The 72,089-nt window shown below is 36.5% G+C and overlaps 1 pseudogene; it reads right to left on the minus strand.

The window, feature by feature from the left end:
- Positions 1 to 16,336: 16,336 nt before the first annotated feature.
- LOC123825058 lies at positions 16,337 to 16,516 on the minus strand (annotated as a pseudogene).
- Positions 16,517 to 72,089: the final 55,573 nt, after the last annotated feature.

Raw genomic sequence — 72,089 nt, forward strand, 5'->3', positions numbered from 1 at the left:
GAAACAAACAGAAAAACAGAAGGGGTGTCAGATGCAAGGAACAAAAAGAAAAAATAGGATAAAAATACACTGAGACAATTTTTTGTTTTTTAAAGGAAGTTTCTTGAGCTGTCTAATATAGTAGACACTTGCTGTATATAGCTATTGAAGTTTAATTATAGTGAAATTTAAAAGTCACTGTCTGTGTTATACTAGCTACATTTTAAGTATTCAGAAGCCACATATGGATACTGGTTATTGAATTGGTGGACAGTGACAATGCAGAACATTTCCATCATTTCAGAAAGTTCTATGAGACAGCACTAGTAATAGTTTAGGGAACCCTGGAAAGCTATGTAATTTATACTCCTAAGTATCTAGAAAGAGTATAAATAGATGATATATCTAATGACTTCAAGGACATCAGCCTTGATCTTTTATAAAATTCTGTTTAATGAAGAGTTTAATAAGTATATGATCTTCTCAACTCTATTTTGTGTGTCAATCAGTATATAGAATAAATCAGTTTTCCAGTCTCACATATAAGCCATGTCATACTGGGTAAGATTAGCAAATCAGTCTCAGTTATAACTGAGACTGTTACACCTCTTTGAAGGTGTACATTAAAAAGAGTAAGTTTTGAAAGTTATATCTTTATTTGTTTACATTAAAGGCAGTTATAATCATTTGGACTACATAAAACCAAACAAAAGAAAACACAACATCACAGAAAAACAACAGCAATAACGACAAATCCTCCTATTGATTTCCTATTCATTTATGCTTTATTTCTCAATAATAAAAGAAAGTTGCATAAGACAGAAGTATTAGTTTGCAACCTATACATAGCTTCTATCATAAATTATGTTATAGCCTTGGATAAGCAGAGATGGAGCTAATTGGATATTTTGAAGTAGATTAATTAGGCTTTACTTTTTTTCACAATGTCTATGACACTCTCTGCTGGTTCATTCACTTATTTACTCAGTTATTTTATTTATTCACTTACATAAAAATTACATTGAATGCCTGCTATATTTCAGGCAGTGTGGTAAGCCCTGGGGATTTATTAGTGATTAAAACAAAATCCTTGCCTTCAGGGAGTTTATAATTTGCTGGAAGAAATAAACTTCAGACTGAATCATATGAAATACCTGTATTGGTTGTTGAAAAATGATTGAATATTGGCAATTTTATATGTTTAATATAATGCATAGGTGATATTAGTTGAGAATAAAAAGTCTGTAATAAGTAGAAGTATATGCTGCTACTATGAAGTCATATATGTGATCCTAGGTTGTCCGGGAGGGCTCCTTGGAAGAAATGAGGCCTGGGCTCAGATCTGTTTGGAGAGTAAGAGCCATACCAAGAGTAAATAGTGTTCTGGGTAGAGAAGTCAATTCGTTGATGAAAGTCAGTTACAAGTTATTTTGCTGTGACCTGCATGTGAAGTTTGGAGATTCACCTATTACTAATGATTAAGCACTTATAGAACAATGGTGAAAGAGTTTGCTTTCTGTAAAGTTTCCATTTATTAGCTATATAAAATAAGGGCTAATAACTGGAAGAATGGAGGGAAGAAGGAAGGAGGAAATAATATTTGGTGTCAGACCAAGTTTTGAATTTCAGGTCCACCACTTTTGGGCTTGTAATTTTGAGCAAATTACTTAACCTATTGGAATCTTAGCTTTTTACTTTTTTTTTAAGATTTTATTTATTTATTTTTTTAGAGAGGGAAGGGAGGGAGAAAGAGAGAGAGAGAGAAACATCAATGTGTGGTTGCTGGAGGTCATGGCCTGCAACCCAGGCATGTGCCCTGACTGGAAATCGAACCTGAGACACTTTGGTTCGCAGCCCACGCTCGATCCACTGAGCTATGCCAGCCAGGGCAACTTTTCATTTTTAAAAAAGCAAAAATAATTGGAACCCTGTACATTGTTGGTGGGAATATAAAATTGTGAACCTGCTATGAATCTAGAGATTCTACTTCTGGAAATTTATCTAAAAAAGTTGAAATCAAGATTGAACAAATATGTGCATCGCTATGTTCATTGCAATATTATTCACACTATTCAAGATGTGGAAATAACATAAATGTCATCAAAGGATGAATGGATAAAGAAAGTACGGTATATATACATGGTCAAATATCAGTCATCCTTTGAAAAGAAAGGAATCCTGCCTCTGTGACCACATAGGTGAACCTGGAGGACTTTATGCTAAGTAAAATTAAGCCAATCACAGAAGAATAAATACTGTGTTTTCTTCACTTATATGAGGCAGATTAGACAGCCAAGCTCATAGAGCCAAGAGTAAAATGGTGGTTTCCAGGGTCTAAGAGGAGTGGGAAATAGTGAGTTTCTGTTCAACTTGTATACAGTTTTATTTATGGAATGTGAATAAATTCTAGAGATCTACTGTACAATGCTGTGCCTATAGTTAACAATATTGTATACTTTGAAATGTGTTAGAACAGTAGATCTCACATTAAATGTTTTTAGTACAATAAAAAGACAATGATGATAGATACCATATTATTGGGACGACTAAAAACAGATGATCCATGCAAAGCAAACCTTGACTTAACATAGTTCAATAAATTCTCACCCTGCCTGGCGTAGCTCAGTGGATTGAGCGTGGGCTGCGAACCAAAGCATAGCAGGTTTGATTCCCAGTCAGTGCAGGCCACAGCCCCCAGCAACGGCACACTGATGTTTCTCTCTCTTTCTCACTCCCTTCCCTCTCTAAAAATAAATAAATAAAATCTTAAAGAAAAAGATGAGCAAATTAATCTCTTTCATATAAAGGCAAGTATTTAAAAAAATTCTCAATACACAATAGCCACTTAATAATATTATAATGGTGTTTACTTTTAAGACAAAGAGACAGATCAATAAACAATATGATATTTGTCTTACCACTTTTACAAAGTAAAGGTAACACGAACAAAAACATAAATAAAATATATCCAGGTTAATCTGAAATTATATATAAAGTTGGAAGCATACATCTATTAAAAAAATTTTTTTTAGTTATTACTTTGACTTCCAGTTCCCTATCTACTCAGTCTAACCCCTCCTACCTCCCCCAAAGCAGGTACCCATTGTTAACCCCTTTTATTCTTTATCTTTTCATGGAAGTTTTAAGCAATAAAATAAACATTTTAAAAATGAATATTGTATTTCTTGTGTTTTGCATAAATGGTGGTGTGCTGTACACAGAGTTATACATTTCTTTTAGTGAATATACACTAGATATTTTTATAGATTGTATATAGTCTCCTCATTCTTATTATATACCTGAGTAACATTCCCAATATATAGACTTAGTATAATTTAACAGCTTGAACAATATGAAATTGCTGATTCTGTTTTAGATCTATGAAAACAAAAACTTCATATTATTTGTCATATTATTTTTCATGTATTTAATTTCTTATGGAAGAACATTTTATATTTTATAACTAAAGGTATAAACCTCAGCCACATCCATTCATTTCATGTTATGATGTTTTTGTGCAGCACAGTTTAATTATTGCAACATGAACCATAAGGTCTAGAAAGTTGAAAATATTTACTATCTGAATAAAAACTTTAAATCCTTATTGTAAATAACTTCATTGTTTCCATTTGAAAAACCTGATGAAACCTCATAGAATCGACTCATGTAACTATGGAGTTCATATTATGTTCATGGAGACAATTGTTAAAAGCTCTAAGTTTACTATTTATATATTCACATAAAATGTGGGATTAGAATGGGAAATTAAGTTGGAACAAGACATTGATATCAGTATTTGTCAATGTTTGTCTGTGGGATCTGTCTTCTTAAATGGCTAGCTACTCTGAAATGCACGGTACTCAGTGGATTCGTGTTTCTGTTCTCTTGTAGTCGGCAACGTTACTGCTGTGACCGTGGTAGATGGTAAATGTCAAAAATGTTTTGTGCACATTCAATTTTCTTCATCAACTTTTGCAAAATAAAAACTGAGTACTTCATTTTTTTAAATCCTGACCTGAAGACATGTTTTATTGATTTGAGAGAGAGAGAAACATCCATGTGAGAGAGAAACATTGATTTATTGCCTCCTGTACATGCTCTGACTGGGGATTGAACCTGCAACCTAGGTATGTGCCTGATCAGGAATAGAGCCTGTGACATTTTGGTGTATGGGTCGACACTTCAACTAACTGAGCCATGTGACCAGGGTGAGTACTTAACTTTTTATTTAACATACATGTTTTTTCCTATAGTTTATTGTTACTTAAAGAGTTTATTTGAAAAATTTAGTAAGTATTAATCTCATCATATAATAAAACAAAAGCATTCAGATTCTTTTCTTTGTTTCTTTATGGCATAACTGTTTAGCTTCCATTTCATATGCATATTTCACTTATACTCACTCTTTAGTTTTCCTTGCTTCACGTATAACCTGTTATTAGGCAGCCTCACAACTTCTGCATCTCACAGGCTTGTGCACAGGAATCAGAAAAAATGGTTAGATCCCAAGATGCAGGCAGAGGCAGCAGTGTCCAATACTTTCTCTAAGACTGAGACCTGAAGAAGTCAGTTGCACCTCGCTGCTACTGTCTTAATGTTTTATTTAAAACAAAAATTATGTTCACTGCATAGCTGATCATATTTGGAGTCTCCCCTAACTATATCATAAGGATGGACCTTACAGAGCTGCCATGCGGATTTTAGGCATTTCTTGGGGACTTTTACTGACTGCTCTAGTGCTGAAGGAGTACAGCTCTATCTGCTCCAGCTAACAATGCAGGCTCCAGGAGGCAGCAAGCTAGTGCCAGGTGTGCAACAGCTCAGAGCTCCACCACTCTGCTTCACCGCCTGCAGCCTGAGTATGTGCGTAGCTCTGGGAGAGTCAGCTCAAATGGGGAATCCCTTTATTCACTCCTCAAATTTATCCTGGCAATTGAGGAAGGCGCAGTAAAGAAAACATAGGTGGCATTTCAGAGGAGAATGAAGAAGCCTTTGCTCCTTCCCATGCTGGGTAATGTACATGCAATATTAGCAAACTCAAAGGAGTATTAAAAATATCATTCCTATTCACATTTCTTTGAAAGACTGAGCTAACAAATGAAATATCTATATTGGCCAAATTCTACTTAGGGGCCATAAGTCAGTGACCATAAATCTGAATTCAATCCTTTATTCTACAAATGAAGAAATAGATGCCAATAAAATTTAACTGACATGTCCAAGGGATATGACTAATCAGTGGCCGCACTAGGATCAGAAGTGTATATTCTTTCTATAATTGACTGCAAATGTAATGCTAACTTCTTTTAACAGTCATGTGTAGCCCTGGCACTCATAAATACTTTCAAATGTGTTTTAATGCATTTATACTTCCCAAATGGAACCTCTCTTTGAGTGATATTCAACAAATTAATCCCTCTCTTTGTAAAATACTGCATTAATCCCAAATTGGCAAGAAACTGCAGCCCCTCCTGAATAGTATACCTTGCCAAGGCTTAAAAAGAAAGGGTATATGGGTTTTTTCAAAAGCATCTTGGTGAAAGTGGCCCTTCTAAATAAATACTTATCCACAATGACAGTACACTGATTATGCAAATGAATTCACTGTTTTTTCTAGGTCACAGCAGGGCTACTTCTACACAGAGTTTGCCAACAGGAATATGGGGTGGCAGAGGGTGGCAGGAGATTCCTGCTGCCAAAATGTAAAAGGTAAAACTGATCAGAGAAGAAAGATGTTTTGTAACTCTTATCTTCCCGCTCACTTAAGAGCTATGGTCTGAGACAATATTCTGTCACTCAAGAAATAATAACTATGTTGCCTTCCAGACTAAATTAGTTAGAAAGTTCCTGCCTTAAGTTTATTCCTGCTATTCTGTCATTAACTCTGCACAGTCTTACAAACTGTTCAGGTCTCAGATTCCTCATCTGAATAACTCTGCTTATTTTTAAAAGGGGATAAGGAGCAGTTGTTTAATTATGTGGCAGCTAGCTGTTTGGTCGCCTCAGATGCAAAACAAGCACTGGCATTGCTAATATTTCATTTAAGATCTATTGGAGGGTTGATCATATGTTATAAAATATTAAGAAAGTTCATTAAAAGTCTAATATAAAATACTCCATTATTCCATAATTTCTCTTTCACAGTGGGTAAAAATATATCCCCAGTATATATGGATTTCCACATACACTGAATTTCTCACCATGACAGGAATCCACACAGACAGTAGTTACCTTTGTCAACTGGAAAGGAACACACAGTTTCACCCTGTGCAATAAACCCTGGGTGTAAACGAGGAACAATTAGTGCAGGTCCTGCTACTTACACCTGTGGGACCCTGGACCTGCTCTCAACCTCAATGAACTTCAGTTATCTCCATTAAGAAAAAGGTAAAGTAAGCATACTTCCATAAAAATAACTTTGTGAACCAAAAGTTTCTTTGTGAAAAACAAACACATAAACAAAGTTTAATAACATGTATACCTCTTATATAGTTGGGAGACCCAGTAAAACTGAGTAATTCCCCAAAATGGCCCAAGCCACCACCTTAAATACCATGTCCAGCTAGAGACAAAAGAATATGTGAGGTGTGGGGGAGGCCAGGTCTGGGAGGTCACCAGGAAAAGCACAGTAACCAAGGGTAAGGTGGTTATGTATATTTATGTCCTTGCTTTCTCCCTTGATTAAAGTTTCAGGAGTTTTAGTTATCTTTTTTAAAAAATTTTATGTGTATATAAAAATATACATGTATAATATATAATTTATATATATATGCACACACACACACACACACACACACACACATATATATATATAAAATTATATATATATGTGTGTGTGTATATATATATATACACACACACATATATATATATATATACACACATATATATATATATATATATATATATATATATATATATATATATATATATATATATATATATATAAAATTAGTTGTTCAATTACAGTTGTCCCAAACAATGTGGAAAAAAAATTGGGACCAAAAGCTTCTGTAGCAAAAAATAGAAAGAAAGAAAGAAAGAAAGAAAGAAAGAAAGAAAGAAAGAAAGAAAGAAAGAGAAAGAAAATAGCCAAGACATTGTTGTTACAGTGTTGGTTGCTTAGTGGTTTAAGACAACTGAAGTTAACATTGACACATTTTGTTCCTTTTCTTTCTGGCCTTTTGTCTCTTATCTTCCTTTTGGAAAAATTTAGAAGAAAAAAATTGGCTCCCATTTTGGAGAAACTTGCATTTAAAGCATAACCAAGATATACATGCTATTTCTAGGAGGCAGCATTGCCTCTCATTCTGCATGGTACTTTAACAATTTACCCTGTCCTTTCACAGATATTACATTTGATATTTACTTCATGCTCGGAGAAAGTGCTGCTTATGATATTGTTACGCTCCCGTGTGTGGCTGGACAGCTGTGACTGATAGACTTCCATAAACACTTTTCCATGGAGGTTACACCTCTGGGCTCTCTGTTGGTCATGCTTTGGTACACCTAATGTCTTTGAATGAACATCTACAGAATTTCCTCCAGATGTTTACTGATATGTTCTTTGACCTTTCAGGTTCTATGATTTATGTTTAGCATTATAAATACAGATTTGGGACATAGACTGATTTCAGAACTCAGTTCTGCAAAGCTGTGTGACCCTAGGCAAGACACTTTGCTTCTTGCTACCTCGGTTTCCTAACTGTACAGGGTGGTCATTTAATCTACTGCCTATTGCTATTATGGGGATGAAATGAGATCCTGCTGTGAAATTGAGCTCTTCACTCAATGACTAGCATGAAGTAGGAATTCAATAACTGTTTACTCCCTTTTTCCTTTGTCTTTCTCTTTTCCTTTCTTAGCTGACTCAATATTTTCCTGATTGTCCTCATGCTATTGCTTCCAGAAATGATTGTTTTCTGAGAAGCATTTTTGTTCTCATTTTGCCTTAGATGTCTTCTACATTTACCCAGTGGGAGGATTTAGGATGCAACTAAGATGAGAAAGTACAGTGAAAGAGCTGTGGACTAAGACTCAGGAGAACTTTGCCCAACAACTGGCTCTGTGGGAAGTTACATGGTCTTGGGCAAGTAACTTCTGTGTCCCCTCCCTTCTAAAATAATGATGCTAGTATTATTCCTATTAGTTCAGAGGCAGTTTGTTACTTCAGATAACCAAATTATTTGAAAACACTTTGAAAAGTTTCCAATAAAACTAAAATGGAAATATATAATTGTGATCACAGCTTTATTAAACTTAGAAACATGTTCTAGATAATTATAGGGGCGCTCCCCTGTAAATTCCATAACAAGGTATGAAGGTAGCTCTATGGCCTGCTTTCCAGTCCAACAATCTGGAGATTTTTCTTCTTCAGTGTCACAGAAGCCTCTGAAGTCCCTAGCGTGGTAACCTTTGGTAGGGGTGATGAGGGTATAATCCAGGATGCTTCAGGATTCCTGTGGAAGGGGCATTCATGGTTGGATTCAGGAATTTACTGTCAGTCCAGGTTTGTTACTGCTGTAGTAGATTGTAAAAAAAAATTTGTATTTTGCCATGTATAATGTGCACTTTTTTGCCCATATTTTTGAGGGAAAAGTAAGGATGCACATTATAGACAGATAGTACTAATTCTGTATCTATATAAAAGTTTTTAATTGTTTTATTTATGCTTGTGTGTTAAAAGTATAACTCTACAAAGCAAGATTTTTTTCCTGAAAATTTGGGCCCAAAATGGTGCATGTTATACATGGCAAAATACAGGGTATGTGCTTTTTATCTTTAAAGCAGTTTGCAAATAAATGAAGCTCTGTCAAGGAAGTTTCATTTCTACCTACAGTGGCAGTGCATTTCCTCTGAAACAAAGTACTGGAATCAAAAGTAAAACCAAAGAATTCACACGTCAAATTCTGAAAAGCAGACCTCAGGCCCACCTCACACAGGGGTAAGTAATAACATCAAGACTCTCCCTTGTTAATGACAATAACAGATCTTTGCCCTGTGCTTGAAATACATGAAGTTTGACATCAGTAGCGGATAATAAGGAAAACAACAGACCCTTGTTCAGATAGGATGTAACAATTTTCCATTCAAGGTGAATCACTGACAAATCTCTACAGAAGAGAAATTGGGCAAAGTATTGTTTGAGGCTGAGCCCATCACCATTCAATAAAGATTGAACTTTTGTTTATTTTTCATTTCGAAGTGTGCGTGTTTGTGTGTTGTTTTTCTCTTCAACCCACTCATTCCCTTGTCTGTGAACTCCTTTTTACCAGAAGGCTTTTTGGCAGAACAAAGGTGTTGAAAGGAATTCAGGCAGGCAGACACAATGCTAGCTGAACACATAATGGGAGATAGCAGCATGAGTCAGGAAAAGAGATTTTAGTTATTAAATACCAGAAACTTTCTCTGACTGAGAAAAATAAGGATGTAATAAAGTAAAAGAATTAAAACAGGACTGCAAGGTTAATAAACTACAGGATTCCTTAAATTTCTTCAAGAGACACTTTTAACTGTCACTTGGAAGTTGAGTGAATTAAAAATGTTTATACTCACAAATGATTTCTAAGCCAAAGGACATGGAATAAGAGTACAGCAGGTACCTTTGTCTCTTAAGGCCTCATGATGCCATTATATATTTTTTTTTCTTTTACTCATTCAGCAGATATTAAGTACATATTGTGTGTCAGGTACCCCTAAAGAAGAGACTGCACTAAAGACTGGTAGAAAAAATACGTTCATATTTCCATTGGATTCAGTTCTTTTGAGGTAGGGTTACATTTCCAGAGAGTTCTATTCCATCTGTCTCTAATAACCCTGATTTTTTGCCATCTCCAGAAAAAAATCAGGAATTGGACAGAAGAGATGGGCAGGAGCTATTTGCTGCTGGACTGATGGAGGGAGCCTTCAGAATGTGACTCAAGGTGGATTTGAGGTGGGGGGAAATGGACAGGGAGATGCACTTATATATAGCATGATCACATCAAAGACAGGTTAAGAGGGAGAATGCAAATCTTTTTTGTAACCCTGGTTAAGTTTTTTGGCAGGTTATTTAATCCTCACAGTGTTATTTTTTTTGTTTATTTGTTTAATTTTTATTTGTTTTCTTTATATTTGGAAAAACCAATAGTAAAAATTAGGAAATTTGCAACATGATTTTTTTCTCTCCCCACAAAGCCAAGAACCACCCTCCCTTTAGCCAGTAGCAGAGATTGGGCTACACAATTTAAACATTGTATGGACTTTGGTAGAAAACAACTTCTAAGGGTGGAGAGCTGTGATTTTACAGAAGTATAGTGCTGTGGAGGAAGGAAACATGGCAGACATGGATATTGAGAGAAGCAAAGTTTGTATTCAAGAGATGGACTTTGGGGGAAAAATAAGATGTAGAATTAGGAAAGGAGGCAGCATTTGTGTGAGATGCTCTAGAGGTCGAGGAGTGCCTGGTCAACCCTAATGATCTTGGCAGTGAGGTTCCTTTGTGCAGAGTACAAAGGTATGAATTAGCTAGCCATAAAGAATAATTTGTAAAAAGATAAAATAATGAGTTTTCTGCAAATATAAAATGAATATGCACTAAGATTGTAACTAGTTCATAAATGAGGAAAACAATAATGTTCTATAGAAAATGAGGAAAACAATAATGTTCTATAGAAAATTTGTAGAAAATAACATATATTATATATATACAATATAGATATATTATGTATATATCACATAGATATACTATGTATATATAGAGAGAGAGACAGAGAGAGAGAGAAGAGAGAGAGTCAGGAATGATACAACTAGAACAGGAACAGAATCACAGAAGTGGAGATTACATGGAGGGTTATCAGCAGGGAAGAAGAGAAGAGGAATGGGGGAAAAGGTAAAGGGAATAAGCAGCATAAATGGTATGTAAAAAATAGACAGAGGGAGGTTAAGAATAGAATAGAAAATGGAGAAGCCAAAGAACTTATATGTATGACCCATAGACATGAACTAATGGGGGGGGATACAGGTGGGAGGGGGTGTGTGGGGCAGGGGGGAGTAAAGAGGGGGAATGGGACAACTGTAATAGCATAATCAATAAAATATATTTTAAAAAAGAAAAAAATAATTTTTTTGGAAGAAGCAAAACTGTCTAATATCTTAGTGGTCAATAATTTGTAATACTTCTGTTACTATTTCAACCAGGAGGAATTCAATTTTACCTCTACTGGATAAAATTTATTTATATAGTTATACATAGAAATCATTTGCATTGCCATTAAGAATAACCACAGCAATTTACTTCTATGATATAACACTAGACCTATAGAACATACTATAGACCAGTCAATAGAAAATTAATCAAAATTGAACTTTCCTAGAGAATTTTTGGAGGGTCCACAGGACAACAGCCAGCATGCTACTGAAAGGCAATTTAGTGCTATTACTTGCCCATTTCCAAGCTCACACTTTTTAAAATCTTATACTAAGGGACAACTGTTAATTCAGTCTCCTGTGTCTGCATAGTTTTGACATTAATTATAAAAAATTACTTAGATCTTAATGAAGGTTTAGAATATGTGTTTTTTTTTTCAGAAAAGCAATATTGAGTTATCCAGAATAAGGAAAGAAATGACCCCAATTCTCCAGTCACTAGCAAGCATCTGAAAAAAATTATTTCCTTAACTTCCCCTCACTCTAGAGAGCAATTATCAACATATCCCATGGGGCAAAATAAAATACCCTTTTGCACAGTACTGTGATGCAAGCAACAGATTTTTCTATATGATCTAATAGAGCATTAACTGAAGGCACCATCCACTGTTTGAACACTCTGACTAGTCTATTCAGTATGTTCTTTATATTTAACTATCCTTACTACTTTTTAAAACAAGACATTTGGGTCTTATGGATTTACAACTCTCTGTGAATTTTCCATCTTCCCACCTGAAGACAGAGTGTTTCTATAGTTTTGGGTATGGTATAGCATGAACAGTTCCCAGACTAGAAGTCAGCCTGGGTGGGCACAAGGACCCTGGGCAATATTATAGAGGCACAAGGGAGTACACCATGGGAGATAGCTAGGCCAGACTTAGAGAAAGGTGATTCAGTATAGCAGCTAATGACAGACAGTGAATTAGGCAGTCCAAAACTATATGAAAAAAATAGGTACATCTATGAAGAAATTTAGAAAATAATCGGTATTAAGAGGTATAGTTCAACAAGCAGCAACTATTCGAAAAGGCTCCATTCATAAATCAGCCAATAGTGGTCAGAAATCTGTGGATCTAGGAGCAGAACCCAGTTTACTTATTTTAGGGAAAGCACTAAGCACAGTCACTAAGGCTAAAGCCACAGAAGAGTAACGTGGTGTAAGTCTAGATTTAAAGCAGAGCAGCTTTTTGGAAAACATGGTTTATACTTGGCACAATCTATCAATGTATCATTGATTTAAGACCAATTTGGTGAGATGCACTCAGGGGATTAAGAAGGGATTTCTTAATATAGCTGGGGATGTATCCTGGAATTACTCTTGGTGCTAAGAGTGGGGCTGAGACTTCGGTTAAGAAAATTTTAGAAACTGGAGCAGGATGAATTCTGGGATGAAAGTGGGAATAGACTCACAATTAGGAAATTTTGAAGGTAATGGCATAGACACAAATCTGGGACTAAATAACTGTCTCATTATTTTATTTCATTTTCACCTTCAGCAAAATCTGAGTATATCTTGTTGACCGTCCTATCTAATAGTATCCTGGACTGTGTCTAACTGTCTATTGGTATAGACAGATGAGTACGTTACATTCAGTCTATAATATCTATAATTACATTCAGTCTATAATATCTATTCAGTTACATTCAGTCTATAATATCTATAATTATTTTTGAGTATCAACTTTTAATAAGTGATTGTCTACTTTTTTATAGAACCCTGCCCCTTACAGTCTTAACCAAATTGACATATATTTCACATATTGTCATCAGTTGTTCTCCAGGTATCAATCTTCCAAGCTTTACATTTTTATATATCTTTTCTACCTATTGTTATGACTATTTATTTCATGGCTTTTGTCACAGAGGTGTCCAAACTTTTGGCGTTTCTGGGCCACACTGGAAAACGAGGAGTTTTCTTGAGCCACATATGAAATACACAAACACTAACAAAAACAAAAAAAATATTGTAATGTCTTAAGTAAATTTATGATTTTGTATTGGCCCACACTCATAGCCATCCTTGGCCACATGCAGCCCATGGAGAGGTGGACACCTCTGGTTTGGAAGTTAAAAATCTTGTATCTGGACTTTGTGTGGATTTAAACTTTATTTTAATGTCTTTAAGTTATTGTTTCTACTCTTTAGTCCCTTGCTTCCCAAAACTTTTTTGTTATCTTCTCCCCTCAACCACTGTGTGCTAGATGTAGCTCATACCATTTTAACAAACCCACTAGAACTCATTATTAAATATTCAAGAATTTTGTGAGTTGTTAAATTTGCCATAGTATTGATATTTATACCAGGGAAAAAATAGTCTTGCAGCTGAAATGTCCACAATCTAGATAAGGAAAATGAGGTGCAGAAAGGTTCATTAATTTTCCCAAGACCAAAATGCTAAGTTGTGGTGGTATCACTAGAATAGGTTCTTTCTGCTCCATTCTAACTTCTGCCATGGGTATTTGGTGAGTGTTAGTATAAAGACATTGTTGAAATGTAATTAATTCAATTCCTCTTGTCTCATCTATTCCAATGTAATCTTTGTAGCTAAAAGTAAAAAATGAAATGGCACAATAATTAGTATTTTAGTAAAAGATGGAAGACATAACTACAGGAGGATGTAGTAGCATCTGTTCCTGAAATAGGGACTCCTTCTTTACAAAGGTTGCTTTCTCCTAGAAATTACAATTGCACTTTATATAGTTGGTACAACTCAGTTATGGTTATGAAACTTGATGAGTTAATGTTTGCCAATAAATAAAAATAATAGTCATTTACCTCCTGATAAATAAAGCTAATAATACATTTCTATAAATTTCTATATTAAAATGGTTGTAGATACAGTGGTATTTATTCTAAATGCCAAGAAATATCTGTCATAAAATAAAGACTTAAAAATATAAAGTGCAAACTATGGATGTCTTTCTACTGTTAATTCATATGTATCACTGATGAATTGATCTAGTTTATTCTATACTACCTACCAAATGTTACAAACATTTACTCCAAAGTTAAAATGTACCCCACTTTAGAGTCATATGTTTCTTTCAAGGACTAATTAGGTTCTTGTTCTTTTCAGGGAAAGTAGTCACTATCTTTCCTAGAGAGCCAACTCTTGGCAGCATCTCTCTTTAAAAAACTACATAATTTCAACAGAAAGCTCTGTTATCTAACTTGACTATAACTCAAGCTGACCAGAGTCCATAAAGATAAGAGCTCACACATCAGGTTTCTTTTCCTTGTTCACTACATTCCCTTTTAAAGATTCTTTCTATTAGAACCATCTATGTAGCTTATGCTGTCAACCAGCTTCTGGATCATTTAACCACTGGCACTTAGATTAAAAGGAAAACCTCATTTATTGATCAGGTTAAAATATCGAAAGATCTTCCCAGCCCATCATTCCCCTCACTGAACTTTTAATCAAAGCTCATTGATTATGATTTGAACTTTCTTCTCATCCCACTGTTACAATCTTAGTTAAAATCTTTATCATAGTGATTGTATCAGTAATAACAGCAGTCTCTTTGTACTCTTTGTATAATTGGGTACAGAGTGGGAGTCCCCCAAAATAGAGCATATTCCCCACAAACCTTAATGGAGGGGAATGGAGGAGTGGATGATACATTGTTTAAGATATTTTCATAACAATGGCAAGTTAATAGCTATGCTGCCACCCTGAGCAAATGTGTATGTGACTTGAAGAGTGTCTCGTGACTTGTGACATAGCCAGGGAAGGTGGATGCCCCTATGTCATAGGGAACCCTTGCCCCAACTAAAGATGGCGGCCAGCAGAAGGTAAAAGATATGAGGGAACTGGCAAAAGTAGCACATCATAGGAGGGGCTGGATATGAAGTCACATATGAAGTTCCCGGCTGAGTATTTAAAACAAGGGTGGGTTGAAAGAGAAGAGAATTCCACCATGAGGTCAGAAAGAGATGAGGAAGAAGCCATATGGGAAGAAAGGATGTAAGGAGAGAGCTGATGGAGCTCTGCATGGACCTGGAAGAAATAATGGAGCTGTGTGGGGACCTGCCCAACCAAGCACAGATTCGTGGGAGATGCTTGGAGCTCAACTGAATTGTGACTGGGAATGTTGAGCTTCAGACTTCTGCTTCTCTGAAGGACAGACATATAGAGAAGCCGTTCTCTTGGACATGTGCCTCCCTGGACTCCACCGTTATTCAGTGTAATATGTTTCCCTGAACCACTACGTGGAGGCTGAGAACAACATACCCCAGGTCCTGAAGGACGGAGCTGCTGAGAGGCGTGACTGTGGCCTATAGCCTGGTGGGGGTCTTGTGGGAGAACAGGGTTCTAAGCAGTAGTGCACTCAGCAGCCCCCACCAAGGTTGGAATCCTGTAAACAAAAACCTGTTTCTTTCACCCCTAATTGTTGGATCATGCATCAAGGTGCCACACTGACAAACCGTGGTTTGGTCAGTTACATTTGCAACTTTTTTGCCTCCTTTATTATATTTTTAAGTTGCCTTTGGAGTTATTGTGCCAAAATGTAAATCATCACCTTTCATCTATAAAGGATAATTTTTGTGTTATTTAGATCAAAATTTACATCTTTAAAATGTTGGATCCAACACTTTTAATAAAGTTCTTCTGGCTATAAATGTAGAAAAGTAGAAATACATAAAGATAGTAAATATTAATTCAAATAATATATTTTGGAGATAACTATCATTAACATATTTTATATCTTCTTTTAATATTTTAATAATATTTTAATAACAACAATAATAGTTTTCTTGGCTACGAAGTTTGGTAATATCATAAAACAGCTGTGCCCAAAATGATAATGGTTGGGATGAGGTTGTTTTCCAAGTAGAAGAGGCAAATGCTACTCACTTTATTTAGAATAAAATAGAACATGTTTTGCTTTCCTTTTTACCTGATCTTGGTAAAAATTGCAAACTCTTAAGTTTACTCACATGAAATTTAGATAAAACAATTTATAGTTTTAATTCTTACCATTTTATTTGTTCAAGCACTGATTCACACTTTGTATAAACTAATTAGTTACACGATAGATAAACAGGCAGTGCTTTTGCCCTTGGGGTATGCACAATCCAATGGGGAGTTATGACAAGTATACCATTCTTTTTTTCCCCTCATTTAAAAATAGTTCATATTTTTCTAAGAATCTTTTTTCTTTTAGAAACCACTCAGACTTCATTCTTTCCCTCTTACTCTTCCAAAGGAAGAGAAGAATGATCATCAATGGCTATTGGCAGTTGCAAAAGCAACACCAAAAGCCGGCTTTATGCTCAGGAGAGAACACTGTGCCCCCTCCTCGTGGTAAAAATAGTTAATATTTTTATTTTTTTCCCCATTACTATTTACCCCTTTATTCCCTCTTTCTCCTCCACCCACCGCAGTCACCACATTGTTGTCTATATCCATGAGTTCATTCTCTTTTTTGCTTGATACCTGCACTCCCCCACACCTCTCCTATCCCAAACTATCAGCTTGCTCTTTATAACCTTCTCTCTATGAGTCTGTCTATATTTTGCTTGTTAGTTTAGTTTGTTTGTTAGATTCCACAGATGAGTGAAATCATATGGCATTTGTCTTTCTCTGAATGGCTTACATAATTATTTAAAAACAAATCAGACTGACACCAGTGTAATTAGAAACAAAGTGTCCAAGTGTTCCTAAAGATGATATTGTTTTCTTCTAGGGAGTCATGGAAACTTCACAGATGGGTAGCTGTTGAGCTGACATTTGAAATGTAGGTGCACATGTCACTAAACTACTAAAACAAAAGACTAGAGGAAGAAAGCTGGGAGTATGTGTATAAGGAGCTGGGGCATTGAGTGTATGGAGAGATGCAAGATAAAGTTGGAGGATGGATCATAATGAAGAAGTTAAAATTCAAGGAATAAGTATTCTTACATTACTTGGTAGAGTGGTGGCTTTCTTGACTGTTTACGGTCAGCTAAATGACAAAATTGTAGTTCCACATTAGGAAGACACATTCAGCAGCAGGCTATAAAATTGGTGCGGAGGGAAGAGCAGTTTCAGAGTGGAATTTAGAAGAAGCCAGGACCTGAGTTAGAGTAGTGTCTGTGGAAAATGGAAGAAAAGAAGCATTTAGAAAACAATGAGGACTGAAAGTGTCCGGATTCACTGGCTGAATGTGATAAATGTAATGAAAAAAGGTAGAGAAGGCATTAAAATATTACCAGCATCTTGATCTAGGACAATGGGATGTCCTGAAAAGTTTTTTTTTTAAAAAAAAAGGAAAGAAGGAAGGAAGGAAAGAGAGTGGAGAATTTATGAAAGATGACTTTGGTTTCACATATAAGGATTTTAAATATTAATCAACTCAATACAGAAATATTTTTTAGTGTCAGGTTCAACTTATTTCACTTTCAGAACTTTAAAAAATATTATTATTATTACTTTGGCTGTACTGTTTCTCCTTGAAAAGGAAATTTAAGCCATCTGTCAGTGTCATATAATTTTCTTTCTCACTTTGTGCTCTTACCTCTATAATATTTGTACCCTGCAATCACGTTATCCCTTTTCAGAATACACATGGTTGATCCTCTGGTCTCTTCCCCTGCATTCTGCCCTGTAATCTTTGTTTTGTTTTGAATGGCCTCGCTGATCTGGCTAACCTTGTACCGCCCCATACCATGACCTTGCTGGGACTATGTTGTCTGTGTCTGCTTGAAGGGCAGGATACACATCTTACAGGGGCATGTCTGGAATCAAGATTTAATAAAATATTTCATGTCACACTCGATGGGGATGGGTAGTGGGTACACTGTAGGTTCTTTAAACAATTTGGTTTAAAAATTAAAACTTAAAACTTGAGCAAGCTGCCAATTTCTGTGGGCATTGAGAGATAATTTGAGGTTTGGTCAAACAAATCAGCATGTTTACTATGGTTTGCCAAATGATCATTTTCTCTACTTTTTTAAAGGGATTCTTCAAGTTAAAATATTGTTTGGCATTCTAATGATAATTCCAAACAATTATAATTGACTTCGTCCTATGTTATAGATTTAAAATACAAAATGATTATCATTTATTATTATTTTTAATTGTTGACACTATTACAGATATCTCCCATTTTTTTCCTATAGGGTCATGCTTTTTCAGTTGTGATTCTAGTCTTTATTTCAGTATTGTCACTCTATTCTTTCTGGTAACTATATACCAGACGAAATAGTGATTGGAGATAGTGCCAACTTGAATTTTATATACACACAGTCCTGACTTATGATGAGGCTTACAATTTTTTGACTTTATGATGGTGTGAAAGTGATAAGCATTCAATAGAAACCATACTTTGAGTTTTGATCTTTTCCTGGGCTAGTGATATGCAGTACAATACTATCTTGCAATGTAGGGCAGCTGTAGCAAACCACCGTTCCCAGTCAGCCACACGATAAAGAGGGTAAACAACTGATACTCTACAGTCTGCTTGTTGGCAGAGTTTTTTTTCAATCGTGTCTTGTGTTTTTGTCAACAAAACTCCCATCTCTTTCTCCTGCTTCTAGTGAGAAGGAGAGAGGAAGTCAATTACAGATACTCCTTGACTAATGATGAGGTTATGTGCCAATAGTTCTGAGCACGTTTAAGGTAGGCTAGGCTAAGCTCTGATGTGTCAGTTAAGTGTGTTAAGGGCATTTTAGTAGAGTAAATGCACTTTCAATTTTATGAGGTTTTCACTTTACAATGGATTTATTGGGACATAACCCCACTGTAAATTGAGGAGCATCTGTAATTACATAAATAATAATACATAATTAGCAGGGTATTTATGTAAGACCACATTTGTTTTCAAGTTTTCTGACCTTAATATGAACATCATCGACAATAATTGAAGGACATTTTTGTTTTAGGGAGTGAGGTCAAATGGCGTAGACCTCAGTGTGACCATTCTTCAGAGATTAAGTATTGAAAAACCCGTATGACTGAGCAGTACAGTGACGTTCCAACTTTCAGACTTGCTGTATATAATTCTGGACTCTCCATTCTAAAATGCTTCTTTTCCCAAACCAGTGATTCCCTAATAATGTGCTCTTGATTACATTCTCCCTCTTTATGATAGTAATGCTTAAATATCTGTCTCTTTACTGTGTCATGCCCTCTAATCCATGTACTGTTTTTAATGCTTGGCTGGTAACGGCAACCCCCCTGAGACAAGGCTGTCTGCACGGTGAGAAGGGCAGGACGCCTGCTGCTCAGAAGTCTGTGTCGGATGAAAGGGCAGGGAGACTGCTTCATGCTCACGGGAGTTTCTCAGCAAGTAATTCTGAAACATTTGGATTGTGCAATCAAGAGAGATTTTGCTGTTTTCTGGTGGCAACAAAATTCCTCTTTATTATAGGAACAAGAAAAAAAGAAGAAAAGGATAAAAGAAACTAGAGCAATATTTCCTTACTTTTTTGTAGTCATTGATGTGAAAAAAATAAAAAAGGGAATTTTAAAGAAACAGAGAAGTGCTTTATGTTGCTTGTATTAAAATAAAAATAATACTCCTTTCAAACTACTCTATGACCTGCTTTGAGTTCAACTTTTGACGGTTCACTTTTTTGTTGTTGCTGCTCATCACGACTCAAGATCCCAAATGCCAAACTCAGGCCGCGGTTTCTCAACCAGTCTATTATTCTTTCACAGACTCTGTAAAACCAAAGGTAATTTTCTACAGATGGAAGATTAAAGTAAGGTTATGGAATCTAGCTAAATGTAAACCTACATACTTCTAAGTGACAAATTCCTTTCTAGATTAAAATGTTGAAAAACATGTTTTCCTTTAAAAATAGTCATTGGACAGGAGACACAAGTTATATCTATTGGCATTAACACCTGTTTCCAGTGGACAGGAAAGTAAATTATGTGGAGAACTTACAAACTTAAGATAGAAATTCTTTAGAATTTACAAACTAGATTAACTGGTTCACAAACTACCAATATTTAAGTCCATGTTCACCATAATTGATAATTCCAGTAGGGCATACAAAAGTGGGTGTGATCTCTCTAAAGGGGGAATGTGAAAATGTGAAAGAAGAAAAAACTAAAGTTTTTATAGTCTATCATACAACACTGTGAAACTTGGTTCTGTTCCCCTTTTTGCATTATCTGCCAGAAATCTGTAGTCAGATATTTGCTAACTGTACAAATATTTATTACATGTTTTTGTGCACTAACCTTATTCATGATGAATTCTTATTTCCTTATCCTTTTTTCTTGTAAACCAATTTTAAGTTGATTTTAACTTATATTGCTTGTAATTGTTTTTAAATCTACTTTGGAGCTAAATGTGGGACACATAAAGTTAAAATTTACTTACAAAGACAAATTTTTTATAGTATACATTTCAAAAATGTTTAAACAATGGCTTACAAATAATACTCTGATTAAAATGAGGATCGTATTGTGTATACATTAACATTTCTCAATTTTTCTATAAAGTAACAATAGAAGGTTCTAGATCTTAAAATTTCAGAATGTCATCGGGATTTAATTTCAGACCTGGTCAAAGGTCCAATACAGTTTTCAACCTATTTCTGCTAGAGAAAGACTTTTATAGCCAAAGGGAAAATCAGCTAAAGGAGCCAGGGAGAGGGGAATGCTACAGTGACTATTTCAGAACCTGAGGCAATTTATATTTGGTATTGATGGTTTCTAATAACATCCTTTCTCTTAGATCATTAGTATCTTCCCAGTCAGTTCAGTAACATTTACTGAGCACCCCCAGATTATGCTGAATTATGTGCTTGGGTCTTCATGTTTGCCTGAAAAATCTATTCTGTCATAGCTTGTTTAAAATAGTTTGACCTTTGGGGTCAGGTATTTCAACTCAAAGTAGTTGTCTCCAGAAATGTTAGATGGTTAAAAAATGCCGAATGTTATAAAACCTGTTTTCTTTTCTGGAAAGTTGGTGGAGGGCCTATCTTCTTCCCACAATATCCTCCCTGAACATACTTTCTGTGGGAGAGTGTCACAGTTCTCCACAGTACCTCCTCTTGTGATATGAGGTCTGTTCCTTTACCTTCCTGAATTTGGACTGCTCTTGCAACTAGCTTTGGTGAAGAGAACACAATGGAAACCAAGTTATGCAGTATAAATGTGACTTTCAGGAAGCTTTTCACATTTCTGCTGACATTCTTGACTCCCTGTACCAACCCTGTGAGCAAGTCTCATTCTGGTAGAGGGTAAGAGACACACAGAGCAGAGAAAAGCCATCGCAGGGGAGACTTAGTCAACAGCCAGCCTCTAGGTGACTGCCATCTGTCTGTATACCATGAATGAACCCAGGCAAAATGAGCCTCACCAATCCTTGGTCAGTAGGAATATTTAGCTAATCCATAGACACATAAATAAGAATATCTAATTGTTGTTTCAAGTCATTAAGCCCATTAAGCTTGGCAGGTGTATATAATTGATCACATTTCTTTCAGATCCTCTGAAAGTGGTCTGTTCTCAGCTCAGCTCTTCCTTCCTCTTCATATTGATCATTGTGAGTTTAAGCCGTCATAAACGTGCAGGTAGTTTACACGAATGCGAAGCCTCTAGGCCCAAGTGAGATGACATCAATACAAGCACTGGATCTTGCTATTCCATTGGGCTGAAAACTCAAAGAAGTAGCTTTTCTGCTTTCTCAAAGCACATTAGCTAAAATAGCCTTAAGACTGGCAGACAATACACAAATATGCAGAAAAAGCCACTCGATGCTTTGTTTTTCTTATTTGTTCTATTATTTAATATAATTTACCTTCAAGAAAATTGGTTCTGTGTCTTAAATAAATTCCTTGTTTTGGTTTTTAGACTCATATTCTTACATTTTCTTCCAGGAGTAAAACTCACTGGCTTCAAGTAGCCTAAGTATCTATCCCTCTCTTGCTCTATGTATACAGCCAGCAGTACTGAGGACATGGTCAGTGAATTCCTTTATTTCATATTCAGCTTTTATTTTGTGCTTGCTTAGAATAATAAGAAAGAGAATTCTGTGATAAGTTTAAAATTTTTAATACCTATAGCCCTAATCTGTCTTCACTGCTGAAATATGCTAGATAATATCAGAGACAACACATTCATGAGTCCAAAAAATGAAATTTCAAATCTATCATTAAAGTAAACATGCCAAGGAGAATGTTCTTGTTTTTGACTAAATATTTGCCTAGATTTCTCATTTCATTTGGAAGGCCATTAGGACATTACATATATATATCTCCCCCTTTCTGAGTCACAGAAGTGAGAAAATCAGCTGGTTTCTAGCAGACTAATATAACCTACTTGGAGATTCATTTTACCCCTTTCACTGCCTCATGACCTTTCTTGAAATCTAATGTCTAATAATCTTGAAAATTCATTCATACTAATTTTATTAATATGCCATATTTTTGTCACTTCCTTTTCAAAGAGATACCTATTTGTAGCTGTTGGAAGTCTTCAATCCCTAAATCTGAAGGAGGGGCTAATTACTGATAAGAATTTCTGTCACTATGTATTTGTTTAGGGAGCCCAAGCAACACTCTTTGTATCATGTTCCTTATGAGCCATCTCTATTTTTAGACGAGAGCCCTTGTGGAGAAAGAACTCCTTTACTCTCCTGTTATATTCCAACCAGGTCAGTGTCTCAGCCCTAAAGTAAGGTCCTTGACATTTCTTATATACATTGTTGCTTTTTTTTGCTGCTGCTGCTGCTTAATGAGTCAGGAAGAGGAGAGGGCGTATGTATGCAGTGCACATGCATACATGCTCCTGTGCTTCCATAGCAAGTTATCGTTTCATTTCACTTGGTTCCTCATCATAACAAATCATAGATATTTGTAGTTTGACTCCCTAAAATCTCTGAGGAAGGAGTAATGCTGTTTGCAGCTTGAACCATTGAGAATCACCAAAGCACCATTTTGTAAAATGATTACATCTGTTCAGTACATGATTGCAACATAAGCACCTGCAATCTTTTTGGTTGCTATGGCAATTTGGGTAGGGGGACCAGTTGGCAAGTGGAAATAGCTTTTACCCAAATAGGAGTTTGGGATTTTCTGGGTGCATAACTCCACAAATGACACTATAGGCAACTAAACACACGTGGGGTTAAAGAGTAAAGGGTGGGCAGAATCTTAGGCCAGTAATGCTAAGCCTAAGGAAAGAGCAGAGAATACAGAATGACCTTGAATATACACAAAGAAATGTTAACCTTGGTCCTGGCAACTTAAAAAAATTAATAAAAAATGCCAAAATGCTTAACTCTTGGTAACCTACCAAAAGGTAGGCTATATTCTGGGAAAACGACTCTCAGCATGACATTATACATGCACAATTAATTTAAACCTAAAATTTTGAAATGCTGGTGGTGCCAAGGCCAATTTCAGCTGATGTAATTTTCTTGGAATAAGTTTTAATGAATATAACATTTTAAAGAAATTTATATAGTGATATTAAAGGAAAATCCCTACTGCAAAGCTAGATCACAGCTACATTTGCAATAAAAGGAATAAAAAGGAACACTGATTAATATGAATGAGTAAAGTACCCTCTGTGTTAAAACATTAGATATAGGAGGTTAATTTTTACCACCACGTTCTAAAATTGCTTACATGAATTTTCTCATTTATCCATGTAAACTAGATTGCATGTTGTGTGAGGAACAAGTAAGGATTCAGCAAGGAAAAAGTGTACATTAAATTTATGGTGGCAATTTTCAAGTTTAAATTAAATTGTCTCAATATTTGGCCTTGGAGCTGCTATGCAGTGATTTCAAACATGAAAAAATCAGGGAGAACCCTGAAGGCAATCTATAATATCAACATTCATTTGGTGTATACCTGACATTGGACCTGGCAACTCAAAGAATTTAAAGTCCAGTGTTTCTTATTGGTCTTTCTCCAATTATGTGGTGGAATCACTGTAGTAGGATCACTTGAGATACTCATCAAAAATGAGGACTCTACTAGACCTTACCTAACGTACTTGGGGCCAAAATCCCTTGTGGATGTAGGTTGAGAAAATGCATTTATTTATTTGTTTGTTTGTTTGTTTGTTTATTCATTCATTAATTCTTTAATTCATTTAATTATTTGATTTTAGAGGGAGGGGTAGAGAGGTAGAGAAAGAAGGGTATTGATGTGAGAGAGAAACATTGATGGCTGCCTTTCATTTGCACACTGAGGGGGGACCAAACCCATAACCCAGGCATGTGCCCCAATTGGGAATTGAACCAGTGATCTTTTGGTTTGTGGGAAGATGCCCAACCAACTGAACCACACCGGCCAAGGTGAGAAAATGCAGTTTTAGTAAGCTTTCAGGGTGATTCTGAAGTATAGTCAAGTCTGAATACCACTCCTTTGCGGAACATTAGTGGAGAAATACTCTGCAGCATACAATTTTATAAAACACAAATAGTTTCTTAGGATTAATAGATGCAATAATGGGACTAGTTGAGAAATAGGGATTATGTCCATTACCTGGGTATGAGCTGCTTTTGCTGTAGGAGTAGCGAAACAACATGATGTTTCCATCTCAGTCATTCTCCTTCCTTGGTTCTAACTCAGCTCCATCTTCTATTGGTCTAGCCCTACTTGCCATCCCTGGCCTGGTAACCAAAATTCTCTAAGAAATTGGCACCATCAGCAAGCCTTAAGGATTTCTAATTTGTTAAAGTCATCACTGCCATGTTTCTCTGACTTGTATGTATCCAAGCATTATAGTACATTCAAATGTTTTTCAGAGTTGATGTCAATGCCTAATGAGCATTCAGTCAAGCATGTTTGCTTAGGTACCTCTCTGAACAGATACAGTGTGGATGGGGTGACTGGGGCTATCTCCTGGAAATAGATGATTGATTTATACTTTTAAAATCTTACATGCATGTGCATATTGCCCATTCCATATACAGATCAAATTAATTTTAAAGTATAATAAAGATTAGCTCTATAATTGTCCTATGTAATATTAATTTAGAGACTTAAATTAATTTAGTGACTTAGTGACTTGATCCTTTGAATTTTCTCTCTTTTTAACCCCAGTAAGTATACATAATTGAAGTTCCCTAAATGTTGAATGAATGTTTTGAGACAGACAATAGTAGTGTTAAGTTGCTGGTTTGTACTCTAAAAAATGTATTACTTTGCAACTTAAATCATGTGTTTCTTTCAGAGTGTTGCATTGTCTTTATTAGATAATATCATTAGATTACACTTTTTTTAGAACCAATAAAATGATTCACCTCAGACACACTTCAAGGAGATAAAAATCTCTGAAAGGTGGATTGCTAGAGGTATTTTAAAATCTCAGTCTAAATTAACAAACAATCTAAGTGGCTGCAGTACCTGGGACAAGGATTGAGCTGCAAACTATTCCATATTAGCTCTGATGCTTCAGAAAATTCATATTTTGCTCCTGCACAAAAAATGGTTACCTCCAAGGAACAAATTTTTAAAAATGAATGTTTTCAAAGCCCCTTCTGTGTCAGTTCAGCAGACAGAAATTTTTTCTCTAAAGTACATTTTTTAAAAATGTTACGTAATAGTTGATTTTTTGACTTAGTCATTGTAAATAATAAGTTAATATGAGAATTAAATGAAAAAACAAGACCCAACTTCTGACAAGCATCAAGTTATCTCTTATGAAACCAAAGATGCCACAGATGCACAGACTTAAAATGTTTAAAATACTGAAGAGGATCTGCATGGGTAATTAAGTCCTGAAACAGCGTTCTGATTATTTCTGCCCCTGCTGATATTTCTTTTCTGAAATTTTACAGTAAAATTGTATCTCAATGATGTAATATAACACTGAATCATTCTTCATTCCTTAAATATTATTTTATATAAATATAAACATAAAATTTTAAATATCAATATATATTTAAATATAAATTTTAGGTATATATCTCTAATATGTATTTATACACAAACACTGTATGTGAGTTCTGTCCAGAAGGGATCCAGCCATGTACTACGAAAAATAGAGACCTTTATTTAAGAAGATACAAGAAACATTGTGCATAAGACAATGATGCTTCAGTCTTCTTAAAAGTAGGCACCTTGGGACCTCACACAGTTCTCCCAATAGCCACCAGCTGCCCCATCATATTTTTGTGAATCTCATCAATAGTCTGAAATCTTTTCCCTTTCAAAGATGATTTTAGTTTTGAGAAAAGCCAGAAGTCACAAGGAACCAAATCTTGCTGCAGGGTGCCTCAGCTACTTGGGTGATATGATGTTCCACCAAAAAACTCTGCATGAGACATGATGCATGAGTGGGCACATTGTTGTGATGAAGCCGCCAGTCACCCATTTCTCATAGCTGTGGCCTTCTGAATCATCCAAATAGTTTCCACGGAGGAAGATTCAAGCTTCTTACAAAATATGATGCAGATTTGTTGCTCTACTCACTCAGTCATTTTGAATGTGACAGCTACACGGTACACATGCTCACTCAATGGCATCTACCACACCCACTAATTACAGTGAAGCTGTCGTTGTTCACACATGCGTATTCCAGTTCACCATCCTTGGCTGCCAGGTTACATTAATGTCACGCAAACTATTCTTGTTATATTAACAATGGTTGGACTTTTTCTGGACAGACCATGGTATGTATGTATATACACATATATATATACACATATACATATACACATATACATATATATATATATATATACTTATGTATTGATCTAATTTCTACTATTAAACATTAAAGTCTCTGAGGGCAGGAGTCATTCCTCATACTTTTTTGCTATTCTCCACAAGTTGAGCACACTGTATGGCAAAAGGGAATAAGAAAAACACAATACCAAACAGAGAGTGCCATTATACATTACAATGGTTGATTGCCTTTCCAAGCCCACATTGCTGATATTTATAAGCCAGTGGATTACAAACCCAACAATCTCTCTGTCTGCTCATTTTCCTCAGCCATGACATTTCCTCCGAAGTCCTTTCACCAGCTCTTTAAGAGTTGTTTGCCTTTAGATGTCTGGTTGCTTGGTATTGCTTTTAAACATTTGTCATTTTTGAGTCAGATAAAATTTTTATTTATTTATGATTTTCTTTTTCTTTTTTTTTTATTTTTAGAGAGAGGGGAAGGGAAGGAGAGTGAGAGGGAGAGAAATATCAATGTGTGGTTGCCTCTCACATGGCCCCCACTGGAGACCTGGCCTGCATCCCAGGCATGTTCCTGACCAGGAATCAAACCAGTGACATTTTGGTTCACAGCCTACACTCAATCCACTGAGCTACACCAGCCAGGGCTTGAGTCAGATAAAATTTTTAGACAAAAGAATGTATTTTTAAAAGTTTTAAAATTAAGTATTTATACTCACTATTCTTTTTTAAGCAATAAATATATGATTGCATCTTTTTATGTTTATTCAAATAATGAGTTAGGGACAATGTGAAGATTTAATTTGAAGATATAAAAATTTGCTGATACTTCAATCACTTAAAATCCAAATATATCATTCAGGCTGACCAATTCTAATTGCATTTTAAGGATAGAGTTCATTATTTTATGAAAAGAATAAAAACATACAGAGTCTTTCTTAAATAAACAGATTACTATCAAATGTTAAGAATGGTGAAGCTGAGGCATGCAGAATTGAGCTATGGTGCACAAAATCACTTAGTAAGTTGAGAACTGTTCTCCAAATGATGGAGACTAGCAAGGAAATCATGAGAACACTACTCTGTAGGCCTTATCCTCAAAGGGAGGTAGGGAGGCCTCAGGAATCTATCTTAAACAATAGCTCCAAGTAATTCTGTTTTAGGCTCTAAGAACACACTCTGAAAAATGCTACTTTATGCAGAGTACTCTCTGTAGAATGGATTTAAACATCATTGAAATAAATCATAAGAATTCAAAATCTCCCTTGTTTCCATCATATAACAAAGGCTTTGATGATGAAACTGGAAAGATTGCATTGCCCTAATTATCTAATATCTTTTTTCCCCACATGAAACTATTTTGTGCACCGGGTAATAAAATACAAGTTTCACACTGGAGTATGTTTATACACCACGTCATGTTGATATAGTGTTATTTCATGGCCACTTCTTATCTTCAGAGAGAAGCAAAATGCAGAGCAAATGAAAATAAAGATGGCTAAAACTGACTGAACATTCACACACATTCCAAGTACCTTACATGTATTAACTCTCATCATCCCTCTAAAGAAGTAGGCCAAATATAATGTATCTTGCTCTCACAGGGAGTGAGGGTGAGAGGCTTAGAATACAGATTGTTGGCACACACAGTTTGGACCAATCAATGTGCTTCTACATGACCAGCAAGCTACTTGTATGTTTCTTTCTTTGTTTCTTCTTCTTCTTTTCCATTTAATGTAGGATGACTATGACATTTAGAATGGCACCACTGGGAAGAAGGAGCATATCTGAGGTCAGGGTTCCTAAAAGCTGAGCCTGAAATGGGGATTTGTATTAGTTTCCTGTTGCTACTGAAACAAATGACCACAAATTAGTGGCTTAAGATGACACAAATTTGTTATTTCACAGTTCCAAGTTCAGAAGTCTGACATAACCTCCCTTAAGTTAAGATATTTGAATGGGTGGTGTCTCTCCCTTGACAATCTTGGAGAGAGGGTTTCCTTTCCTTTCCCAGCTTCGGGAAGCTGCCTGCATTTCTTGCCCACTTTCGCCATCTTTAAAGCCAGTGACTTGCATCTTTATAAACATTATTCTCTAGTAGCTACACTTCCCCTGCCTCTTACTTCTGCTCCTGTCTTCCCCTTTTAGGGGCCACTGTGATTACAGTGAGTCTGCCTAGATAATCCAGAATACCTCCCTATTTAAGGCCAGCTGATAAGCAATCTCAATTCCGTTTTCCAATTTTCTGCTTTACCATGTAACTTAATATATTCACACATTCTGAGGGTCCATTACCCTGCCTGTCACAGGACCTGTTTTCAGGAGGTTTAACAGAACAGTGCTGTCGGTGGAACAAGAGGGAGTGAATGAGGGTGGGCTGGAGAGCAAAGCTACGTGGTGATCTCAGCTGGAGAATAGCTTCCTCCTGAGCCCAAGGAGAAGCTCTGGAATGCAAAGTTCACCCCAAAGTTAGTCCCATCTTGAAGCAAGAGGCCTGCTGGAGGTCAGGGGTAGTCATAGCCCATAAATCCATGTGGTCCCCATTCCTCCCAAATATCAGGAGAAAGAACGTTTGAATCATCATGCAGTGACAGTCACAGCAACTGGGGATTGGGAGCCACTTCTGCTAAAAGGAATCTGTGGGCAGAATAACAACAATGTTTATTGTAGACCTCAGTATGTTTTGAACTGTCACATTGGATTAAGACCTGTTTTGATGGCCTCCAATTAACTTAGATTAAACTGTGCTCCCCTAAGCCCCCAAAATAAAATAAAATAAAATAAAATAAAATAAAATAAAATAAAATAAAGTAAAATAAAATAAAATAAAATAAAATAATAAAATAAAGATATGTTGAAGTCCGCACCCTCAGCGCCTTGGAATGTGATTTTTTTCAATCCAGTGTGACTGGTATCCTTACAGGAAAGGGAAATGTAGGCATAGAGATAGGCACGCACAAGGGGAAGATGATGTGAAGACACACAGGAAGAGTGCCACGTGAGGGTGAAGGATTGGCATGATGCCTCTGCAAACCAAACCACATCTGAAGCTCCCAGAAACTCCCAAAGAGGCCCGGGACCCTTCCTTTTATGGTACCTTCAGAGGAAGCATGGCCCCACAGACACTTTGATTTCAGAATTCTAGCCTCCAGAACTATGAGACAATGAATTTCTGCTGTTTTAAGCTGCTTAGTTTGTGGTACTCTGCTAAGAAAGCTTTCAGAAGCTAAAACAGACCCTAGATCACAAAGCCCAGAAAAAACAATGTAATCAAAGAGTTACCCTCCCCAGAATTTCTCCCAAGGGCTCATCTTCCAATTTGTCAAGTGGGAATATTTAGAATTTCCTTTAGCTTAGAAGTCTTTAATCTAAACTCTTCCCCTGAATTTGAGAGAATAAGAGAAGGGTCTTCCCTGACCCTGTGCCTTTAGGCAAATTTTGTAAATTATACTTCTTTCGTTCTTCCTTGTATTGCTTCCTTGTCAGTGTTCTGATAATTGACCCCTAGCCCTTTAGTTAATTAGTTACATCATTTTCTTGCAAACAAAACAGAATGTTCTTTGAAGACTGGTCTTATCATATCTATAATGATAACACACAGCCTGACATAGAATCTTTAAAGGAACTATTGAATAGAGTTTTTGTCCCTTTAGAAACACCAAAAAGACATGAACAGTACTTTCTTGTATTCAAAGATAAGAAACCTATTATCTGAAAATGTGACAACTTTACTTTCATTTCCAATTTGAATGCCTTTTATGTCTTTCTCTTTCCTGATTATTCTGTCTAGGACCTCCAGTACTGTGTCAAATACCAGCACCTTGTCTTATTTCTGATCTTAAAAAAAGTTTTCAGTGTTTTCACCATTGAGTATTATGTTAGCTGAAGGTCTGTTATATATGACCTTTGTTATGTTGAGTTACTTTATACAAAAAGAAACAGAAACAATAAATAAATACAATAAAGTTTCAGGGTACAAAATCAATGTGCAACTATCCATTGCATTGTTAAACACTAACAATGAAATTTCAGAAACAGAAATGAGGAAAACAATTCCTTTTGCAATGGCAACAAAAAGAATACCTAGGAATAAGCTTAACAAATGATGTGAAAAGCCTACACATTGAAAACTATAAAACAGATTAAAAGAAACTAAAGAAGATACAAAGAAATATAAAAATATTTGGTGTTCATGGACTGGAAGAATCAACACAGTTAATTTGGGCATATTACCCAGAACAATACACAGATTTAATGCAATCCTCACCAAAATCCCAATGGTCTTTTCTAAAGAAATAGACCAAAAATATTATAATTGTATTGAACCACAAAAGATGCTAAATAGCCAAAGCAATCCTGAGAAAAAAAGAACAGCATAGTATTGGCAGGAAAACAGACATAGACCAATGAAACAGAACTGAGAATCCAGAAATAAACCCACATGTATTTGGGCAAATAATTTTTTTCTATTTTTTTTATTTTAATCATTGTTCAAGTACAGTTTTCTCCCTTTTACTCCCATTCCAGATGGGCAAATAATTTTTGGCAAAGGAACCAAAAACATATAATGATGAAAAAAGTCTCTTTAATAAATGGTGCTGGGAAAATTGAAAAACCACATAAAAAAGAACGAAACTAGACTGCTCTTTGTCACCATCCACAAAAGTTAACTCAAGTGTATATAAGGCCTTAAACAACAAATTACATAGAAGAAAACATAGGTACTAAACTTTTGACCTTTGGGCAAGGGAAGCAAAAGCAAAAATAAGTGAGTGGGACTATATGAAACTGAAAAAACTTCTGCCCAGGAAAAGAAACTATCAACAAAACAAAAAGGCAACCAACTGAATGGGAGAAGATATTTGCAAACAACAGCTCTTGACAAGGGGTTAATATCTAAAATATGTAAAGAACTCATACAACTCAATAACAAACAATCCAAATAAAAAATGGGCAGGTGGCCTAAACTGGCACTTCTCCCAAGAAGACATGTTCAGAGATATATGAAAGGATGCTCAACTTCACTAACTATTAGTAAATGCAAATCAAAACTATGAGATACCACCTCATACCTGTTTAAATGGCTATCATCAAAAAGACAAATAACCATAGCGCGTATTGGAGAGCTTTGAAGAAAAAGGAACCCACATTCAGTGCTGGTGGGAATGTAAACTGCTACAGCAACTATGGAAAACAGTATAGAGGTTTCTTAAAAAATTAAGAATAGAGTTTCCACATGACTCAGCAACCCCTCTTTTGGGTACATACCAAAAAATTTGAAAACATTTATTCATAAATACGTGGTCTGTCAATAAAGTATACAGCCATGTAATATGAAAAATAGAGACGTTTATTGCAGAAGATACAAGATACAAGAAACGTTGTACATAGAACAATGATGACGCCTACAGAGTAGGTACCTTGGGACCTCACATTGTTCTCTCAGCATCTTTTCCACTGTTCAAAACACTCTGCAAAACCCTTTGCTGGAATTGCCATCAGCTGCCCTGTCATATTTTCCTAAATCTCACTGATGGTCTGAAATCTCTTCCCTTTCAAAGGTGACCTTAGTTTTGGGAAAAGGCAGAAGTCACAGGGTGCCAAATCTGGGCTTTAGGGGGGCTGAGTCACCTGGGTGACTTGATGTTTTGCCAAAAACCTCTGCACGAGATGTGATGCAAGAGCAGGCATGTTGTTGTGATAAAGCTGCCAATCTCAAAGTTGCCTATAGCTACAGCCATTTTCATCGAATTCCATCCCTTAGCCAATGAAGAACATTGAGGTAGTACTCCTTATTAATTGTTTGGCCTGGAGGGACGTACTTGTAACGGACAACACCTTCTCAATCAAAAAACACAGTTAACATGGTCCTGATCTTTATGTGACTTTGTGGTACCTTATTCAGATGTGAGAAAACCAGGTGACTTCCACTGGGATGACTAGGCCTTCATTTCTGTATCTTAGCTATAGACCCACAATTCATTTCCAGTTATGACCTCCTAGGAAATTTGTTCATTAATAGCAATTTGAATTGTCATTAGCAACTGCAACACAATGTTCCTTCTGCTGTGGTAGTAGAAGCCATGGAACAAATTTTGCCATGACACATTTCATGTCAGTATCCTGAATCAAAATATTGGATACAGAAGTTTTGACATCCCTAGATCAGCTTCTAGTTCTCACTCTGTCACCAATCTTTGTTGATTACAGCCCATACACATTCAACATTTTCAGGTGTTTTGTTTGTTGCAGGCCTTCCAGAATGTGGATTGCTTTCAACAGATACTCAACCATCTTTGAAGTGTTTATGCCACTGTTTTATATGCGCTGCACTCATTGCATTATCCCTGAAAGCCTTCTGAATCATTCAAATAGTTTCCATGGAGGAATGTTCAAGCTCAATGCAAAATCTGATGCAGATTTGTTGCTCTACTTGCTCAGTCATTTTGAATGCAAGGGCCACACAGTCCACAAGCTCACTCGACAGTGTCTACCACCCCTGCGAACTAGTACAGTGAAGTTGTCATTGTTCATGCACATGCACTCCAGTCCCCTGTGTTTGGTTGCCAGGTTACATAGATGTTGCACAAACCATTCTCATAATATTAACAATGGCTGGACTTTTTCCAGACAGATCTTATATATATGCACCCCTCTGTTTCTTGCAGCGGTATTCATGGTGGCCAAGGCATGGAAACAACCAATGTATCTTTCGATAGACGGTTGGATAAAAAAGATGTAGTACATATATACAATGGAATACTACTCAGCCATAATAAAAAATTAAGCTTTGCCATTTGTGACAATATAAATGGACATTGAGAATATCCTGCTAAGTAAAATAAGTCAGAGAGAAAAATTCAACAACCTTATGATTTCTCTTAAATGTGGGATATAAAACTGAAAACAAATGAACAAACAGGACAAATGAACAGAAACTCATAGACTCAGACAACACTATGGTGGTTATTAGAGGAAAGGGGGCTGATGGGGAGTGGTAGTAAAGGGTAAAAGGAATCAAATATGTAGTATTTGACTTGTCAAGAGACTTGACTTTGGATGGCAGACACACAATGTAATGTACAGATAAGGTATTATAAAATTGTATACTTAAAACTTATATAATTTTGTTAACCAATGTCACCCCAATAAATTTAATTTTAAAAGACAAGAAACAAACTACAGACAAAACGGGACCCAGTGGTAATGTAATACGCTGGGAGATAATGAATTAGGTCAGCAATAGAGTGGTACAGGTTCTAGAGACCCTGGCCTTTGCTCCTGTGAACAATCTCTTGGTATTATTACTGACAAATTATTACTGACAGTCTTATAAAATAGAAGCATAATTAGAGTAACTTTTGCCTGAATAACTTAGAAAGGCCATAATGCTTTAACATAGCTTGAAGAAGAATATTCAGCCAAATAAATTACTTGGCATTCAATTGAGAAAAGAAATTTCTCCAAAGGTCCTAATGTTGCTGGTGGAAGTCAGGCTCATTCATGGCATCACAAGGAAAGCATTCCAGGGACCTGTATTTGAGGTGCAGTCTTGTGGTAAGGTTTATTTTGGTGGAAGGATGCCCCTGTGTTCGTTTCTCTCCATCATGCCATAGAAAATTAGGACAAATATAAAGGTCAGTGTCCAGAGTCTCTGTTTCCTATTAAATCTTAGTCCTTTGGAGCCCACACAGCCTGCCATGGACCCTGGTAGCTGCTAGATCTGCATGGCCATGTGCTCCCAGGAGAGAGAGAATGCATGAGGAAATGGGGAGGGTGTGGGTTATCAAGCATGGCATGCACAAGAGAGAGTTTCTATGTTCTCCTGGGGTTAGATCCAGAAGATTTTTCAAAATAACTAATCAACTTCCCAAGCTTTTTTGCCTTGTGATTTGTCCACACTACCTAGTAGACTGACAGGCCTCTATAGATAAGCACCTCCCCGTGTGCCCCCCAACAATACAGTAGCAGAGGGCAGATAGTGTTTCTGAGATTTCCTGTGCTCCAAGGGTTAAGTCTCCTTGGCAGAAGTCCTCTGTGGTGTGTGAAAGAGTATGTAAATGCTGTAGCTAAGCAAGCATGCTTATGCTTTATTAAACTCAATGTCTAATTCCCTTTACTCCCTTTCTTATTAATAACTAGTTAACTACCTACAGTAACATAAGAGATTGAATTCTACCACTCTTGACCCAGTCACCATGAAATAAACACAGCCTATGTTTTATGCTGACCTAGTACTACTTTGAAATTATAATTGAATTACTTAAATGCCTTCTAACACTGTGCCAAAAGTAGAACCACGGGACTCCTAAAAAAACTTTTAAAAACAGGTGTGCTATAATTTGTATCCCAATTTAGACTGTATATAAAATGCACAGTTGCCAAGGTCAGCTTTTTTCCACTGACCTTTAAGTAAATTTCATTCACATAAGAAAAGTGTGCAAGAATCTTAGTGTGGGAAAATTGAAAAAATACATATATATATATATATATATATATATATATATATATATCAAGTTCTATAACAAATGATATGCTTTCAGGCTTGTGACATAAATTTTATCTAAGACTTCTACACCCATTCTTAAAGAACACTTACATAGTAGCAAAAAATACAAGGTTTAAAGTAAAAAAAATCATTATTGAAATATTGCATTCAGAAACAGATTTTACTGCCTCTGTCCAAAAAAGTGTGCATAGAAGCATAGCATTTATTGATTTATTCTTTCACTCTTTTTTTGTATTCAAACAGATACAAAGGAGGGGGCCTTTCCTTTCTACCTCCATGCTGAGACCTCTTCCTCCTTTTCATCCCATACCTCTCTTCTTGGTAGGACTCCACAGCTGCCTCACACCCCTCTGCACAATGTGTCTTGAACAAACATTTCTTGAAATGTCAAAGTGCACCACCATCAACCTCTAAAAGTTGGGGCCCTGAGGATTCCTGGCGTAAAGCTGCTAAGCTCCACAGTTAATTATTTGAGGTATGTATGCATGTTTATATGGTGTATGTATATATGTGTGTACATGCATGTATGTATAAAAATACATTAATGTTTTTGCATTAAATTCTAAAAAAATTATCAGCCAAAATTATAGCCTATTAGAATATCTTCAAGTACATGCATTTGGTGATCTTCAGGATTTCTTTCCACTACATTTTTAAATAAAAAGTGTGAATTAGGAACTTCAGTTATTAACATTAGAGGAAGTGGTCTTTAGTTATTAAAGGCCCCTTCCTCTAATAACTTCTTCCTCTAATACCACTTAGGTAAAAAGCTTAATAAATGTAGGAACTCTGATTTATAAAGACCCCTTTGGAGCAAAAATATGTCATAGCTAAATCTGTGGTTACCTTTCTGAGTAATTTTGGTTCCATTGATATGTTTAATTATAAAAGCGAGTAGTGGTTTTTATTTTTTAAGCATTTAAAATTAACAATTTTAAAAAATGTTAATAAATGGTTCCCTTATTGGTTTGCTAGTGTTATCAATTTTGGGATTTTGAGGATTTTCTCAAAGTAAATCTCCTCCAGGTAATGAAATTTAAAATGATTCAAAAGAAATAAAACATCTTTGGAGGACAATTTGGCAACATAATCAAAATTATAATTGTGTAACGCTTTGATGGCTCAGAAAATTCTGAAAATTTATGCTACAAAATATTAGCACATGTGAGAAAGTGCAAGTTTATTTACTTTCACACATTGTTAAAGAATTTTAATGTTGAGATTTAGTATAAATGTCCAACCTTAGTGGAATGACTAAATTATGATTGATGAAATAGAATATAACACAACTTTTAAAAAGTGAAAACTCTCTGTATACTGATATGGGAACATTGAAAAAATATACTATTAAATGAAACAAAGGTACAGAACAATGGGTTTAGAAAACTATCTTTTGTGTAAAAAGGATGAGGTTAAGACAGTACATTTAAATGTATTACATATGTATAAAGATTATCAAAAATAATCATTGTTGCCCTGGCTGGTGTAGCTCAGTGGATTGAGCACAGGCCTATGAACCAAAGGGTCACTGGTTCAATTCCCAGTTAGGGCACATGCCAAGGTTGCTGTCCAAGTTGCCAGTAGTGGGTGTGCAAGAGGCAACCACACACTGACGTTTCTCTTCCTTTCTTTCTCCTTCCCTTCCCCTCTCTCTAAAAATAAATAAATAAAACTTTTTAAAAAATAATTATTGTTAACTTCATGTCAGGAAGAAGGGCAACTTCAAAAAAGTTGGAGGATGTAGGGTAGAGAGACTCTTCATTGTATATGTTTTTATAGTTTGTGATTTTTTAACCAGGAACTACCCATCTAAATATTTTAGAAATATGAAGCAATAAAAATAGTTTTAAAAATAAACAAAATGAAATTATTCCAGTATAATAGGACATACTAGAACACAGGTGGCAAACACAAGGCCCATGGGCCAAATCCAGCCCTCCACCTTGTTTTATCTGGCCTGGCACCTTGTTTCTACCTGGTGTCAGTGCTGAGCTCTCACTTAACCATAAGAAATAGTTACATGTATACAGTCCTAAAATTACATTCAGCCCCTTGAAGGCAACTGGGAGGCTGATGTGATCTCCTATGAAAAATGTGTTTCATACCCCTGTACTAGAGTGATTGGAAACCCTCCTCCACTGCCTGACACCCAATCACTTATGCTATAAAAGTTTAAAAAGAATTGAAAAGGTGGTTTTCTTACAGATATCTATTTTCTGGTGTGGCTGGAAAAAAGTCCCATGAGATTGGAGAAATATCACACTGCCATCATCTAGGTTTTTTTTCCCAAACTTGATAGTCTTTTACATGTTTCTCTAGTGATTTCTTCATTTTTCTCAATCTAACACATCTATAATCTGCTAAAAATAAACATGCTTACCTTTACCCTTTCTTCAAATTACTTTCAAAGCCTTGACAGATGACTATGAATATCTTTGAAGCTCCTTCTGAAGGAATGTCCATGTATTATATTATTGTCCCACTTCAATGTCACCAATAGCATGCTTCCTCAATTTTTAATATTTTAACAATTATGTGTGAAGCAAAGTTAATGAGTCCAACATTCTGATAAGTGTTACAAAGAACAAAAGATGAGGAAGGCTTGCGCCTGCCACACAGTAAGATTACAATCCAGGCACCTGGCCTCTATCTTTAAACTATGGAGTTTCTTTTTTTAACACTGACTGAGACCGAACTCTGTACCAAGCACAAGCTTTCCAGTTTTATTTCTTAAATTCCTTCCACCTGTACGCAGTATCCTTCTTGATAATAACCCCAGCTGTCTTTTATAGATCTAATTCTCAGTGCCTGTCATAGGGCTTAGTCCTTTTTAAGTATAGAAAGTACAAGTTTCACTAACAATAAATTTAGAGGGCTAAAAATGTAACTATTTTTTCTATGAGTAGACTTCTATTTCAAAACTCATTCTACTGGTGGCAGAGACAGAATCTTAACTTTGGAAAGAAATAAGTCCATTCAGAATTTTTTCCACTCTCTCTTCAAAGTTATACAAGTTGCCATTGTTGGAGGGTGGCAACTGGGGACACTCACATAGTATCCAGTCTTTGGTAAGAAAAAGTATTATGACTTCACCCGTTTCTCATTCAGGCTGACTTCCCCTGAACTGTTCACTGTCTCATTGGATTGTGATGAACATCTTCCGTCATCACTGACCTTACTTGGTCCTGCTTGACTCTCCGACACCTACTGTTCCTTCGTCCCCATGATTGCAGCAGCCCTCCAGATCCAGAACTGCCAAAGTCCCCTCTGTTCCAATGATGATCCCGTTAAAAAACAGTCAGCTGCTCCCTGTGTCACTCAGGATTGGTTGTTCCCTTGCCGGAGTCCTGGGACTACAAATAGCATGCGGCCACTTCTACTCTGCTACTCTTCTACTGTGTTGATGCCTCCTCTCATGTGACTGGGGCAGGGGGTGGGGGCACCAAATATATCTGGGGGAACTCTGGCTTCCTTTTCAGGACAAGGTAGGATCTGCTCCTTCCTAAATATTCTCAGAATTTCTTTCTCATTCACATCAGTATTCCCATTTCCAATTCCCTCATCTTTTTCTACTGTCCCATGGTACGCTTTATTTACCCTCTGTGACAGAAGAAAAAGGAAAGAAAGAAAGACAGAAAGAAAGAGAAGACTCCAGTCATTCCTTCAAATTTCTTGGTGCTTAAATAACAAATTAGCTCCTTGGTTTCAACATTATGCTAAATAACACATCAAAAGGAAAACACATCAACAAACTAACTTATATGAGAATTTTATCCCTGATGCACAAATATTAACTCATTTATTATTTATCGCAGCTCTATAAATGAAGGTATGATGGTTTTACAATATCTTTTATAACCTGAGGCTTGGTTGTTTCTCAATGTCATGAAATCAGTAAGTGAGCAGAGTTGGAATTGAACCCAGACCTTTCTATTCCCAAGTTTGTGCTTTTAACCATAATCTGTTCTAAAAGAACATTTTTTCCCCTAACCTCTGAAATGTCACTCTTTTCTTGCTTACATGAAGCTGCATTCATTTAGCTTACTTTCTTAATTTGTTTCCATATTTGGCTCTAAACACCTTTCTTTTTTGTTTCTATGTTATGGTACATAGATTTCATAGCTTTTTACTGTAGTTAGATCCAAACTAATTCTATTACTTTTCAAATCTGTGTTACTGTTGCTTCTTTTATATTCAGTATTTTATTTATAGATTCTATTTTGCCTAACCTTGAGGCTTTTTATTTTTTAAAGCAAAGTTTTATAAGAGCACATTATTTTTTATTTTCTCCTCAAGCAGCCTATGCCACCTTTACAGAGTGTTCTTTCCCAAAGGCATTGACACAAATTTGGTTCTCTCTCGCCCTCTGTCAATACTGTCCCTGACTCAAGTTGCCGCCCGATGTTATGACGTATTTTGAGTGAATTTACACTGCTCATCTTATACTTTCTAATTCTTAAGTGTTTCCCTTTCTTTAAGGAAGTTGCAAGGGATATGTTTCAGGCGAAGACATCTCGTGTGGGCACATTCTCCCCTGCATTGCCCTCTGATCCTGATGCCCACAGGTTAGGCAAATGGATCACACAAAATAGAAAGGTTTCCTCTTACCTACTATGTGCCTCATCATAGCTTTGGAAAGGGAAGGATAGGGAAAATGCAGGAAGAAGAAAGAAGAGGAAAAAAGGGATGATGTTGAGAAAGAAGGAAAGGTAAAGAAAGGAAGGAAAGAAAAAAAGGAAAGAAAGACCAAGTAGGGGGAAAGCTGCTTGGAAAGTAGGTGTCCTCAGTACAGTGTCAAAACAAGGGGAATGGAACCAAATTTTGCTGTGGGAGCAGGAAGACTAGAGTACTAGAGAGTGTTCTGACTCATGTATTTTTATAACCCCCCAAAAGGACATTATAACACACAGACTCCCAACAGGCATACTCAGCAGTGTCCAGGTGATTTATAAATAATTTGAGAGGTATTGGGTCAAAGAATTTCATAATCTGGGTTCAAGTTTGCTCTTCCAGAGAAAAGTGTAGTTAATATATAGGGGCCTTGTAATTAAACCCAGATATCCTGAGTTAAAAAACAAACAAACAAACAAACAAGCAAAAAACCTTAAGTGGGCACATTTCAGATGATGATCATGGTCTATTTAAACTAGCCAGATTGTCATGTAAGTTATGCACCGCAATTGAGTTCAAGTCAACAAATATTTATGTGCACATACTAGGTGTTAGTTGTTATCTTGGGTTGCAGGGATATAACAGTGTAGAATGCATGCTATTGGCCCTTATGTACCTGAATGTGGGTGGTAGAGGAAAGTTCATTTAGGGCTTTTAACCTGGATAAAAAAGATTTAGACGGTGGTACAGAAAAATAAGTCTTAGGTTATGGAGTTAACTAATGTGTTTTGTTTATGGTTGCCAATAGCCAATTTTCCACTTTCATCATGGATTTTGGTCACTCATTTTTTCTTCTTTTGTTCATTCACTAGCTGAGCAACTCCTTTATACTAAACACTGTGTGAATATTATAGAAAAATTTACCTAAAATATCCCAACCACTAGAATCACCTTTGTAGGAAAAACATGGATTCTCTTGGATATTTTTATTTAGCCAGGCTAGAGAATACCCCAGAAATATGTATTTTTAGTACCCATTGAAGGAGATTCTTATAAAGAAGTTTTAGAAATCTTGTTCGAAAATTAGAGATAAGGTAGAGATATGGATCCTACATGAAAGAATTTTACTTCCTCTCAACCTTCTTTGATTAGATTTTTCTCCAACATTGAAGAAACACCTCAGATAGCTTTATGGCTCAGTTAAGTGGTATTGTAAAAATAATGTCCCTGACTGTTTTAGGTGACTCTGCAGCTGACTCTTCAGGAAATTCTAAAAGTGCATTTCCTAAAATATTTGGTGTAATGGATTTCTTAATAGTGTTACAGAACACAACAAGGGGGGCCTGGGACAATATACTATTATTGAAAGAGGGCCCCGGGTCCGTTATGTCTGCCGCCCTAGGAAAGACGTCTCTCAATGCCAGAGATTCATGAAAAGGAAAGGAAATGTTTATTTAATGCTATACAGACTTCAAGTAGTGACCTAATGTCTTCATCAAAAATCCAAAAGTCCCTTAAAACACCCACAAACAGACACAGTTCTTCCTTCCTTCCCCCTTTGCCCAGTTCAGAGTACCGTATCTCAGGAAAGGAAATAGAAGTCCATGGCTCAGGCAGTCCTCTGGTTCTTCCCAGTTAGTCCTCCATCTCGACTGGGAGACTTCCCTGGGTTCCCGGCACCCTCAGCTGAGTTGCCAGGATCTCTGCTAAAACCAGGTGGTGGTCCCCCTTCTAAAGCTGTGGGGGTCCCCGCTCTGTCCCCGCCTCGTGGTTCTCCCTCTCAGGGCTGCGGGAGTCTCCACTCTGTCAAGGCCGCGTGGTTCTCTCTCCTAAGGCAGCACGGTTCTCCCCCTCTCAGGGCTGCACATGGTTCACCTTCTCAAAGCATCATGGTTGTCCATCCTAAAGCAGCACGGTTCTCCCTCCTCTCAATGGCCGCCAAGTCTGGGTTTTAAATCCCCGTGGCCAATCTTCCTCTGCAGCCTCATTTCCGACTCCTCCCACACTTGGCTTCACTTGCCAGAATTCATATCCTTCCAGCTTTACTGGGCTGCCATCATGAGTCTGGGCAGGTGTGGCCCCATGTCCTGGAGCCAATCTTCTCCGAGCTCCCACACAGGCGCTGTAGCTTGGGGGATCTGCCCCCAGTCATGTCTTGGTGGGGAAGTTACTTCCATTCCCCTGGCTCAGAGATGATCACAGCTATGTAATATATCTAAGCGACCAGCCAAAGGCTATAGATATGTTAAATGACCATGCCAGAGGGTAGCTGCAAGGCTGTTGCTATGCAAAACAGCTCTCAATGGCCCTGCTCCATTTGTCCCTTCCCCCCAACCCACACCCTGGGTGGGGGGGGATGGAGACATCTTAAAATCTCCTGGACACCTTAAGTTCTGGACCCCATTTCAAATGCCCATTTGGGGTCCCCCCTCTTGGCTGCACCCTGTAACAATAGGACTAATTTCAAGCGCAAAATTTATGTTTTTTAAAAAGTTGGTTTTATTAGAAAAAAAATCATTGCTTTAGAGTCACATAGCTTATAGTTAGGAGAATATAGTTTTGAAGGTGATAAAGACCCTGAAGATAATCCCTTTCCATAAAAATTCATGGGAAAAAAATGGACCCAGTCAGGCTAAATGAGTTTCCTAATTTATAGAACTAGTAAAAAGAGGACAACTAGAGCGTGTCATCTGATTATTAAAAAATCCCAAACACAATAAAACACCATTTTTAGTTTGTCATACTCATCCCATTATCCCATCCAGCAGATACTTAGAGAAAAACAGAGGGTCTTTCACAGACTTTAAGCTTCACAAGGGTGGTATTCAACGTCTTCTTCAGCTTATCACTGTATGCCTAGTAGGTAGTGCAGCACCTGGAAGGCTGCAGTTAACGGGACAATCTCTTCTCACCCCATTAAAGGGTAGAAGTATTGAGATGGCTGAAAAGGTCATTTAGTTTTTTCCAAAGATGGCTCTAATAGTGCTTAGCTGTCTGTAATTTCACTCAATACAGTTTTGTTAGATTGTGTTGTGATAGCTGTCATATTAGCATGCAGTTAAAAAAATCAAAATTGGTGAATTTTTGTGTAGCCATTTTAATATTGAAGATGGAAGAAAATATGCAACATTTTTAGCCTATTATGCTTTATTATTTGAAGAAAGTTAAAAACACAACTGAAACACACAAAAAGATTTATTCAGTACACAGAGAGTATGCTGAGACAGATCGAACGTGTCAAAAGTGGTTTGCAAAGTTTCTTGGTACTATTGACATTTTGGCCAAATAATTCTTTGCTATGGGGCCGTCTTATACACTGGAAGATCTTTAGCAGCACTCCTGGCCTCTACCCACTAGAAGCCAGTAACAGGAGATAGCTGACATACTCAAAATATCCAAATCAATAAAGTTATTGGTGAAAATTAAAAATGTGTCTTTGATTTTGTGGAAAAAACCATATGTACTTTTTGGCCAACCCAGTATAATGTAACAATGTTATATGTAGTTATCAGTTTACCACCTCCTCCTCCTCCTTCCAACCTCCCAGTGCAACAAGCCCAGCACTCACCATAAACCTCCCGCCTCCCCACCCCCCACCACCCCTCCTACTCTCCAACCTTCCTTTTCTTAAAGCACAAGTACACAAGATTTTCTACCAGGTCCTGTGGAATTCCTCTGGGTAAATACTGCCTACGTGTTCCCCATATCAGCAGTATGGGCACTACTAGGAGCTTATTGGATACAGAGAGTATCTGGACACCTCAGACCTATTGAATCAGAATCCACATGTGTGATTCACATGCACATTACAGTTTGAGAAGTACTGGTCCAGGATCTTAACAGATGCCCATTAGACATACATTTTATTTCCTGTAAATATGTAATAGCCAGGAAGTAAATTGTATTTTCGAAGAAAAACAGAAGGTTGTTGACCTCCTGGGGGAGATTGATAAACAAGTTTATTTCCAAGCCATAATACATTATTCTTGAAAATTTTTTGTCTTGTATCTAATCTGTCCAATATTGACTTTTAAGTTATAAGAAGATTTATTTATTATATTGTTACTTTAAAGTAGCATGATTCTGGCAGAAGCAATTGCAGTACAGGGCATTTCTTGAGGATTAATGACATGTTAGGAGGAATGATTGGCTTGAGACAAGGCTGAAAACAATTAATCTGATGAGTTATTTATTCTCAACACAGGCCTTATGTTGAAGTTGATATTGTTTCCTCTGCAGCGTACTGGGAAAGAAAGAAAGAGAATTCTATAGATCTTTTCTCATGCTCTAGGCAATTTCATTTTGTTGTTTGCTAATATTTTCTGGAAGCCCTCATAGAGAACCACGGCTTTGTTCATTAACCTTTCAAATTGCTTGATGTTTGCAGCACACTGTGCAGTATGATCTATTGCTGTTACCTCAACATTTCATTTAGTTTACTCTGCCAGCCCTACCACCCATAGGAAATGTACTGTCAGCTCCAAATTCATTATGCAAATACCACCCCTAGGCACCATTATTCTGACTTCCATTAGCTGTGCTTTACCCTTACCCTGGCCTCTTAAGAATCAGAAGTGTCAAATTACATATATAGATTTGTGTGGGGAGGGTGAGTTTTGGTTTGATACTGACTGGTCTCCCCCAGACTTAGCAGAAAATCAGTTGTATTTGAATCAAATACTGCTTTCTGCATTTTCAAATACTGCAATTCGACTATGTCCTCTCAAGAAAAACCTTATAGCATATAAGCCTTAAGAATGAGCTTAAGAAATCTTTTCTCTGTTTACAGAGCCAGGGAGAACAGCTCCTCCCAAAACACCTGCAGACCTTTATGTATTCTGAAATTACTAAAATACTTGAAGATGTTGGTTAGTTCTAGGTTAAACAATAGACAAGATTTTGTACTATCAAAGAATTTTAAAAACAAAATGAGGCAATACTCAAGGTTAAGGTCATACATTCTATACATTAGGTTTTATGTGTGTACATTGGACTTTCCTTTGTATTTCAAATGAAGTAGCATGCCCTACATAAATCTGCCTGCCTCTGTGTACAATAAATATGCATTTGAATTTCATCACATTTTTTGTATTTCAAGAAAGAAAATATGGTCTGTCTATAAATTCATATGTAAGTCATTCCTTCATTCAAAACACATCTTAAAATACAAGAGGTCATTTTTTCATAATGTAAATATAAATGTAAATGTAAATATAAATATAAATAAAAACTTGCTCAGTTTGTTCACCACTCTTCCCAACTGAGTTTGTTTAGCCACATGCATAATGCACAGTGATCTAAGAGAGCTTAGATGAAGTACAGGGTCTGGTGGGAGTAAGGCCTGCTTGAGCGTGGTTGGTAGGGTAATACTATGGGTGCAGTAATTTATAGTTTTAATTTGAACATTTCACCTAACATGTCATATGGTGTGCTTGAGTGTGATATTGTTATATTACAGAATTACATGCTTATGATTTTGTAATAAAAGATTTTGTAATAAAAAAGGGGAGTTATTTGTACCAGACACCATTTTTCCCCCCCTCCACCATCTCATGTCAAAACCCATGGATTTTCTCTTCAACCTGTTCTAAATGCTCCTGTTAAAGTTGGAGAAAAATCTAAATATTTTTCATCAGTGGATGCCTATGATCTAAATGGAATTTAATATTGGAGAACTCCCTCCTCACCAGCATGACTGTTTCATCAATCACTGCCAGTATGCTGAGTAAATACTTCTCGTATATGTATGATTTCTTATTTTTAAATATATGTATGTGTAATTTTGATTAATAGATGACAGTGCACTTAAGTGTTATAAAATGAATTTTTTCATTATGTTTTAATCTGAGTTAATGAATATTTAGTTCAACTCATATATAGGAATTAATATTTTAAAAAGCCAATTAAAAACACCATTTCACTATAGAAAATGTGGGTAAAGTACTCTAGGAAACAGGAAAGCACATTCTAATATATATGTCTCTCCTTTTGCTATACAATCTGAACTCCCAAGCATTTCTGAGAACCTCCTCTGTGCCAAGCATTATGCTAGGGGCTGGCAGCATCACCACGTATATGACTCAATTTTTGACCTGAAATAAATCACTGTTAAGACTATATTTGTAAACTGGGTCATGAGTTTTAATTTTTAAATTTTTATATGATTCATTCCATTTATTTTATTTTAATCATATTTAATTGATTATGCTATCACAGTTATCCCAATTTTTCTTCCTTTGCTTCTCTCCACTGACCCCCTGCCCCATCCTTCAGCAATCCCTCCACCATGTTCATGTCCATGGGTCATTCATATAAGTTCTTCAGCTACTCCATTTCCTCTACTGTACTTTACATCCCCATGGCTATTCCGTAACTACCTATTTGTACCTCTTAATCCCCTCACCTCTTCACCCATTCCCTCACACCCAAAAATCAGCTGACAGTCTTAAGGGAATTCCACTGCAGGTAACTAAGTGCTTTTCTTTTGCAGTTTTTAATATTCTCTCTTTATCTTTAAATTTTGACATTTAATTATGATGTATCTTGGTGTGGACCTTTTTGCATCCATCTTGTTTGGGACTCTCTTTGCTTCCTGGACTTGCATGTCTATTTCCTTCACCAAATTAGGGAGGTTTTCTTTCATTATTTTTTCAAATAAATTTCCAATTTCTTGCTCTTTCTGTTCACCTCTGGCATCCCTACGATATGAATGTTGGACCTCTTGAAGTTATCCCAGAGGCTACTTATATTATTCTCATTTTTTTTGGATTCTTTTTTGTTCTTGTTGTTCTGATTGGTTGTTTTTCGCTTTTTTATGTTCCAAATCATTGATTTGATTCCCAGTTTCATTCACTCTATTGTTGTTTCCCTGTACATTGTTCTCTATTCCAATTAGTGTATCCTTCATTTCTGACTAGATCATTTTTATGCTATTGAGGTCCTCACTAAGTTCCCTGAGCATCCTTCTAACCAGTGTTTCGAACTCTGCATCTGAAAGATTGCTTATTTCTATTTTATTTAGTTCTTTTTTCTGGAGCTTTGATCTGCTCTTTCATTTGGACCATGTTTCGTTGTGTCTTCACTTTGGCAGCCTTCCTGTGTTTGTTTCTATGTATTAAGTGGAACTGCTATGACTCCTTCTCTTAGTATCATGGCCTAATGTAGTAGGTGTTTTGTAGGGTCCAGTCACTCAAGCTGGTTACTCGAGGTGTGCCCTTTATGTGGGCTGAATACACCCTCCTCTTGTAGTTGAGCCTTGGTTGCATTGGCAGATCAATGGGAGGGATTTATCCAGGTCAGTCAGCTATAAGGATTGGCTGTGACCACACACCATCATCCTCAGTGTGGTAGTGCTCTGACATGGTCTCTAGCTGTCCACTAGGTATACAGGCTCTGGGGTTTCTGGGTGGTGCAGGCCAAGGTCAGCTTCCAACTGTGTTTTGCCCAGGGTCACCCTGCCTGATCTATAAAGCAATAATAGAAGGCTGACACTTGTGCTGAACTTGGAGATTCCCAGGCTAAGCCAAGCTGGAAATCCAGGCTGGCTGCTGCTAGTGCCATGACTGAAGCCATGTAGAAAGAGGTATAGGGGCTGGGGGCCCATTGAGGTCAGCTGTTGCTTATTTGAAATGATTTAGTGTTGGGGACTGCCCTGCCTGGTCTCAGAAAGCTGTAACCCCCCGTGACTTAGGCTGAGTGAGAGACCTCTGCACCAGGAGCCACTAAGGAGACAAAAACTTATTTCCCTGGCATGAACACTGCCTGTTCTGTGCCTAAACCTCCTAAACTTGATCAGTTAGCCAATGACAGGTAAGATTTCCCACAGAGGGAATCGCCTAAGGCAGGCATGATCACGTGGAGGCTTCTGGGAAGAGACTTGGGGCTATGGAAATGAAGGGGTGATGGACGTCAACCCCTGCCCCCTTGGTTTTGTCAAAGCCTGAGTCCTTGTTCTTAGATGTGAGAAATCCAAGTCTCCTGGCTGCCTTTGTCTTCTCTGTTAACTCAGGCCTGCAGAAATAGCAGGGGCGGTACAGCCCAGACCAGAAATGGCAGACCCCCGGGGTAATCAGGCCTGGGACATAGAATATGTAAGATCCTGTGAGATCTGTTTGCTGGAGGATGTTATTAGATTAGAATTTGAAGGCATAGACAGGAAACCAAAACTGCCCTTTGAGCCCTGTTACTCCTTTCAAATGTTAAAACTCCAATCTCTGCCCAGAATCACAGCTGGGGTTCTGTCTGCACCTTTGTAAGTCACCTACTTCTTTTGATCTTTTCTGCCAGACTGTGAATCCACACACTAAGTCTATATTCTCAATAAAAATCTGCTTGGGAATGGAAATGAGGCGCTCCCCACTAGAGAGAGTGGCCATTCCATTTGTATTTCCCCACGGGACCTGGTTGTCTCTGTGTATGTTTTTCTCATGTTTCCATAAGCATCCGCAGCAGAGATGGATACTGCTGGCTGGTATCCGCCACAATTCAGGAAGTTGTGAAGCATGGGCCAAGACCAGCCATTCATATAGAATGCCACTGTTAACAGCTATAAGTTGGGTGGCATCTCTAGGGCAGGGCAAACAGTTTTAGCCAGGTTCATGAAGTGTCAAATATGGCACCAGCCTGCCAACTCTGTTGCTTTGTCAGGTGGAGTATTCAGAAAATGGACAATGGCCTATGTTTACCTTTCTGTTGGGAGAAAGATGTCCCCCAGCTGTTGCCTTGATGCCAGATACCTTGGTTCCTTCCTATATGCCACTGGTGCCTTCAAGCTGCTACTCTGGTGCTAGAGCTATAGATAATGAGTCTGAGTAAGTTCTTGTGTGGTTTCTTTAAGAGGAACTGCTTGGGACTCCAGATGTTTCTTCCACTGACTCAATACTTGCTGATTTTTTCAGCCAGAAGTTATGCGAATGTACCTTCCTTGCACTAGAACCCTGGGCTTAGGGACCTGGTGTGGGCTGGGACTTCCTGATCCCAAGATACTCCTCCCAAGATTTTATTCGCCACACATGGGTGAGGGACCAGCCCATTCTGTGCCTGCATTCCTCCTACCAGTCTTAATGGATGTGGTTTCTTTAATTCTATAGTTGTGAAACTTTCATTCAATTTGATTTCTGATGGTTCTGAGTGATGGTTGTTTTATATTTTAGTTGTAATTTTGATGTGCTTATGCAAGGAGGCAAGCCATCTTGTCCAGAAGTGATTCATTCAATTTTAGATGATAAGATGAAGTGCATTATATGAAACAGAAATGCATTATGAATTATACTGACTTCATAGGAAGTATATGTTTTGGTCATCTAGGAGATTTGTGAGCGTTAACCTTATATCCATTTAAGAAAGGTGGTGGATGGTGACAAAAAGAAATGTGGACTAGAGCCATTTCAGATACACAACATCTACTACACATTTAAAATACTGTCCCAACAACCTTAAAAAGCCTTTGATTTGTGTGTACTTTGTACCAGTTCAATAGATTTCTTCAACATTTATTATAGGCTGACATTCAGGGATATTGATCCAAACATATTTTATCACTAAAAGGAGCTGATGAGTTTAAGCATCACAAGCTTTTGTTTTCAGTGCACTTTACTTATGAGTCATCTCCCCCAAACCACTACTGTTAGTGCTACTGGAAAAAAGTCAGTCAGAGTGCAGTGGGAGGTTCTTAGATTGAGCATGCAAAAAATAGTAGGATAATTGGATAGTAAAAAAGCCCTTCCCTTATCTCCCAAGCCCTTCCCTTACCAGGTTGGGTGTGTGACCAGGGAAAGGCAGGCACATAGGCCATGGAAGCCAAAATGGCATAGGCAGAGATGCTGGACCAACGAGGCTTCTCAGTCTAGCTTGGTTAAAGAAGGAATTGGTTGGGCAGTGGATTCATGGATTCACCCAAAGTTCATACAAGTTTGGGAATTTGATTGGTCATTTTGAAAAAGTACCTGGTCTGTCCCACACCAAGCTAATATCTTAGGGGAACAAAGAATCTCTCTTTTGCTCATGACCTGCACTCAAAAAGTGCCCTTGTGTGTTCTCTCTATGGGCCACATGGCTCATGGCCTCCAGGAGGGAGTCTCTATCTATTTCACCCACCTGGTGATTCACTTGCCGGTGCATTCACAAGCTCTTCCAGGAGTATGCGGCCTGCTGCCTTAGCAGGCTCATGGCCCATGGCTTTGTGGGCTCCACATACAGGCTTCAGAAGGGAGCCTGAAATGAACAGAATCTGTGAACAAGGTAAGTTACCTGGATGGGGACTTTGACCACTTAGCAGCCACCTGTGGGCTCTGAAGGACTGTACTTTAAACTGGAGCAGGAACTCGGGACATTGACTTTTGTCTTGGTCCTGCTGAGGAGATGGTCTTTGAGACAAGACTCCACCATTTTCCCAGATCACGCAGTACCCGAATAACACCTCTTTCCTTTTGTACCAGCATCTGACTCACGAGTTTGGCTTTTATGGTGACAGGCAGCCAATATTCCACTTTTTTGTTTGGTTACATTAGTTCTATGTAAGACAGCAATTTCTTGAAATTTATATAAAGCATGGTGTTTAGACATATTAGATTCTGATTTAATTGACTCTTATTTCACAGTCAAACTCATATGGACTCCTACAAATCCTAGTCTTAGAAAGTGACCTGAGACACAGAGTATATTACTGCAAATATTTTAGATAATGTATATTTTCACCAAACTCTTGTTGGAATAAATTGCCTAGTCAAATTAATTATTTCACTAATGAACTTATGAATTTGTTTCACTAACTGAATTCAAATGAGTATTACATTTACACATCATCACTTTAAGTCTTGTGATTCTTTTCACATTTAACTTTCCCCCCCCCAAATATTCATTTACAGCCTTATGGTTTAAAATACTATGTGGGATGTGGGAGTGATTAGGATCCAAGAAAAGAAGGCTGAGTGGCAAAATGGCGTAACATTTAAGTTTCTGAAATTTTGCGTAAACCAACACTATAACATAGTTTTTCCCATAATACAAATAATTTAACAGCATCATTTAAGAAATTATTAGTGATTATTGGTCATTTAGGCAGAACATGTTAAAATTAGACAAGAGAGAATGAAAACAAAGAAACTGAATCAGAAGCTCAACAAAATAAAGTAAAAAGAGTAAATTAATCAATTATTTTATTTATGCCAGTTTCCAAATTGTTAATGAGGATATTTGATGCACTGGGTGATATGTTATGTATCAGCAACATAACCTGTCCAAGTTGCAATGTGGAGGAGGAGACGGTGGTGACTGAGCGGGAAACAAACAGGGGACTGATGCACAGATTTGTGCAGTGTATATATTCAGTAATGCATCTAGGTAACACTCTGCACAGATCAGAAAGAAAAATCATATTGTAAAATCTAAATCTGGTCATCATTGATCAAAAAGAGCTTTCTTGTTGGAGGATGACTAAAACCAATATCTCTTGCTTCCCTTTAATTTGCTTAGCTTTGTAATCAAGAAATCAAAATATGAACACAAAGCTAGATGGGATATGTAACTACATTGAGTAAGAATAAATTGATTAAAACAACTAGTTACTAATCTTTCTGTATTATTTTCAACAACTGATAATTGCAATAAAATAATCTTCCTTGGTCCATGATATAGCACAAAAGTACTTTGAAAACATTTGGTTTCAAAAGAGTGTTTGGACATTGGGTATAATACATATTTATGCAGTTCCTAATATGTCAGACTTTCTCATATGTAAGGTAGATCTAGCCTATGTTTTTGTTCTCAGTTGCCAATTAGTGAGGCTTCAACAGTAGAATCCTTACAATGATAAGGATAAAATATCCAAATCAAAGTGCATTATTTGGAACATGAATTATCTAATTTGGAGACCTTCATTGATCCATCCATTAGAAAGTTTATTAAGCTCCAACTATTTTCTGGTTACTTTGTGAATGCTTGGCCACCAATGGAGAAAAAGAGTCTCTGTTACTATGTAACTTGTTTTCTAGTAAGGTATAAAGAGAACAAATAAACAAGTAGATAAAAAGCATAAAATTATACCATTTTTAAATTAATGCTATGAAGGGAATAAACCAAGTAAGCAAAGCAAATTGAATATGAAGTCATATAATTTGGCACCAGGCGGACACCACTGGAAGTCTGTGACCTAGTTTACAAAGAAACACTGCACTTGTAATGAGTTTAGACTCTCAAGGAATATGCAAGCTAAAGAGTCACACAAGTACTTTTGATACATGAGGTAAATCTACAAACACAAAATGGAGATGGTGGAACCTAATAAGCCTGTAGAGAATGTTGTACAGGTCAAAACTCCTTTTTAATGAACCATTAACACTTAAAGATATGTATCAAAATGATGTTAAGATTAGGATGTAGTAGGAGGAGTAAGAAAATTCAATGACCAGGTTAATACTCTAGTGCTGCTACAGACCCCACTATTTTACAAAAGGATATGTAATGAATAATATTATAAGTCAAATGTCAGGCAAAAAGCATTGATACAAAAATATTAAGACATGGTGAAACTGAAAATATATATATAAAAAGGTGCTGCATGGCATTCTCTCCCTCAAAGAAATCCTTATAGTTTTTTTAAAATTTATTAATAAAGTAATAGTTTTTAGTCTCTCACAGAAATACTTTCTTCACTTATGGATTTAAAAGACATGGCATACTTTTTTTTAAAGATTTTATTTATTTATTTTTAGGGAGGGAAGGGAGGGGAGAGAGAGAGAGAGAGAGAGAGAGAGAGAGAGAGAGAGAGAGAGAGAGAAACATCAATGTGCAGTTGCTGGGGGTTATGGCCTGCAACCCAGGAATGTACCCTGGCTGGGAATCGAACCTGGGACACTTTGGTTCCCAGCCCGCACTCAATCCACTGAGCTACGCCAGCCAGGGCTGACATGGTATACTTTATTCAAAACATATGTTTGTTCATTTAATAGCTTATTACAGAAATATTACAGTTCTTTTTAAACCCAGCTTGGTTTACAGTAAGTTGTCTCACACTTGAGTAGTCCCAAGGATTACAACAATGGTAAAATTATCCTTGAGTCACTCACGGTAGGCCTACTTTGTTGCTATGGATTCCTGCAGGGATACATGTACTATAGTAATCGAGGACTTCAAGTTTCTCATTGAGCACATCCATAGTGTAGCTATAGTTGTGCTGAGTAATTCGCTGCTTTATTACATTTTTATAGACACTGGCTAAGACTATTTGCACATTTAGGGAAAATACCTATCATATAAATGCTAACTGGGCATTGTCTGATATGCATACATTCAACATAAGATCATTTTATTCTCATATATGCAATATTGAACTGTTTAAACATATTTGGAAAAATAAAATATAATATATAGTGTTAAAAAAGCCCCAAATTTAACTGAGCTACTGATCTAATTTGCTTTGTTAAGCCATTTATAAATCAGGCAGCATCTTGTCTCACAGTTAGATGGGGGCATTCCATGAGATATTCCAAAATGGAAAGTTTTTCAAAGGAAGAAAGGTGGGGCAAGGGAGCTATTAACAAAAGAAAAGAAAGAATTATTTGGGGCCCAGGACATGTTTTCTTTGGAAGAAGAGAATGGGATTGGTTTTTATCATGCAGATTGCCTCTTCTTTATGTGAGGCATGGAGAGGGCTCACATGACAGATTACCCAACTGGAGCTTAGCCAGAAAATTCCAGACAGGTTAATTAAGATTCTGTTTCTGGGAGAGGTTGAAATGTCAGTTAGGCCAGCTGTTATATCTAGGTTTGGTATTATGGACTTTAGCGCAAGTGATGCCCTTTTGAGCCTGTGGTTTTCTCTTTAATGAGAGGAACCAGAAGGAAGTCTCCTGTTACACTAAGCATTGGTTAGATCCTTACTTGAGGCCACATCCAAGTTTTATTTCCATAAACTAAGAAGAATGTGGATTTGAGGAAGAAATGAGACAGCAGAAAAATAAATTTTAAATTAAAAAAATCAGATGTAGGAGGAAATATTACCAAATTAGAGTTACTTCTCTTAAAGATAAAAAAAGCTGATGTTATTCAATAATGTAAATGCATACATATGGAGCTAACAGATGAAGGATATTAGACAGATATTTTCTATATCCTCAAAGCGAAAGTAAAGACAATAGGGGAAGAAACAATTGAAAAAAAAAGAATGGAATTTTGTTTTGTACTTACGCATTTTGTTAAATGTAAAATATTCTTCTTTCAAAGGATACTTTAAAAGGACTAAGTTCAAGGAGTTTGTAGAGTGTCTTTCCCCTGAAACTTAAGCATTATACAAAGTGCTACTCCTATCCTAGGGGTCATTCCGAAGTACTTCTTGAAACCCAAAGCTCTAAGCTAATAACCTTAAAATAACAATTACTTTTTAAAATCGAATTTGAACTGCATGCCAGGCATTTCTCTAAAGCTTTATATTCTAACATCACAGCAACACTATTAATTAAGTATCATTAAACATGTTTACTGATGAATTAAGTTCGTTTAATTAAGTTGGGCATAAGAGTTCAAGCACTTTACCCAGGGCAGAAGAATCAAACTCAAAGCTGCTAAACACTATCTGCTTGCAATGATTTCTGTAGGACTAGGGACTTCTACAGTGCTTTGCTTCTGGGCTACATCTGGAAGGCCGACAGTGTAAGCACACTGCATATTACATGTATGTCATTAGAATGCAGAAGTCCAATTGTCTTTGAAATAAGAATCTCTAGAATATGAAGTTGTACTGACCGGCTAAAGTTTCTGAGTCACTATTCAAATTGTAGCAATAAGTTCATAAAAAAGTGTAGCTTTGGCCCTGGCTGGCGTAGCTCAGTGGATTGAGTGCGGGCTGGGAACCAAAGTGTCCCAGGTTCGATCCCAGCCAGGGTACATTCCTGGGTTGCAGGCCATAACTCCCAGCAACTGCACATTGATGTGTTTCTCTCTCTCTCTCTCTCTCTCTCTCCCCCTCCCTCCCTCCCTTCCCTCTCTAAAAATAAATAAATAAAATCTTTAAAAAAAAGTGTAGCTTTTATTTAGGATGAGTAGGCAATGAAATATGTGTGCTGATAAAGTAACTTGCAAATGCTAAAGCACTAAACACAGAAATTTCAGTTTCTCTGTCCCAACAGTGGCTAACAACAGTTGAATTTCAAGAAAGGGTTTATGTACCTACAAGTAATAAAATACTGTTTTCTCTCTGAGACTGAGGTCTCTAAGGCAAATTCCAACTTAGTTATACAAAATAAATGAGGTAAATAAGATAGAACTTAGTAAAGGTGTTGTTTATAGTTTCCAATATTAAAGAACTTGAAATATCTTACAAGGTACATTTGAAATTAATGGTGCATAAGGATGAAACTTTTAAAGGTCAGTCTTGCAATGATGTGAGTTGGATGGGATAATGAAAGTTTATTCAACTTGAGAAATATACTAGCTTGAAAAATACCAGCTTTAGTATTGCTCCTACTAAATAATCTTTTAACTTTATGTAAATGTTAAGTCAAAAGTCTATTTTTAGAAAACATGTTGTGTATGTGTGGATAAGTGAGGTGGGAGCTTGAGGAAAATATTAAAAACTAGATTAATTTCAGGAAACATTCATTATATTGCTTTATTCTCAGTTAATGCTGGCTATAGAAATGTGTTCAAATCAGAGCCCTCAAAATGTTCAAGTACATTTTAATAGTCTTATCACACATTTTCTTTCCATTTCTTCACTAGTTTATTCTCATCATGTTCCTACCCTTCCCAGATATATTTAGTTTGCTTTACTCTCTCTTACCCAATCTTTGCCAAAAAATTGTTTTTTCCAACATTAAGTCACACCCATTCAATTCAGTGGAACATAAATATCTCATCTCAGGGAAGAGAACACCAGTCCTCCATAGTACAACACCTGAGTCCCAAACAGCAACTGTGAGTTAATGGCCTAAAGCTTGAAGAAAAAGGTAGAAACTCAGTACATTTGCTGGTTAAGTGTGCCATACTTCTCTGACAAAAGAGACTCTATCTGCTACAAAAATCCAGGCTTTTGTAGGCATGTGGGATTCCTCAAAGTTCTTGAATAAGTTTTTTTCTTTTAGGTTCTGACCATTGTCATCTTACAGCTAGTGGTGCTGCGCCCACCTTATGTAATTGGAGATACAGTCACTGTCATTGATGTGGGAATGTTCTTAGAAGAGGTTCTCTATCCTCTATCATATCTGTGTTCATGTTTGCATTTGTGAATTTTGGCATATGTCACAGAATTCAGGATCTGATATATATTTTTAAACTTTGAAAAATTGTCAGAATTCAGAGTATTTTTTTACATGGTAACATCTAAACTTTTTGTAGCTATTTATCTGTAGTTATACTATACCAGTGTTATTATATATACACACAGACACATTTAAGGTAATAATTATAGAAATCCTTTCATAATCTTCTCCTCGTAGCTTGAATACCGAAGGTGTTCAAGAGGACTGATATCCATACTCAAATTTGGCAAAAACTCATTTGACATTTCCAGCATATCACTTACACTGTCTCTAAATCAACGTCTCTATGTGTAAACTCAGTTGTTTGGTATTAAATATGTGATTCTAAAATGTTACGTTCTTCGAACTGAGTTCATCTGATATTTATAATGTGAAACAAGGGTATGGAAGGGAAACCACAGATTAGGAGAGGAGCAGTGTCTAGAAGAGAAATAAGAATTAAGCTAGTTTTACAAATGGAAGACAAATCAAATACATGTACCTTCACAGAATCCATGAATTTCAAATTCATGTTTGTAATTTGTTAATTGAGCTCTATAGAGAAAAAGCTAGAGGGGGGCAGTAAGGTATTAATAGAGACTTGCAGAATAAAAATCTGAATAATCTAGTCTTTACTGTTTTTCAATCTATTTTAGTATTCCCCACAAGTAAATCTCTTTCATAAAAATATGGGCCATAAAATAATCTTCCAATGAATCCTGAAGGGTAAGCTGCTTTGAAGCTCACTAAAAGGAGTTTCTTATGGAAGGACATTTAATTGTGATTATATTCAGACGAGAGCCATAATGCTTTATAACAATTTGACAGAACTCCTATGCATCATCCCAAATCAAGATTTTGAATTAGGAAAATATTTAAATGAATACCTGAGGGAATCCAAGGCAATTAACACAAAGTCACTGTGAGCACACAAAGTTTCTCTCTGCCATCCCAAACCTAACCCTAACCCTCTGATCTTTAAAACAGAGTGTAGAAATTAATCAATATCAATTCTTCATTTCAAAATCATGAACTGTTTAGATAAGAAATGAGTTTGTCCAGATACCACGTTGCCGAAAATAAATAAATAAATAAATAAATAAAAGACAGAGATTTTAATTTATTCCTATGGGAAATATGGGGAAGACTTCAATATTGGAAACTCAGGTGAGAAGTGATTCTGCTGATCTGCTACCTTCACAGTCTTCTCAGACCAGAGGACATTTTGAAGATAAAATCCTTAATAGAGGGTAAGAAACAGATCTAATTTTTATCAGTGCAAGGGTAGGATGCAGTGAGAGAATATACTCAGTGTGAATGAGAAAATTGAAGTTTTCAGGGCTATCTATATGACTTTCTAGCCGAGAATTCAATTGTAAAGATGAATTCATGACTTCAATGAACTAAGACCTTGAGATAAGGAGCAGACACAGTTAATACCTCATTTCCCAACCCTGTTTTCAAGGCCCATCCTAGGCCAGTTATAAATCAATTTTCTCTGACTCTCTTCCATCCCTCCCTTCAGTACTTTTTTTGAGATTATTTATCTTACATGGTCTTTGTAATGTAGTATAGCCTCAGTCCAGCCAAGAGTACTATCTTTCTCGTATACGATCTTAAAGACCACCAGCAAACTTAAGAGAGAGATGTTTGGAAACCAGTAATTACAATAAACATTTATACGAGTTTGATTCCAGGCATTATAACAGGTTTCTTGCATAATTTTAAATATTCTCATCAAAGTCTAAGAGTTTTATTTCCACTTAAAAGAATATCCAGATATAGAAAGTTTGGTCTCCTCTTTCCCAGTACACAGCCAGAAAATGTTCAAGTTGGAATAGGAACTAATACCTGTCTTCCTCTAAAACATTATCTCTTATATTGTGCTTCCTCTCTCCAACGAATCCCCCCCAACTCTTTTTTTGTATTCTACTGCAGAACTTGTTACCTCTTTTGTTGGGGATAGCTCTGTGTGGTTTCGGAGACTGTTGCCCCATGACAGCAAGCCCTGAAAGGGGCTAGTAAGTTTCCCTGGGAAACCAGGTAAAAATGCACATGGCAGGCATGACTCAACTCTAACATTGAGAGTTCCCATGGGAATCAGGCCTGAAATGTAAGTTTTGTCCTTTGAAGTCTGCTATGCCTAGCATAGCCCTGTTGGTATAAACTGGATGTTTAAGCTCAGGGCTTAAGGAATAAATTCCTTATCTCATGAAACACATCTAAAGACCCTCTGGCATCAGCATGACTAACAGACCCTGACCTATGACAGATCTCTGTGTTCCTTCCATTGTTATCTGTAGATAATACCTGTTTTTGTGTGACAATAGCCTTTTGACATTGATTGATGAGCTATGCATGTATACCCATACACATACATATACCATTCCCAATAAAAGCTGTTGGGGAGAAGGGCTCAGGTCATTCTCCACTAGAGGAAATCACCACCCCCTTTCCCGCCAGAGCAGCAAGATTGTGTCTGGGATGACTTATTCTCATCTGCGGTGGCCTGGGGAGCTCTGAGGGATGGAGTTCTCCCACACTCTTCTATCTACTACGTAGAGCCAACTTATCCAATTCAAGATTTATTTTCTACTCCACCTATCCACTACTTGAGGCTAGGGGAGAAGATGACAAGAATACAAATAAGTAGAGGATGTTATTCCATAGCTCAGGGATCTATAATACCTTCCATATCTTATGATGTCAATTCTAAATTCTGGAACTGCTGCAAGCTTCAGACTTCCAAACTGCCCCATATTATTCGTCCAACCAATTCTCCACCTCTTGTGGCTTGTTTATTTGTATAGTCAAAACTCATACTACTCTCCCTCTTTAAAATTTATTCCTTCTGTTTCCACTTTTTATTTTACTCAAATTCTACTCAGCCTTTGAGATGAACTCTAGCTCTAATTTTTCCTGAACTTTTGTCAACTCTTCTAGATTATCCTGAACTGACTTTTTTTTGTCCTTCTAAAAAAGTCCTTGAAAGCTATGCTATTTTTCATTGCTTTCTAAATCCTTTTATGTTTTACCTTCCCATGAAATAGCAAGTCAGAAGTGAAGAAAATGCTGTACCAATTGTCTCAATAAATACCAGTTATGTGTGTGGTTGAGTTATTTAAGAGTGAGATACATCCAAGACACTACTGAGACAGTATAGACACTTGGGCCTGGGATAGAAAGTACCAGGTGGCCAGAAATCCAAGTTAAGACCAGGAAGTCAGAATGAATGCCAGATAAGCTAACCTGAAGAATGTCACCACCCTTCCACTCCCTTCTAAGAATGAAGAAATAGCTGATTTTAGCTCCTTTCTAACCACCTACTCCTTAGCAGGTGTTGAAACCAATGTTCCACATGCACAGCTGATCAAGATTTGGCTGCTATATGACCTTCCTAGGGTGGTGATAATGAGCAACACCTCCATCTTACCCCCAGAGCACAGATAAAGAGATAGTTGACAAGCAACCAGGCAAAAGGGAGAAGTCACCCTGACCCCTGCCTTTTTAACCAAAAGAGCCTACCCTTTCATGCAAGCCCACTTTGTCCTCAGCTTTTAAAAGTGGCGAAGCACAGCCAGCCCCATAGCCAATTCAGAGGACCTTCCTTTCCTCTACACTGTCTCCCTTGTACTCAAGCAGCTTAGTAAAATCTGTCTGAAAATTTCTTTGGGGTTTCCTTTGAATTCCTATCTTGTGGAACCCAAGAATCTTGATACAGATAACACTATGAAGCAAAAATGATCCCCCCCACAAAAAATAATTACCCTCCAAGCCAACTCCATCTTATACTTTAAATGTGTCAGAATCAGGGATTTTTTTTTTAATCAATAAGCCTTTCCCAGACAAGTTATAGGACTTAGTGTTTTCATAAGACAAGCTTTATAGAAAATTCTGGGGTTAATATTCACTCAGAGAACAACCTTCTGAATTCTCATAGTATTACTCCCAGTTATTGTCCGAAGTAATTACAAATTTCTTGATGATTATATCTAAGATATGCATTACTCTTTTCTACTCTTTGAGAAACCTCAAGTCAAGAAAAAGCAAGAAAACTTTATTTTCAATGTAATATTATTGCAGAGAGAAGCCTGTCAACTTTACTATGCTCCTATGTTTACCTGGTGAACGCATCACTTCAGAGCATAGTCCAAAAAGCAACAGAGTTAATGTCAGCCCTGGAACTCTGCAGAGCCAGCAGAGAATTTGCAGCTGAACATCCTTCTTTAGAAGGAGTTTTACTGAAGAGCTATAATGAGTCACTCACTACTTAAGGTCTAGCCAAGATCCATATAATGAGCACAAACTCATTAGAGCATATTGGGCTGTCTCAAAAGCTACTGTGTATTTTACATTTTCTCTTTGTATCAGAGAAGGTGTTTTATCTGCTACTCTGTTCCCCACCCAGCATCCCCAAAAAGACAGAAACTACCAGGATTCTCTTAAATTTGGTTTACAAAAGTCCTTAAGAAAAGTCTGGGTTAAATGGATCTGGTGATTTTGTAATTTCCTACTTTCAGTGTTCTGATAATGCTGAAATCACTGACTTTGTACCTGTGCCAATGGCACAGTGTCACCTCAACCCTAGTCTGATTCAGGCTTTGTGTCCTACATCTGGTATGCTTTCAAAATTTCAGAGAACATCGCAGTGAGGAATGTGAAGAAAAAAATAAAAATGTCTTATTGAGTCTTAAAGAATTCTGAAAAGTTGCTATATAAGTCAACTTTCACATTTATAAGTTTTATTTCAAGGCACTTGTTTAAGTCACCTTGCTCTTTCAGGTCTTTTCCTAGTGAGTTTCTAATAACTGCCTTCTCTAAACTGAGGGTGGAACTGTCATCTTGAGAAAATATTTGCTCATATTCTGAACATAACTGATACTGTTTTACACTGTATGACAATATTGGGCAGACTAAAAACTGGGTAGAGTTATCTGTAGACACAGGATTTCTGTTAGTGTTCCAAACAAAAAAGTTGTTTAGATCAAGACATGACTTGTTTCAAAAGTTTTTTCCAAGACTAGGTTAAAATGAAAATCACACATTCAGCCCTAGAGCTTGCAAAAATATAAATTTTACTTTAATCAGACAGAAGTCATTATTGATAACATAGCCCATCTATTCTCTGAGTGGGTTAAAATTTTTGTATTTCCTGCTGCTATTAAATGTGCCACTTATTCCCTCAGCTTAAAGAGAAGAGGAACATACCTTTCACTTTTATTTTCAAGACATAGGTCACAGGAAGATTAGAGTGAATTTCAAGCCATAAGTTTTGTCAAACTTTATTTTCAAATACCCACCAAGCAGAACACCTAAAATTAAATTCTAAGTGTCATTTATGAAGAAGGAGTAAATTTTCTCTCTTCCTTGGCATAATTAAGGTACATGAATTGTTTTTTTATAGTACTTTCCAAAGTTGTAAATGAACATGTCCACTCTTTGGATCTTCTCTTTAGTTAAATATATGACTGTTATTAAAAACAGATTCTAATCCTTATACCTTTATTACTTATATGTCCACATGAAGCAGTTGATAGATGAATCCATATACTGTCTCATAAACTCCTTCCTGAGAACATTTTTATTGAATTGCCAAATGTTATAATACTAGAAAAGATCATTGAAGTAAAAATTTATCAATACAACAGAATTTTCTCTAGTATTATAGAACAACTAAAAAAGGGTTTTATTTTTATATAATTCATTACAAATTAATATAAATCTGTGAAGGTGTTAAATGAAAGTATTTGGGAGAAGTACACAAAGATTAAATGAATCTTTAACAATCTATATTTGCATTATTACATCCAATGTGCTGCTTATGTTATTTTATTGGTTATTTGACATTTTTTCCATTTAAGCTCTTTTTTAATTAGTCTTAATATTTATAACATTCTAACTTTAAAGCCTAAATGACTGATCAAATTTTGTATTACAGGGGGTCATTTTAAATTAGACCACATTTCAATAAGATCTCAATGTATGACTTTGTTGATAATGTGTGGCATTCAACAGAAGGTGATGCTAAATTGGGTTATATCCAAAAGAGAACCCAGTTACTAATATATATTGGTTTGGTTAAAAAGTTCATTTTCTTCCCCATAAGATAGCTCTATTAGCACTAGTTGTCTTTAACTTCATTTGAAGCAATTTTGTTAGATCGTATTGTGACAGCTGTCATATCAGCATGCATTTTAAAAGAACATCAAAATTAGTGAATTTTTGTGTAGCCATTTTAACATTGAAGATGGAAGAAAATATGCAACATTTTTGGCTTATTATGCTTTATTACTTCAAGAAAGGTAAAAACACAACTGAAACAAATAAACAAACAAAAATTAGTACAGTGTATGGAGAAGGTGCTGTGACTAGTAGAATGAGTCTAAAGTGGTTTGCAAAGTTTTGTGCTAGAGATTTCTTACTGCACTATGCTCCATGGTCGGGTACACCAGTTGAAGTTGATAGTGATCAAATCAAGACATTAACTGAGAACAATCAACATTATACTATGCAGGAGATAGCTGACATAACTCAAAATACCCAATTGATGAAGTTATTTGTGAAAATAAAGAAAAAAAATGTGTCTTTTATTTTGCAGAAAAAGATTAACAGACTTCTTGGCTAACTCAATATTAAAGACCTCATATAAACCTATTTCCCCTTGAAAGCAATTTCATATCACAGACATTTCTAACATAGCTACATAGCAAGATGTTCTTCTTTACATAAGTCATTGTGACCAAGAACATCTGTTTTAATACTTAAATATTGGATAGAGAGCAAATTTGATTTTCTTCCCAGTGGGAGCTGAGAGAAAAGCCATCTAGTATGTAGAAACACCAAAATGTCCAGTGTGCTTGTATGGGGCAAGGAGGCCTCAGAGGGCATCTCAATGAGGTCAAGTATAGGGGAAATATAGACTAGTGACCTCTAATAAAATGACTAATGTTCTATTTTCATAGAAGTTTTGAAATTGTTGTATATATGTATTGATTCCTCCAAAGATGGAGTAAATAAGTGCTTATTTCTCCCATGGTTATTTTTCAAAAACTAACTTTTGACATCTAAATTGGTATGATTTTTTACTAACATTTAAATATTTTATTATAAAACTAGAGGAAAAAGTCTCCTGAGGTCTGTCCTCCATGCTCATCATCACATATTACATGCACAGTGCAGGTAAAAGGACCAAGTGAGCAACACCAGGGTCCACATCATCTACAGATGTGTCCATGTACACTCATGGTCCATCTTAGTCCATTTGGGTTCTATCAGAAATTAGCATAGCCTGGGCAGCTTATAAACAGCAAACATTTTATTTCTCACAACTCTGCAAAATCCAAGATCAAGGCACTGATGGATTTGATGTCTGGTGAGGACCCTCTTTCCAGTTCTTAGAGGACTATGTCCTCAAGTACCAGAAGGGACAAATGAGCTCAGTGGGGTCTCTTTTATAAGGTTAATAATCATGGTAACAAGGACTTTGCTCTCATAAGCTAGTCACTTCCCAAAGGACCCACCTCCCAATGCAATACTATTGAGAGAGAGGATTTAACATGAATTTGGGGGTCGGGGAGGGCACAAACATTTGAGTCTATAGCATGGCATGATTTTAAGGACCCAGAGATTTGTACTTTACCTAACCCATATCTTCTTGCTCTTTAATATTAAGATGGATCTTTGACAGAAGGTAAAATTTTTTAATTCTGTCATTAGAGATAAGATATGTAAAGCAGATACCTCTGGGAATGCAAAAATTGATGTATATTCATACTATGGTAAAAAATGACTGGAAGTATATCTTTTCAAGAAGGTAGACTTTGCAATGGAGAAAGTTTGACAGTAGTGAGTGCTTGAAGTGAAGCAGTGATCATTTAAGTAGAAAGGAGAAGATACAGAAAAGGATTATTGCATATGACATTTACAGGGCCCAAACAGTGTTAAGCACAACATATAATATATGTTACACAGTTATCTCTGCTTAACAGTGATATATTCTGAGAAATGCATTGTTAGGTGGTTTTGTTATTGTACAGACATCAAAGAGTGCACCTACAGAAATTTAGATTCTGTAGCTTCTTACCCACCTAGGCTACATAGTACAGCCTATTCCTCCTAGGTTACAAGTCTGTACAGCATGCTACTATACAAACAATGTGAGATTAAATCAAGCACAAGAGAAAATGATGCACATGAGATGCAGTAAACATGAGATGTATGAGGCTGCTGCTGGTGTAACACAGTGCAGGGTGTTACAGTAAACTATTTCTTAAGCAGAAAGAGTAAATTCTAAAATAACAATAAAAATATAGTATGGTAAATACACAAACCAATAACAGTTGTTTACTATCCTTGTCAAGTAGTATGTACTATATATATAACTGTGTGTGCTATACTTTTATTCTTTTATATGACTGGCGGCACAGTAGGTGTGTTTATGTCAGCATCACCACAAACACATACTGCATTGTGCTATGATGTCATGATGGCTACAAAGTCAGTAGGCGATAAGAATTTTTCAGTTCTGTTATACCCCAATGAGGCGACCCTTGCATGTTGTACAGGCAGCCCATTATGACTGAAATGCCATAATGCAGCACATGGCTGACCCAGTACCTTTAGCCTATGCAGAGGTGGCATCACTCCATGTTACAAGAGGTCCATGCAAAGGATAAAAAATATCTTGAATTAATAAGTGCTTTTTGAAGGACAATTTTGAATTAGGCACCACTGAGGTCACAGAGGCCAAAGCACATTTTCTATTCTGTACTCTGATCTTGAGGATTTTAAAATATTGTTAGGAAAAACCTGAATGACTCACATGAATCAAAATAAATAAGAGGAGAAGATAATTTTAGGTCATTCTGTTCTATGCATTATACAGAGTTATTAGCTTTCTGCCTCCATTAACTCTTACTTAATTGTCTCTGAATCAGTGATCAAACACAATGGCCCATAAAGGCTAACCATATAAAACGTATTTGAGGGGAAATAATAGGTGTGGATATTTTTTAAAGCATACTTGCAGATGCCTAATTTTTCCAAATGAATCATTGTGGGTGAAATGTGAATATGCTGGAAATGAATTATGAGCTGAAAATATCATGACTTCTGATGACTTTGGATATCAGCTTTGGCTGTATAAAATTCTCCACTATTTCAAAAGCTTGTTGTTCAGATAGCTGAACACACAAGCAGTACTAGTTACATCGTTTGCAAAAACATATCCATTATGATCATTAAAGATGTTCAGGTAAATATTTATCAGCAGAGATAAAATATTGAAACCTGTATTACTTCACACAACACATTCAAAAGTTCTCTCACTCTTTTCAAAATATATACCAGGTTAAAAATAAAAGTTTTCTTTTCTAAAACTAACAATACAACTTGCCTTGGCCAGTGTAGCTTCATTGCTTGGAGTAACCCCATAGACCAAAGGCCACGGGTCTGATTTCCTGGTCAGGGCACATACCCAGGTTGTGGGTTCAATCCCCTGTGAGGGCACATATGAGAAGGCAGCCAATTGGTGTTTCTCTCTCACACTGTCTGTCTGTCTGTCACTCTCTCCCTCTCAAAAGCCATGAAAAATATCCTTGGCTAAGAATTAAAAAAAAATTAGCAATACCACTGCATCTTTATTCAAATTGACCCTTATTGGTTAACAATTGCCAAACACTATATCTAAAAGATTTTTGGTGGGGTTATTTCTCAGACTTTCCCTTTAACATTGAACATTGCTCAACTCCTTGAAAATAACTATCCTCCTGGTTTCCAGTTCAGCCAATAATTATAACAGTCATGACTACTTTTTATCAAGCACATTTCATAGGCCAATGTTTTAATTGTACCTTTTAAATTATGTCTGTTTTATAACAGAATTTGAGGTAGATACTAGTACTATGCAATTTAAAATACTAGGACATTGTCACTCAGCTTAAGAGCTGACTGCCATTATTCAACTTGTAAGTGGTAACAAGGTTTAATGTCATTCTTTGTGATCTAAGAGGTCAACTTCTTTTTTTAAAGATTTTATTTATTTTTAGAGAGAGGGGAAGGGAGGGAGAAAGAGAGGGACAGAAACATCAATGTGTGGTTGCCTCTTACTCGCCCCCAACCAGGGGCCTGGCCTACAACCCAGGCATGTGCCTGACTGGGAATTAAACTGGCGACCCTTTGGTTAGCAGGCTGGCACTCAATCTACTGCCAGGGTTATTTGTACCAAATTTAATACTTTTCTTTAAAACATACTCTTATTTCCAACTGTTTCATTTCTCCAGTAATAATTTCATTCACTTCTATAGCATCATTTTGAAACTTCATTCATCCCTTTCTTCTATAGTTTCTATAGAGTCATAAAGTTTAATACTTTCTCTGTTTATGTGTGTTTATTTTGCTTCACAACATAAAGTCCCATTTCTCAGTCTCACAGTCTAACTGGGAGGTTTGGTAAACATAATTAGTGCATGAGTAACTATGAGCCAAATTATGTTATATGATGATCTACTAAGAAAATACTAGAGTTTTAGGATTGTGAATATAAAAAAATCATAATTTAAGAAAACTACTTAATAGGAGTAATAGGCTGTATGTCTACATACTAGTATGACTGAAGATTGATTTTTGAGGTTTAAAGACAGAGGTACATGAAATTTCCTTTTTATTTTTTCATTGAAGTACATGGACATTTATACACTGACAACAGGGAAAATAAAAATCCAAATGCTGAGGTGGGTCCTCCTGAGACCCCATGAAAAGAACAGAAAAAGTAGAAAAAAGAGTAGGAAATGCAGATTCTATGACTTCAGATAGAGTTAAAAACTGAGGGTGGGATGAAGTATCTCTCATACCTGGTAGTTATCCAGCCTTCCTGGTTAGGGGTCCTGCCAGGTATAATCCTTGTAGTGACTGCACTGGCATTCAGTGGTCAGGCAGCTATGATAACAGACAGTGTCAAAGCCTATCAGACTCTTACTTCAAGTATAGCATTTACCCCAACATTTAAATTGCTATATTAAAATCAAGTGGTCTCAGCAACTTCCTTATGTAAGGAACACAGAGTCTCAATTCTTTAAGGAAAGTCAGGAGACCAACAAAGAGAGTCTTATTAAAAGAGACATTTTCCTGGGGAGTTTCAGCCACCATAAAGCAGATTATCAGAGGCTCTTAGGAAGATAGCCTGTGTGACTTTTCCACAGTAGATTTGGAAATGTTTGCCCTGGTAACTTTCACCTTATCAACAGATTTGAGTCTCTTGCATGACTGGAATCATTGTGCAAAAACTGTTTGAAAAAATTGCCAAAAAACCCCAACAACCTGTGGCTAAATTCCCCAAACAATCATTTCCTTGGTGATATACACAAATACTACAAGCCATTCAAAAAGCCATTAGAACCTACAGTTGGGATTATATCAGACAGAGTTTTGGTAAAGAAACTAATGAATGAAAAGTTAAAAAACATGTTTCCAGGAGGTTTAAGATAAACTAAAAAAAGCTCTTTTTTTTGCTTAAGCAATTATTATGTAATCCTCCTCCACCAATATTAGATAAAATGACAAATTCATTTATTCATTCATGAAACTGAAATTATTTAGTTCAAAATATTACAAACTCTTGACAACATTCCACTGAAGGAAAATCAGGACCTGAAGGGCTAGCAGTGCACGGAAATCAAGCAACAAACTTTCTTGCATTAACAAATTATTACTACACAGCATTATTTACACGCTTGTCTACTCTGGTAAGCTCTGACTGCTTATAAAGAGATAGAAAGCTGAAGAGAATTAGAATAGGGTCAGAAAACTCCTTGAAAAAAAGAAATAACTGAAAGCATTCATACAATTAAGTAAGATTTTTCATCACAACAGTGTTCGCAAACATGATTATGTCTGTGCTCATATCTTTAGGGACAGTCGGCTGCTAAAGTCTATTGTAAATGCATAATTCACCTGAAAAATGATTGAAAAATGACTGCATGAGATACTTTGATTTCAGCTGAATTGAGAAGGCTTGACAATATATAAAAACTAGTCATTTCTTTCTAATCATGTCAATTCCTCAATCAAAGCTTTTAAAATTTGTTTTTCTCTAAACTGGTTAAAATTGAGTAACATGAAAAAGTGCAACAAGATAGAAACCTATAACAAATTTGGGGTTTCATTTAAAAAATTAATTATTTTTGTTCTTTTTCTTTTCTCCTGATTCCTCATTTTTTCCTAATGACCTTCCCTAGTTTTTCATTTACAGCCATTGGATAGTCCATAGTGAAGCGCTGCTGGTCCAGGAAGACTTTGTGCTCTAATCAACTGGTCTCAGAGAGATACCAACACTTACCTGTAGTTCCTTTAACCGTGTGTCTGCAGATCCTCAGGGATATTGCTGTTTGCTCTCACGTCCCACATGTAAACAGAAAAACTAGTGGAATGGCACATGTGCATGGACGTTTCATTTGTTATCCTGCTTTTGCCATTGACTCATTCATAAATTATTTTCCAATATGTTCTCTATTCTCCACTAAAGTGATTTTGTCCTCAACTCTTGAAGGACTCCAAGACACTTTGTGATCTTGATGGGAGCACTTGAGCCACAGATACCTATGGCTAGAACACCAGTGTGTGTGTGTGTGTGTGTGTGTGTGTGTGTGTGTAAGCATGCACTTAGCATTCTTGAGCTCACTTGTATGCTTAATTTCCCAGTTCTCTAGACTACTTTTTAAAAGGGATTTGGGTATATTTTTACAGTTGAGTCAAATGATGACCAGTTCAGGTATGTCAAGGTTGTATTGGAGACAATGGATACAATTCTGGTCAGTGCATCCTGTAAATATGTATATGATACTAGATCTGGAAAAAGTCAACATAAGCTACTTTGCTGCTTCTCTAGAACACACAACCTTTTGGTATATGGGATGATGCTCCAACCAACTGAGCCACCCAGCCAAGGATATAGCTTTTTACCTTGAAAGTCTCTTGCAACTTACAACACTGAGAAGGCTGTTGTGCATGTCATATACTTATAATAGTAGCAATATTTACAGAGCATTTATATGTGCCAACATTTTCATAGGCATTAACTCATTTATATTCATGGCAATCTGGTTGATATGTATTATCATCATTTTATGTAAGTATTAATTCTATATATGTCAAGGAACCTGGGATACAGAAAGGCTAAATAACTTGCTCACACAAGTAGTGAGCGAGTTTTTGATTCTACAACATTCAGTTGCTTAAAAGCTGATCGGACCATAAATACATTAAAGGCTCATTTTTGCCCTGATAATCTAACCTTTTGAGTACATTCAAAATGTACTGAAGTGTAACTTGGAAGTCATTTAACTTGGACTTTTGTACATTATAGAAATCTTACTTAAAAAACCCTTCATTTTTTAAATTTATTTTTTCAATTACAGTTGACATACAGTATTATGTTAGTTTCAGGTGTACAACACACTGCTTAGACATTTAATATACCTGGTGAAGTGATATAGACCCTCCTGATAGGCAATCATTTGGCCTCTGTAGAACATTTCAAGAAACAGGGAGCCTGATACAATGTAAGTCAACCCCCTCAATTTTTTTAGCAACATTAATTGTTAAAAAGTTCTTTCTTAGAGTTTGTTAAATCTCCTTTCTTGCAACTTCTTCCCATTGTTCTTAGTTTGGTCCTCTAGAGCCACTCAGAGTGATTGGCTGGACAGATGTTGACAGGAGAGTCATTCAAATAGTTGAAGGCAGTAATCATGTCCCTCTGGGTCTTTTGTGCTCTGGGCTAAAAATCCCTAGTTCCTACAGACATTTCTCATGCTGCCTGGTTTTAGCTTTCTAGTAGCCAGTTTGCCTTTATAAATCATCCTCTGACAGAGGTGGATTTAATATGAAGCTAAACAAGAACTTCAAGGCTCCACTTGCATGGGCCCTTCCATAGCCTCTGCAGGGCACTGAACAATGTGTTTACATAGCAATATGTTTTGTAAATCTTGTAAAGGTAATATATTTAAACCTCAATGCATAAAGACTATTCTGACTTTTCAGATTTCAGGTGTACATGCCAGGTGGCTCTGCATCAGCCACAGGCATTTCTGGATGTAGCTAGTTGGGGATATCCTTCCTGGGGTTAGTGAGATAGACCTGTGTGTTTGCAGTCACTTTTCTGACTGATAAGTAATCACACTAGCTGTCCCAGGAATGGCTTGCAAGAATTTTTCTCTATCTTCTATGCCAACTCCTGACATCTTAACCTGAGGAAATTGAAGATAACCTGGTTAGTGAGTATCGTAAGTTCAAAGGGTATTTAAAATAAATGCCTAAGAAAACTTGCAATGATCTGAAATCTTATAACTCAGACATAAAACTAGAGAAGAGTTTTCCCGAAGTTAGCAATAATCCTAAATATTTATATGATATTACTAATTAGTAATGAAGATAGAAGAATGTTTTAAAGCAATCAGTAATAAAAACCATGCTAGAAGATTGAATTATTTCTTTCCTCTACAAGAGATATTATAAAACTGCTATTATATAAAAAGGTGATCTAAGGCCTCTGGGGTAACCACATTTTTTAGATTTGTGAAATTTGTGACATTTGTCAGCTTTTCATCATTTTGTGATCTCTTTCTTCATTCCAACTAACCATTAACTTTTATATTTAGTTTCACATTAATTTTATAATTTTTAAAGATGCTCTGCAAATCATATAAGTTTTAGACTCTACAAAACCTAGATTTTGGATCCATACTGTTCTCTGGACTCAGTGAAGTCTGAACAGAAATATTGCAACGAGACTTTTACCTCCTTTGATCTAACACTTCACTTTCACTGCTGCAGGCTGGATTCCATTAGCTTTTCTGGCAGTCTTGCCGTACTGAACACTGAATTGCTGAATCAGAATCTTGGGGTTTAATGTAATCTTGAAGGTCATCTAAACCAAACACTTATCTTATGCTCAAATCCCCTGTTGATACTCCTGCCAGGCAGTTGGCCTGTGGTTGAAAGCTTCCTGTGGCAGGAAACTTATTTGGCCCTGTGCAACATATTACATCTTTGAACAACTCTAAAGTTCAGAAGGATTGAACAATGCCTCTTGTTGGACTTGCTGTAAAATTATATATCTTTCTCTCTATATTTTTAGATAAACTTCCTTATTTAAATCTCCTTTTAAACTGCTTTCTTGAGATATAATTCATATACCATACAATTTACTGCTTAAAGTACAAAATTCAATATTTTTGGCAAAGTCACTGGTTGTGCAACTATTGCTGCTGTGTGATTTTAGAACACTTTTGTACCCTGGAAGAACCCAATGTATCCATTCCCAGTCAATTTCCATTTCTTCTACCTATCTCCCTGTGAGCCCTAAGCATTCACTAACCTACTTTCTGTCTCTATTAATATGCCTATTCTCAAAATTTTATACAAATGGAATCATATAATATGTAATCTTTTGTTATTAGCTCCTTTCACCTAGCATATAATGTTTACAAGGCTTATTCATTCTTTCATTTTATGTTTTTAAACATTTTTTGTGGTAAACCTAAATGTAGAACTTTATAGTTATCTCCATTTAATTCCATCTTTTAAATTATGGCTAGTTTTCCAACCTGTCCAAAATAATTTTAAATTCCTACCATATACTTCAAATAGTTATTCTTTTACTAACGGCCTGTCTTGTGGTAGCCTGGTCACTGGTAGGGGGAAAACATTAAAGTTACATTAATTACTATTTTATAAACCACTGAATGCCAACCAGGGGTTAACTTATTTATAAGCATTGCTATAAATATAATAACAATACTATAAGGTAATACATGTCTCCATTTTATTAAAAAACAAACAAACAATGCTTAAACCAGGTGAGTAACTTGTGTAAGTTTATACAGGCAGGGAGTGGCAGAACTAGGGTTCAAGCCCAGTTTGAAAATCTGGTTCTAAAGTTCATACTTTAAACCAGTAGACTCCATGATACCCCATGACAATCTTCAGTCCCC

This window comes from Phyllostomus hastatus, unplaced genomic scaffold, assembly GCF_019186645.2.
Source record: "Phyllostomus hastatus isolate PE091 unplaced genomic scaffold, TTU_PhHast_1.1 phas_contig_58, whole genome shotgun sequence".
Taxonomy (NCBI): domain Eukaryota; kingdom Metazoa; phylum Chordata; class Mammalia; order Chiroptera; family Phyllostomidae; genus Phyllostomus; species Phyllostomus hastatus.